This window comes from Talpa occidentalis, unplaced genomic scaffold (assembly GCF_014898055.3).
Source record: "Talpa occidentalis isolate TD23 unplaced genomic scaffold, MPIMG_talOcc4v2.1 talOcc4.17, whole genome shotgun sequence".
In the NCBI taxonomy this organism is placed as follows: domain Eukaryota; kingdom Metazoa; phylum Chordata; class Mammalia; order Eulipotyphla; family Talpidae; genus Talpa; species Talpa occidentalis.
This window is the reverse complement of record NW_023601754.1, coordinates 1,035,221-1,103,220: the sequence shown is the minus strand read 5'-3', so window position 1 is coordinate 1,103,220 and position 68,000 is coordinate 1,035,221. Positions and strand designations below refer to the sequence as shown.

Sequence of the window (68,000 nt, the reverse complement as noted above, 5' to 3'; positions counted from 1 at the left end):
TGGGGGGTGCTGGGGACACTGGGGATCACGCAGGAGCCGCTGGCTTCAGGAGGTGCCTCCCTGCTGGCGGCAGAAGACGGCTCCTTCGAGGCCCTCAGCATCCCTGCCCTCGAAGGCACCCCATCGGGATCCCCGAGACGGGCCCCACAGAGCAGGGCGCTAGGCAGAGACCTCAGACGTCAGCTCTTGTTCAGCCTTTTCAACCCGGTCCGCGGCCCCAGCTCCGCCCGGGACCCGCTCTCGTGGGGCTGAGACGGGCTGGAGACGGGGCCAAGCGGCCACAGATAAGAGCATGTGAAATAGGACTGCACTTCCCTTCCCACTGTCAGCGGCCAGCCGGGCGCGGAGGCCTGAGAACAGCCTCCCCCTGAGGCTTGCGCTGAGTCCTGCTCCCGGCTGGGCTGCCGTCCCGCCCGCGCGGGCGTCCCGGGCCGTGTGTCCCGGCGGCGGGGCCCCGGGAGGCCGTGAGGCGCGGAGGCGGGACTGTGCGCAGCGGGGACGGGGCGTTGCTTGCTTTCCCGGTTCTATTTGAGGCCTGGTCACGACGGGTGACGCGCCCTCTCGTCCGAGGGGAGGAAGCACACCGGTGCCCGCAGACGGGGCCCTGCGCGCCAGCCCTGGCCTCTCGCCCCTCCTTCCCGAGCCCCAGATGAGATGGAAGCCGTGCTGCGCCCCTGCCCTCGGGGCTGGACTGATCGTTGGGGAGCCCCCCGACCACCTCCTGCACCGGTCACGGCCCAGGTCGGTCCTTCACCGCCAGCAGCCTTTCCTCCCGTGGGCCAGCCTCCGGGGCCAGCGCCTCAGGCACAGCCCCTTCACCCTCTGCGGCCCGGGGAGCCGCCCCTCGCCCCGCAGTCCACGGCGTGAGGGCAGGCCCCGCGCGTGGCTCATGAGGGCGATTAGGTGGACAATCAGGATGTGAACAGCCACTAGCCAGCGTGGCTCTGGCGCTTCCAGACACACGTGGACCCGCCCGAGGGCTGGGCCAGGAGCCGGGAGTCCACGGCCACCCCTGACCCGACGCCGCAAACCTCGCCTCTTGCCTGCTCGCTCCCCCTGGCTGGGAGGTGCCAGGCGGCCCGTGGAGGGACCGAGATGGCAACATCCCGATGGTGGCTGGACACACGCACACATGTGCACACACACACGTGCACACAGTCACGCATGCCCACACGCACACACACACACGTGCAGACACGCACAGCCCTGCTCACTACCCTCGTCGACGGGGTCCCCAGGGCGCCAAGGAAACAGTGGCCTCCTTTCGGCCTCTTCCCCGGAGCCTCCTCCAGCCTCCACTTCATCTTTGAATCCACCCGTCCTTTCAGGAAAAAGAAAAACTCGAGTGGGACATTCCCAGAACCCCGAGGGAGGGGCAGGCCTGGCGGGCCCCACCCGTGCTTGAGGCCGCCCTCCAGCTCGCATTTCCCTACAATGTGCTGAGGTCCGGTCTGTTTTGCTTTCTGTCTCCACAACAATTACTGAGATTTATTTTTTATTGCTCCAGTCAGCTCGGCCAGGCCCCACCTTCCGCGTCCTTAAAGGGACAGCGGGGCGCGGAGGCCCAGGCCCGGCGCTGACAGTCACGAGAGCCGGGGCAGCGGCGTCACTGCAGGGACCGAGGTGGCCCTTCCCAAGGGGCCCCCGGAGCGTCTGGGAGCTCAGAGAGGTGTTTGCGGGGGTGTCGGGGGACGAGGTCAAGAGAGCGCCTCTCTCCGAGCGGGGCCCACGTAGTCTGGGGCGGGCTGGTCTGTGTCTCTCCGGGGGCCGCTCTGCTCTGAAGGCGAAGGGCTCTGGGGCGCCCTGGAGCTGTGGGGCGTCTCGGAGCGGGGAGAGCACCGGCCACATGCCTCCAGGTCCCCACTGTGCGAACCCAGAAAGTTACTCACCTTCTCTGAGCCCCGGTTTCATCACGGGAGCACGCAGGCCGCGAGCATCCCCGGGCCAGGGTGGTGCCTGTGGCCGCCGAGCCGAGGGCTGCAGAGCCGGCGCCCTGGGTGGTCCGGCCGTGCAATTACAGGCCTCATTAGAGAGGCAGGAAGTCACGAGCCAGAGGGGGCAGGCGCGGAGGCGGCGGTCAGCCGAGGGGGGCCGTGAGCGGAGGAATGTGGGGGGCTCCCAGAAACTGGAGAAGGCAGGGCCATGGAACCCCCCGAGCTTCCAGGGGAGCAGCCCTGCCCACGCCTCACGCCTGCCGTGGGAGCCCGGGCCCTCCGGCTCCTCGGCTGTCAGGGAACACGAGCTGTTCTCAGTTCAGTGAAGATTTGGGCAAAGAAAATTGAGAAAGGGGTACATCGCGCTCCCGGATATTAAACTATATCGCAAAGCTACAGAAGTTAGACGGTTAGCGACGTGGGGAGGGAAGGAGCAGACGCAGGGGCGCGCGGCCCCACAAGGTGTTGAGAAATTGGGGCCCGCGGCGTTTCCATGGGAGAAAAGATGCTGTTTTTAAAATACAAGCTTTAAGTCGCTCAATTCACGCTCGTTTGCGACAGCAGCCGTCGGCCCGTCGATGCCACCGGGGAGCAGAGGACGCCGCTGACCTCCTGCCTCTCGGCTCCCCCCGCCCCAGGCCCACCCACCCACCTCCACCCAACGTCCTGCCGCCGTCCACCCTCCCGCCCAGCACCCCTTCTCTCCTCCCCCACCGCTGATCCATCCTCCCCAGCCCGTCCGTCTCCCTCGGAGCACTTGGTGCGTCTCTTTATTGGGGAACCTGTTTTACTGCTTAGACTTTCTTGTTGACGCGCCTCTCCCCACCAGCCTGCGAACCCCAGCTTCCTCCAGCTCCCGCGCCGCCCGCGGACCCCGCGCCAGATGGCCGGAGCGGCGGGTGACCAGCGGACCGAGCGGCTCCATGCAGGGGCCGGGCCCGGGTTCCGACGCTGCTCTCAGCCATCAGCGCGGTTCCCGGCAGCCGCAGTTCGGGAAGCCCCGTGCGCGGGGACAGGGCCTTCTGCCTGCCCCGCTCCCCGCGGATGCCCCTCCCGGCCCAGGGCCCGCGCGCGGCAGCAAGGGGAGCCACGCGGGAGGCCTGCGCCGAGGTCCCTTCCCACCTCGCACACGTGTCTGCTGAGTTGGTGCGTTTGCGTGTGGGGAGAGAGGGAAGGAGAGAGAGGGAGAGAAGTGGCCACAGGACATGACTCAGCCCATTCCCGGCTTTCCCAGCCGCGCCGGCCCCGAGCAGCCCTCCCCAGACCGGGGCCCGCTGGCTTTCTAGGCTGCTGTGGGTGGGCAGAGGTGGGTCCCGTCTTCCTGCGAGGACTCACCAGCCTTCTGCAGGAAACAGTTCCCTCTTCTGGGCCATGGGTGCCCGAGGCCCAGTCCCAGCTGCCCCCAGGGCCCGCTGTGCCTCCAGGCGACCCCGGCCGGGGCTGCTGGCCAGCTGCTGCCACCAGCCCCACCCCGAGCCCAGACGCTCCCCCAAACTTCCGCTGGCCGCAACTGGAGCGGGGTCGGGATGGCTTGTCCAGGAGGCGCTAACCCTGGGTGGGCGCTCACTGAGGGCACCAGACTCAGGGCACATGGTTAACTCCGAGTGTCAGGTGCCAGCGAGCCCGTCTGTCCTGGCAGCGCGTGGGCCCCGGCGCGGGGCCAGCACCGGTGATGCGCCCGGATCACGTCTCGTCTGATTTTCAGTATTGCTCCTGCTGGGAAGCCTCCGTTCCTTTCCTTTCTCTTCTGAATCAAGTGTATCTGTGACCTCTGGCGGCAGCACTGCGGGACCCGCCAGGAGTCAGCGCCCAGGGAGCCACCACGGCCCCGCTGTCCTCCACAGTGTCTGTGCAGAGGCCAGGGGCCTGCGTCCTGGGCCGCTGCTGCGGTGGGCGGCCGCCTCGTGAGCCCGGGGGTGCAGGCGCGTCTCCGCCGTAGGTACCCAGAGGTCCAGGCGCCTGCTCATCGGGAGCCTGGCAGGGGCAGCACACGGGTCTGGGGCGGGGGGCGCCCCCCGGACGCTGTGCTGGAGCTGGAAGCAGCAGAGGCAGCCAGGACGGGGCTGGCTGGCCAGGAGTGGTGTGTCTGGGCGGTGGGCAACGGCATTACGGGCAAGGACTCACTGCCCAATGGGCGGAGGCCAATGCCCGAGCCAGGCCCGAGGACTCCGGCTCCCGCGTTCCTGCAGTCAGCTGGGGAGGAGGCGGCAGGTCAGCGCGGACCCGCCTCCCCGCTCAGACAGGACACACGGTCATGGTTCTGGGGCCGGGACTGAGGACAGAGGCGTGAATTCTTGCTGGCCGAGGGGCGGCCAAGGTCGCGGGCTGGCTCCTGGCAGGACGTGGGTGGAGAAGCACAGAGGCCTCTCCTGCAGGCCGCGGGGGTTTCGAGTCTCTGTTGGGGGCCTCCCCCTTGAGGCTCCCCCCTGCCCTCGCTGACTCCCGCCCCTTGGCCTGGGGCTCGGCGTGGGGCTGGTTGCTTTTGCTTGCTCAGCCCCATCTGCATCCACGGCCCCAGGCCTCCGGGGAGCTCTCGGGGGGCTGCTTGTCCCTTTGTGCTCTGGATCTGACAGCGGTGTCACCCTTTGGGCACAGGAGAGCCACCTGCCGACTGTCGCCCGCACAGCTGGCGGCAGGGCCCACCTGAAGGCAGAGAGTGGTCAGAGGGGGTGGCCTCTCGGCCGTGCCCACTCAGAGTTGCTCTGCCTGAGGGGACAGAACTCAGAGGCCGAGAACCATGAGGAGAGGCTGCCTGGCCGACCCCGGAACCAGCAGGGAGGAAGCTGGGGAATAAACACCCACCTCTCTCCTCCTGCCCAGGCGCCTCCGTGTCAAACCAACCAGCGCTCAGAGGCCCAGGAAGCTGCCGGGGCCCGCAGCAGGCAGGGAGGGTGACACTCAGAGCCTTTCCATGTCGCTCTTGTTCTGCCTCGGCCGCCTGGATGAGCTCCCGGAGGGCGGCGTGTGGCACACTGCCGCACACAGTAGGCGCTCACTGACGGACCCGGGCTCCCCGTGAGGCCCTCGCTAGCATGTGGGCCGGGGCAGGGCCCGCCCAGGGTCAGCGTCCAGGGAATCTTGGGAAAAGCAGTCACTTCTCGGTCCAGCAGTGAAATTTCCTGCGGCTCCGTAAATCACTCGAGCTAGTGCAGGCGTCGCAATCCCAGAGGGGCAGCGTTTCTGCTGTGCAGATTCTGTCTGCATATTTAAGAAGTGTCTCTTCAAAGAAATCAGTCCCCGGGGGCCGCTGGCGCCCCGTCAAGACCGGCTTTCCACTCTCAAGGAGCTCGTCTGGCCCCGAGACAAGGTCCCGCTGGTGCTTTTTCGTACGTAACGTCATCGCGCCGCGGAAGGGAAGTTTAGAGGATTCGCAGGAGTAGAAGGGACGAAGGGAAAAATGACCCGCCAGCCCCGACGAGTGGATGTGGGGGGCGTCCTCGCCCTCCCTGGCCTCTCTCCACGGGACCGCTTGACGTGGCCCTAAGCTGAAGCACACTCGGGGCGCTGCTTCCATTAAACAAAAATCTGTTTTGAAAAGATTCTCCGATTTCCATGCAACCAGAAAGCTCCGGAGGGCGTAGGGTGGGGGTCTGGAGTGCCTGGGGCCAGGGGGCCGGGGAGCCGGAGCTGGGGGGTGGGAGGGACGAGGGGCGCCCGGGTCAGTGAGGCGGCTGACCCAGGGCCGATGCCCGCGCGGGCGGAGCCAACAGGGCAAACCGGCCGCCTAAGCCCACGTCGCGCGGCGCTCCCTGTTCATCTGCAGCTTGCACTTGTCCAGTAACAAGGCCCTGAGGGCGGGTGGGGCCCTGCGGCAGCACCCCCATGTGCGTGCCCCCGGCCAGCCAGCGAGCGTGTGGGGGTGCAGAGGGGAAATGATACAGGCTGACGGCCGGCGGCCGGGGCTGGCGAGGGCCGTGGTGGCCGCTGATGTCATTTCCGAGAAGGAGCTAAAGAGCTGTTTTGCTTCTCAGGCTGTTCCTCTGAAATTGTCTTCTTAAAAAAAAAATCAGATTTTATCCGAGAGTGGATGTTCCAAACCCCAAACCTCTAATCCAGGCTTGCTCGCAGGCCCCTGCCGGGCCCGGGGCTGGCGCCAGGGGCGCTGGTTGCCGACGGGGAGATGGGGAGGTCACACAGTTCAGTCCACCACAGAGCCCGGGGGCCCTGGGGTGAGAGGGCCAAGGAGACCCCGGGGTGGGCAGGGCCTGGTCAGGAGACGCCCGCAGAGAGCAGGGGCCTGTCAGAAGGCAGCCGCCGCTGCCCAAGAAAGCCACAGCGAGACCCAGCGTCAGTCTCCAGAGCGTGGGGGAGGCTCACCCTTGGCTGACACGCTGGGAACACAGCAGTGATCCATCCGGGCTGGCACCCAGACTGGAGTGAGCAGGGGAGCAGGGGAAGAGATGCAAAGAAAGCCTCCCCCACCCCCTCCCGTGGACCCAGCGGAGCTGCCTGAGCAGAGAAGCACCAGCCAGGCCTCTCACACTCTTCCGCTGCCCTCAGGTCCGGGATGGCGCCGCTCTCTGGAGGTTGGGCTGTTCCCATTGCTCGTCATGGCGGCCCCACGGCGAGACCAGGTTCAGTGCGGGGCTTCTGTCTGCCACCTGTGCCCGTCCCGGCATCAACGCTATGGGTGGCCTCTGTGCAGGACTGAGGATGAGCCTGGGGGTGCAGGTCCCGCAGGTGGAGGCAGCAGCTGAAACCCAAGTCTGGGCCTCACGGTTTTACCTTGTTCTTGTCCAAACTGCCCTTGGCACCCACTCTACACTTGTACCCACTAATGCAGGCTGAGTATCCCACCCCCCCTAAAAAGCTATGTCCAGGGCCTCCCCAGTGGCGCAGCGGTTGAGCGCTGGGTTGCGAAGCTGCCCGCAGCCTCCGCGGCGCCGGTTCGATCCCTGGCTGCTCCCCGGCCACTGGAGGAGGGTCCCCCACGGCGCGCAGACCTCTCCTGCCGCCCGCTGCTCCCCTCAGCAGTGTACTTCGGTCCTTCTGCCTGCTCTGCTCCCCGCTCTGGCTCTGGTGAATTCTCTCACCCTCCCGCGCTTCTGACTGTACCCAGTGCATGTATAAAAAACAAACAAACAAATAAATAAATAAAAAACATGCCTCTTTAAAAAAAAAAAAAACTTATTAAAAAAAAAAAAAAAGCTATGTCCACATCCCAACTCGCGCTTCCAGGGAATGACCTTTTTTGTTAAGCATCTTTGCAGCTGTAATCAAGGATCCTAAGATGAGATCAGCCTGGATTTACAGCGGCCCAAGCGCAATGCCAAGGTCCTTAGACAGCAAGGGTGACACAGGCACAGAGCAGAAAGCCTGTGAGGACGGAGGCAGCCGCCCAAAGCCAGCAAGGGGACCCCACCAGAGCGGACCTCTGCCGGCCCCGGCTGCTCCCCAGCCAAGTGAACAGAACTGCAGCCCGGGAAATGTGGATGGGGCGCATACCCGTGACCCGCTTTCCCCGAGGCACAGCCACAGAGCTGCCAAGCGCTCCAAGCAGCACTTGTCCCACCTAGAGTGTATTTTGGGTGTTGGAAATCTAAACTGTGGTGCTTGACCAGGTGTGACCATACCCTTGTCCGTAACAGGATAAAATGCACAGTCCGTGGATTTCTACCACAGGTTTATACTTTAACATTTACAACCAATAAACACAGGCTCCAACATCAACATAAGAAAAGGAAGACCATAAATCCTTCCTTCCCAGTAGGAGGGGAGCAGAGTCCCAGGCCATAGTCCTCCTGTCATGTTTTCATAGCAACTGCTCATGGAATGCTTGTCCTGGGCCAGATTCTTTGCTGCATCTTCTGCTTTTATCGTTTCAGTGGGTCCTTAAACAACCCTACTGTCATCCCCATTTTAAAGAGAGAGAAACTGAGGATTGGAGATGGTTGCCCAAGGCCACAGGTTAGCAAAAGAGAGAATCGGGTCATGACCATCCCAGTCACTAAATGAATACTGCACAGTATCATATCCCAAAACCTATTTATTGCTCAAGCTTATTTGTCAGAGGAGCAGAGTATTTCAAAACTTACACATCAGCTTTTGCTGAAGTATCTGATCAAACTAATAGTCACATGAAACTTGGTGGTCCTGGAGCTGGTAAATGGATTTGTCTTGGAGCTCAGCCCTAGACCAGCATCAAGTGAGATGGTACTGTTAGGGAACTCCTTGGGGGACAGGGAGAGCAGCAGGGGAAGCCACTTCTCTGGAGAGAGATTCTGGACAGGCACACAGCAGAGAAAGCCAGTGGACCCGAGCCAGCCCTTGGAGAAGATTGATAACATGGAGGAGCGTCTAGCCACACCTGTCAGGAAAAAGGAGAAGAGCCACAAATTGTCAACATCTGGAACGAGAATGTTGACACCACTACAGACCCTATGGATAACCAGGGGAAAGTGGACACACAAAAAAGACACAAACTGGCAGGGCCAGCTCAGGAAGAGATAAGCAGCAGGATAGTCCTAGCTGTTGGGATGTGGAATTTCTCCCCACAAGAAGAGTCCATGCTCATGCGGCTTAACTGGTAAAGCCCACCAAGTATCTAATTCTAACTTTACATAGACCTTTCTAGAAAACTGAACCCCTCCAGAATCATTTAATGAGTCAGCATTACCCTGACAAAACCAGACAAAGAAATGATAAGAAAACTACAAGCCAACATTCCTCATGAACATAGAAGCAAAAATTCAAAAATCAAAGTTAGAATATCAAATCCAATAATACATAGGAAAGATACTACATCATGACCAAGTAAGGTTTGTCCCAGGAAGGCAATATTAATCGAACTGAAAACCAATCCGGTGTCATTCATCGTCTTAAAAAACTATGAAAATCATACGATCGCCAAAAAATTTGACAAGATCTAACATCCATTCCTGATGTTAGGAAACTCAGAAAACAATGAAAGGAATGAAACCTCCTTAATTTTAGAAAGAAAAACTACGCCAGCTTACCCAATATGAAATAGATCACTTCAATAGCCCTATAATATTAAGGAAATCAAATCATATTAAAAGTTCCCTAAAAGAAATATAGGTCCGGATACGCCATCACTGGAGAACGCTGCCGGTTACTTCAGCAAGAACTGACGCCTGTTCTGTGCAATCTCTGTTGAGAAATAGATGAGGAAGGGGCACTGTGCGGTTCATTTTATGAAACCTTCATGCCAGAACCAGACAAAGGTAGTAAAATAAATCCCATATGATAGTCCAACATCCTCCATGAATGTGGAGGCAGAAATCTTCAAAAATGGGTTGGCGTGTGCACAATCCTGATCTGAGGTCTGAACCTCACCCTAGGTACCCCATGCCTTAAAAACGCATCGTAGATCTATATGCAGAAACTATGAAATTCCTGTAATAAAGGGTGAAAATCTCCGACCTTGTGGAAGGCAAAGATTCCTTACATAAGTCACAATCGGTCACGACCTTTGACAGGCGTGAACTATGAATGAGCAGTTTGGAATTGTGAACTGCATCAAAATTCAAAACTTCTGCTCTTCAAAACACCCCTTCAGAGAATTAAAAGAGTAGCTCCAGGATGGGAATAGATATTTGAACATCTCATATGTGATGCAGGGTTTTTGTCCAGACTACATAAGTAGTTCTCAACACTCCATCCTAAGAAAACAAGCAGGGAGAGGGGCACCCCAGGACCCCCAAATCTGCACCACCTAAATAGGTTCTGCCATCTGCTGCATCAAGGCAAAACATACTAGGGACTCCCCGGTGGTGCAGCGGTTGAGCGCTGGGTTGCGAAGCTGCCCGCAGCCTCTGCAGCGCCGGTTCGATCCCCAGCTGCTCCCCGGCCACCGGGGGAGGGTCCCGCATGGCGCGCAGACCTCTCCTGCCGCCCGCTGCTCCCCTCAGCAGTGTCCTTCGGTCCTTCTGCCTGCTCCGCTCCCCGCTCTGGCTCTGGTGAATTCTCTCACCCTCCCGCGCTTCTGACTGTGCCCAGTGCATGTATAAATAAATACATAAATCTTTAAAAAAAAAAAAGACAAAACATACTCTAGTGCATAAGACCTTGGACAGGAACTTTAATACAACTATGCAACAAAGACAAGCAAAGAATATAGTTACCAAACCAAGCACCTGAATTTAGCCGTCCCCTCCTGGGTAAATGCCCAGCCAGACAGGGCTGGCCCACAGCAAGGCCCAAAAGCCTGCCCCAAGTCTAAAGCACCTTCTGGGGGCGCCCAGGGGGAAGGGCGGAAGTGGCCCGGCACATCTGGAAGGAAAAGAGCAAAATCAGCATCAAGATAAATGCGGGTTGTCACCTCCCCACGGCCTCTCGCCGTGTCTGTTCTGCCAGTGCAGGACAAGATGCCAGGGCGGTGTCTTCAGGCGTCTCTGCCCCTGGGCCTCCTCCAGGCTCCTCCCCCCTCCTCCCTCTCCAGCGCCTCTTCTCCCCGCGCAGCTCCACCCTCCTCGGGTCGGGCAGGGAAACAGGAACCCCCCGCTTTCCCCAGGACCCCCCCTCTCACAAATGTGGGCAAACAATTTGAACAGGCAGGTCCGCTACAGAGACCCGGGCATGACTCACAGCCACACGGGAAGATGCGCGGCCTCCCTCGCCATCGGGAAAGGCAAATCCAACTCCGCGAAGACACTGGACTCCCGGACACCAGGATGTCTGCCCGGGGGTGTTGGGCAGGATCAGAGGGTGGGACTCAGGTTCCGGGGGGATGGGAGGTGGTCTGGCCACTGTCTTGGGACCGCCCTGCTAGTGCCCATCTTTGCTTACGTAACCCGCCTGCCCTTGAGCGCCGTCTACTCTTTTTTCCAGCCTTAGGTGCCCGAGGCCCAGCCTGCTCCAGAGCCCCTGTGCCCCCGCCCTCGTCCCGAGACCTCTCTGGGTCGGGCCACTGCCTGTGCTCTTGTAGCTGCCGTCTGTCACGGAGGTTGCTGGTGTGGTGATGTGTTTGGGGCGTTTGTTAGATGAACCACGGGGACATCTCCATCTCCGGGTGGGCTGGGACTTCAGAAGTCCGGCCTGATTCCCCCTCAGGTGAGACAGGCAGGCTGTGGCCGAGGAACTGCCTTTCCTCCGGGAGGTGAAGGTCTGAGGGCCTGTCGTCCTGGGGGGCGGCCTTTGGTAGAATGTTCTGGGTATAATCATGTCACAAGATGCCCTGCCCCCCCCCCCCCCCCAGGGATCTGTGTCACGTCTTTACTGTGAGGACCTGGAGTCACAGGAGGTGAAACTCAGAAGGTGTAGCCTGAGCGTCCCGCTCACACGCGCGTCCCCGCTCGGCTGAGAGCTGTGTGCAGGGAGGCGCCCTCCCAGGCCCGGCAGCCTTTGCTCCGAGCAGGTGGCTCTGACGGTGATCTCAGCTCTCTGACGTGGCTGAGGAGTCCCTCATTTTCAGGTTATTCAGCTTTTTCTTGTGCGCAGGGGAGTGTTTTCAAGCTTTTTCCATGTCAGAGCTGGAAATGGAAATCAGCACAACCACGCTGGAAAAAGCTTGGCGATTTCTTTATAAGTTCAGTGCACGTTTGCGGTGTAGCCCAGCTCCTCCGCCGCCAGTGTTCACCCACGAGACAGGACAGGCGCCGCGCGTAGCCCTTGTGTTATAATGCGCTGCTCCCACGCGTGCGTCCGGGCCCCCCTCTGAGCACCGGACCCCCCCACGGGCCAGACGTCAGCCCACGGGCAGCTCTGCGAGCTTTTCAGGCACCGCGGGCACCTCAATAGCATCGACTCTGCTCCTCTCCGGCTGTCCTGTGTCCGCGAGCAGGTCTGCTCACTGGAAGGCGTCACGGCGCCCCGGTCCCGCGCCCTGGCCGGCGGATTCACCCCCACGAGCCCCGCGCGGCTGCCGCCCTGGTGTGAAAGCATCACCTCGCGAGGCTTGTCTTTCAAAAAATCGTGGAAAGACCACACCCCTCGGCCGCAGCCCCTTCCCCGCCGCCCCCGCTCCCGGGCCGGCAGCGCCAGAGAGCATCTGCGTGTCGCTTCGCCCGCCCTCCCGCGCCCGCCGCGGAGCCCGTGGGCCGCAGCCCGGCCGGCGTTCAGAGGCCATTAAAGCAGGAAGCACGGCGGGAGCCAAAGAAACCATGAAGCAGTGAGTTGGAAAACACTCTATGAAAGGCCTTTTCAGGCCGTGTCTTTCAGGAGGAGTTTGTTTTTGGATTAAAGGCGTTTATTCAGGTATTCACAGATGCCCAGACCCTCCGCACCAGCTGGAATGTGGAGCGCCCGGGCGCGGGCCGACGGGGAATACGGGATGAAAGAGACGTAATTAGGTGACACACCTTCCGCGGAGATGAAAGGCCCAAAACATCCTCAAAAACAGGCCGAAATAGACCCTGAAATCACTGCTTTCTTTATTTGGGGAGCACCAGCCCCAGCAAGAGGCGCGGTGCCAGGGGCAGGCCGCACGTCCGCCGCCACGGCGCTCCCCCTTCCTTGCCCCTCCGTCCCCGCCACGGCAGCAAACGGGCTGGTGCCCCCCCCCCAGGCCCCTGGCCGAGCCGGGGTGTCAGCGGGCTTCCCGGGGGAGGAGGACCCAGGCGTCCACAGCAGGCGTATGGGGGCCCCGCCGGCTCCCCACCAGGGATTCTCTGAGCTGTCCGAGCGGCCGCTGCGCCCACAGCCCCGATGGCCGCCTTCCGAGAAAGCAGACGCAGGTCGGCCGCCCTCGGGCAGCTCCCGGCCTCGCCATTCCCCGCCAACTGCACGCAGGCCAGGCGGCGGCAGGTTGGGGCGAGGAGGGGCTTCGAGCCCGGATCAAACACTGCACTCCTCGTTCTCCGCGGCGCAGGGTGACGGCGGGAGGGCAGGGCCCCGCAGGGTGGGAATCGGGGGGCGCTGGGCCCTACTGTTCCAGGGGCGCCTTTTCAACGTCCTCATTCGTGGGCGTTGACCGGGCTGGCGCTGCCGGCCTCGGGCGCTCATTAACACGTATTTAAATAATTACGGAAAAATCCACATTTTATGCATCCTGAAGCACGCTGACCTCAGGGGTTTCTGCAGCTGGGCCTGAAGTGCCCTCGAGGCCCCTCCTGTGGGCGCTGACCACGCCCTCGCCCTCACACCTGCCTCCCTGGGCCCCGTGTCGGAACCGCTCCCACAAACACTCGGCTTGTTCTTCCTCCCTTGCGCGCGCCCGCTCCTGGCGAGCCGAGAGCAGGCTGAGTGTGCCATTGAGAGCCCCGGCCTGCGCCGCCGAGTGGGGTCCTCCTGCTGGCGTGACTTCCCCAGCGCGCCGGGGAGGGGCGGGGGGCACGGGGTGGGGGTGCTCGGGAGCCAAGACAGCGGGTAGAGCGCGCAGGAGGAGGCGTGTGTGCGCGTGTGCGTGTGCAGGCATGTGCGCTCATAGTCAAAGGTGGAACCACACTCCTTCACAGGCTGTGCTTTTTGTGGTCACATTACATGACACCCATTTTCCTTGCCGGTGCATCTAAAGTGAGCTTGACCGTATTCTGTTGTGTGGGGGCTGCTGGGGGGCCGCGGCGCGCAGGCCGCTGCTCACTGGCACAGTTAGCACTCAGCAGACCCTCGCGTCCAGGCCTTTCCAATGTGCCTGAGCGCTGGGCACGGACCCGCCAGGGCTGTCCTGCGGAGGACAGGTCTGCAGTCTGCACCTCACAAAGGCTGGCGCGTTGGGCATCGCTCTCAGGAAAGGTGGGGGGGGCCGGCTCCCGCCGCATGGGTTAGAAGATGCCCGCGCCTCCTGCCCACACCAGCCCTGTGTCTGGGAATATGGAATAGCCCGTAGACTGAGCCACAGAGGGCTCGGGGGCCGGGCACAGGGAGAGGGGTGAGGAGGAGGAGGGCTGGGCCCAGAGAGCAGGGCCCCCTCCCCAGCAGGCAGCGTCCACCTTCTGAGGGTCTCGGGGGTCATGGTGAGGCTGGGGTGTTTCTTTTCAGATTCCTTGGCAGCCATGGGAGGCGTTCTGCAGGCATCGGGGGGGGGGGGGTGCTAGAAAGTACTTTAGTCCCCCCTCCGCCTGCCCTGGCCCCCTCGGAGGGTTCTGGGTCTCTCCATTCGCCCTGCGGTGGTCTACTCCGTGACCCAAGAAGCAGGAGGGACACCCTCGCTCTGTGGTAGAGGGGCACCCTGCGATGTGAACCCCCCTGCACCCGGGGCAGCTGGAGTCATGCCCAGCTTCGGGGAAAGTGAGGCAGAGCTGGGGGTGCTGGCAAGGGCTGGGACGGCCCCTGCTGCAGCCTCTTCTCTGCGTTCGCGATAAGTCTTCACGATCCGTTGCTCTTGTTTGTCCTGCGTCATTTCCTGAGGTGCAGCCCTGGACTCAGGCCCCCGTAGGCCACGTGGCGCTGTGCACATTAGAGCCCCCCCGGCCGCGCTGCAGGTGCACGCCCTGGTGTGCACGGGCCCTCTGGTCCGGAGCTCGGCGTCCTTGTGCAGTGCGCAGCCTGAGCAACAAGACGGGGCAGCCCTGAGCAGTGGTGCTGGTCTGAGGACCTGCTCAAGGCTCCCTGCCCCGACCAGTGGTGCATCTGTGACCCTCTGTGCCGTTTCTCCTGCCTTGAATTCATTTGCCACTCACGCATCAAACGTTTACTGATTTGCCCACGGATGGGTGAATGGCCCAACCAGACGGCGATGCAGCGTCATTCAGCCTTTGAGAGGAAGGAAACTCTGAGTCGTGCAACAGCTTGGATAAAGCTGGTGGAGCAAGTCAGTCACAGGAACGGCGGCCGGTGTACGCACTGACCTTGCGAGGCCGCCGGAGTGGTCGGGTTCATGGAGACGGCCGGGGCGGGAGGAGGGGAAGCCGTGCCTAATGGGCAGAGTTTCAGTCCAGGATCTTGCGGAAGTTCTGGCGGTGGCGGTGGTGGCGGCTGTACGAGCGGAGGACAGACGCTCTGTCAGAATAGACGGCGACCGTAGCCTTAGGCGGTGACTCGACAGATGGGCCGGGAAGCTCAAGGGCACGCGGAAGCCAGCCCCGGGCGCGGGCGTTGGCAGGCCCGGGGCAGGGCAGCCTGTGCCCGCAGAGGGGCTGAGATGGCGCCGGTGTTCCGGAAAGCGGCACGGACCTCCCCGAAAACCTAAAGGGCGTCGCGGTGGGGTCCAGCAGCCGCAGCTCCAGCATCTGCCAGAGAATAGGGACGCCCCCCAGGGCCCCGCCCCGCAGGGACACGGGCTTGTGCCCGGCCGCCAGGTGCCCTCCTGTGCCCTCAGACCGCGGCGGGTCATGGCGAGCGCCCGTCCACCCGCGGCTTCCGCTGGGGTTAGGGAGGACGGGGCGTCGCCCGGGCCGGCAAAGCAGAAGGAAGTCGGGAGGTGCCGTGAGACAAGCGATCGGACAGGTGTCGGGCGATGCCGGCTCCGTCCGCGTCGGAGGAAACCAAGAGGCGGACAGACAGAGCGCCACAAAAATAAGGCGGCAGCCCTGAACACCGGGGTGCGGTTGCGAGCGGGGAGGGGGTGGGTGAGGGATGGGCAAGGATAAGGCTGGGGCAGCTTTTGCTTTGAGAAAGGCGCTTCACCCCTGAATGTGTCACCAGCCCCTCCGCGGCCCCACAGCATCGCCCCGTAAAGCAGAACCGAGAAACATGTGACAGGCACTTGCTCCGAGCGGCGAGGCCTCCTCACCACACGGGGATCCCGGCGCGGGGTTCAGGGCGGCCCTCCCCCCGCGAGGCCCGGCGATGAGGGGGACGGCAGGGCCACACGGCGGTCGCTGCCCCGCCCAGGCCGTCCCCCTGCAGACAGACGGTGTCACCTGCAGAAGCCAAAAGGTCACCCAGGGGACACGCCGCCCGCGGAGGCCGCCGGCTGCCAGCCTGTCAAGGTGTCGCGCTCAGCCCGGCGGCAGGAATGCGGAGGGGTGCGGCCTCCGCCCTCAGAGCGCGTCGGCTTACGGGCTTCAAAGGCGTGACGCCGGGAAGGGTCCGAGGCAGCAGCGCAGACAATGCCCGGGCGGGATCAGGACTATCGTGTTGCACCCTCGGCGTGTGAACGGGCGCAGCGGGGGCTGGGGGGAGGGAGCCGCCGGCCCCAGCCGGAGGAGCCGCCGAGGTTGTGCGGGCAGCCCTGGGCCAGAGCGGCCGCAGCCCCGGGCAGGAGAGCCGGGCGCCAGGGCGGGCAGGAGGAGCAGCCCAGGCGGGAAGAGACCCGCGTGGGCCCTGGGCTTTGACTGGCGTGCCGGGGAAGGAGGTGGAGGTGGGGAACAGGCTCCCCCACCCCGGCTTTCGTCGTTCTCGCTCCAAATCAGAGCCCGGCCGCCCCGTGAGTCTGCAAGGGCCCCCCGGACCCGCCGCTCGGCAGCAGAGCACAGAGCGGGCTCCCGCCGCAGGCACCGGGGCAGCCCCTCCTCACCCCCCTGCTCCTGCCGCTGGGACCGGAGGCTGCGGGCCGCTCTGGACACCGAGGGCACAGGCCGCGGCGGGCCTGGGTCAGGGCGATCCTGCTGGGCAGCCGCTGCCGGAGCCCCGGGCGCACGTGGGCCGGGGGAGGACGGCGTGAAGGGGCCCCGCAGAGGCCGGGCGGCCAGGGAGCTCTTGCGTGGGCTCATAAAGGGCCTGTGGGTTCCGCGATGCGAGGTCACGTCCTGGGCTGCGCCCCGGGGCAGGCAGGCCTGCAGCCGACCGCTGCGGTGGCCTCAGGGGCGAGGCGGGGGCCACGGGCGGCTCTGGGGGCGCCGAGGGCAGAGGCGAGGCCGTCAGTGAGTGTCCTTTCTCTTGCCGTCCGGGCTCGGCCAGGGCCTGCAGGGTGAGCGGGTCCCCATGACGCCAAGCTCCGGGCAGGCCCCGCCTCCCCGGACCCTGAGACAGGGTGCCCGGGGGGAAGCTTTAGGGGAGTGTCTCCACCCCCCCCCACTTCCTGCACTACGTCACCCCGGCTGCTCCCCTGCCAAGTTGCAGCGAGCAGGGCCGGGCAGGGTCCCGCGGACGCCACTGCTCTCGCCTCCATCCCCTCCCGGCCCCCAGCGGGCAGCCGTGTGCAGGAGAGGGCGCGGCGAGGTCAAGGGCTGCTCTGCCGCTGGCGTCGCGGGCGGCGGGTCGGGGACGGCCGGCCTGGGCATCTCGTCCTCCCCCGGCAGCACCCAGAGCGGGCGGGCGGGAGGGCTCCTGGCTCGTCCAGCCAGCACAGTCCCCTTAGGGGTCGTGGCTGGAGCTGGGGCAGAGGCCCCTCCCCGCCCGCTCTCCCCTGGACGCCCGGGCCCAAGGTCTGCGCTGCTGGCCCTTCCCCGCCCGCTGCGCTGTGACGCCCGGGCCCGGCTCTGCTCTCCGCCCCACTCCTGTCCCCTGCGCTCCACGGGTCTGGGAGGGCCCCGAGCACGACGAGCTTCAACCTGGCCGCTGGGCAGATGCGCGCAGAAGCCCTAACGCCCGGCCGGGGCCATCACCCACCTGGCGCTCCCAGCCCTGGCAGCGAGGCGGGGACACGCCCGCGAACGGCTGTTGACACTGGGGCGCATCCCCAGGACGGAGCCTGGCCAGGCCAGCGCCAGGGCCTCTGCTGGGCGAGGGGCACGCGCGCTCCGGGCAGGGCGGCCGGGGCAGCCCGAGGGGCCCGCCTGGACGCTCCCATGGGCAGGACGATGGGGGACGGAGGCTGCGGAGCCCCCAGCGCCCCCAGGGCCCGGCCTCGTTTCCTCGCGTGCTGGGAATCCAGGAGCGGGGGGTGTTTTGTCAAGACATCTGAAGAAAGTATTTTTACGGCAAACAAGTCAGGCTATTCATGAGCACGGCCTCCGGGGCACTGCCCCCCGCGGTGCCCGGGCGCTGACTCCACGGCCCGCCTCGCCCCGCCTGCCGTGAGGGCGTTCGCTCGGGCACCGCGGCTCTGAAGCTTGTTTTGCTCCCTCTCCCCAGCCGCCGCCGCCGGGGAGCAGGGGACACAGAGCGGGGGGGACGCGGATCGGGGCAGCCACGGACCCCGGCTGCCGATGAGCCCCGGCCTCAGACCTGGGGGCCGGAGGGGGTCCAGGGGCAGGCATGGTGCCCTCCATCCTGCACCCAAGTGCCCGGTGTCTGAGCCAGGAGGTGGGTGCGAGCCTCGGCCCCGGAGGCCCCCGACGCTGCTCGCTCTCCCGCCAGAACCTGCGCGGCCGCCCCTCCAGCTTCAGGCCAGCGCCCCTTGCCCCCCACTCAGGAGTGGACGCAGCACCTGCCCCATGGTCGCCCCCTCCCCTCAGCCAGACTTGCTCGGCTCCTTCCCCTCCTCCCTGGCTCAGCCTGGAGACACAGTTTGCTTCCCGTTCACGCCGGGGTTCTGTGTCCAGCTGCGGCCAGCCGGCTTCAGAGGGCAGGGCTGGGGCACATCTGTGTGTCCAGCGTCTGGAGCGCCACCCGGCAGAGCAGGGTCTGATGCAGGGCCAGTGACATGCTTGTGAGCATGTGTGAGAATGCATGGGCGTGCATGTGCCCTGTGTGTGTGAGCATGTGTGACCTGACGTGCAGCACACGGTGCCCTCGGGCTGATGCCCGCGCCAGCCCGCTCTCCCCCTGCTCACTTAGGCGCTGCCCAGCTCTTTGAAGAGCGGATCATAAACCCCCATTGCCAATGAGAACATGAGCTCGGAGAGGCCACGGGACTTGCTGTCACGCAGCGAGGAGGCAGGTGTGGGGGCTCAGGACACCCACATTCCCATCTGCCCTCTGCTCTGCCACGCCAGCTGGCCCACCGCCCTCTGGGAATGGCCCGCGGGTGTGCCACCGGCTCATGGCACAGGGGTGCCCTGGAGGAGGGCTGCCCTCACCCCACTGTGGCGGGGCCCACGGGGGCCTGCCCACCGCGCTGGCGTCGATGAGAGGCCGGCGAGGCCATATCCTGGAACAGCCACGGCCATTTCCACGTTGGTGGCGACGCGTGGGGCCCATTTCACACGTGACGGTCACTGAGGGCTGGGCGCTCTCGCCGCGTGACCCCGGGCCTTGGTGGCTGGGCCAGCGCCGTGGACTTGCGGAGAGGGTGGCGGTGCTGAGGACCCGGCACCTGCGGAACGCGGCACCCGCAGGCCCAGCCGGCTCTGGCTTGGGCGGACTTGCTCTGTGAACCGATGAATTTCCAGTGGACAGTGGCTGGTCCCGACGCTGTGCCCGGCCTGTGTTACGTGCCCACGGGGACACCCGAGCTGGCCAGACGGTGCTGGCAGGGAGCGAGGGCTGATCGCGGTGCCTGGGCACCCCTGGGTTGTGGCGGTGGAGGGCCAGCCGCAGGGTCCCTCGGGATGGCCAGGCGGCCTCCTTCCGCGGCCCGTGTGGCTGTCTCCGGTGCTGGCGTCTCGTCCCCTGCCGCGTCCTGTGCGTTCTCGGCGCTGCGGGTCCGCGGCTCGCACTGTCCTGGAGGAAGGAGGCCTGGAAGCCAGGCCGAGTGTGGCCCTTCGTCCGGAAGGCTCTGGAACTCCAGAAGTGGCTGAGTGTGCCGAGGCAGGGGTGCTGGCGGGGAGGGACCCTGGGCAGAGCAGAGAGGTTCCAGGTAAATGGGGGCCCTTGGGGGCCCCAGCTCCACAAGAGACTTTTTACAGCTCAGCTCGAGTCACAGCTATGAAAATGAGCTTCACCCTATTTTTTTTTAAGGATGTATTTATTTATGCATACAAGAGCTGGGGTGCAGGCCAGAGATGCGGGGGTGAGAGGATTCACCAGAGACAGAGCGGGGAGCAGGACAGGTGGATCCACTGAAATCCACTGCTGAGGGGAGCAGCGGGGAGACAGGAGAGGTCTGCTGCGCCCTGTGGGCCAGCTCCCCGGGTGGGGATCAAATTCAGGCTGCAGAGGCTGCGGATAGCTTCATAGTGCTGAGACCTAACCCCTTGCACCACCAGGGAGGCCCGAGCTTCACCCCATTTAAAAGTGAGAAGGGGCTCCCCCATTTCCCTCTGTACCCCTGGAGTCCTACCCCCTGGCTGGAACTGTGCGCGGGGGCCATTCTGGGTCACCGGCCGCTGCTGCTGCTCACCACACCGGACTCCTGCAAGCTGAGTGTGGGGCTCTGGGCAGAGGAGCGGGTCAGAGAGGGGTGTGGACGCTTCCGGCCCCGTGGGGAGCTGGGCACAGGCGGGTCCCGGGTGGGCCCTGTCCTCTGGGAACTTGAGACCATAAGGATTTGTTCACTGCCAGGGTCAGCTGCAGCACGGTGGGGGCGCTTCTGGCGATCTGGGACTTGCGTTTCTTGCACATTATCTGACATTTCTGGTTCCCACCGACCAGGCTCTTGGCACCCCCCTCACCCGCACATCCCCCTGCGTCCTTGGCTGAAAGGGGTGCTTGTTTGCGAGGGGCCCTTGTGATCCCAAGTCAGAATCCTCCCAGGTCCGCCCGGGTCAGCCTGGCGCCTGCTCCGTGCGAGCAGGTCAGGACACGGGCCCAAGGGCAGGGGAGACCGCGGGCGGGGCGCAGGCTCTTCTCTCAGCTTCCTCTCCAGTGAGCTGTGCAAAGAAATAAGGCCCATCTCAGAGCGCCTGGGCGAGATCAGAGGCGCAGGAGCGCGCGGGGGCCCGAGCCGGGCATGCGGGGGGCCGGACGTGGCAGCGCCACGGTCATCGTGGGGCTGCGGGTCTGCTCGCTGCCGTCCACCCCGCCCCTCTGGGTCGGCCAGCCCAGCGCAGCAGGGGCCACAGGGCCCAGATCTCGGGGTGACCCGCCCCCGCCTTGCCCGCCTCCCCTCGGCCCCCCCACCCCTGCCGCAGGTGCAGCCTCGGCGTCGGGGCGCCGCGCCCTCTAGCGGAGGGGCCGGGCTCCTGACCCAGGTGTGCGGCAGGTGAAATGAGGTGTTCCGGGGAGGCAGGCGGATCCTCAGGCCTCTGCAGGCGCCGGAGAGAACGCGGTGGGAACTGCAGGCAGCGCCAGGGAGGCGTGCGGGGGGGCCTGTGTTTATGGGGCTCTTTGCTGCGTTGTGCTGAAGGAGCGGACACCCAGGCCGGGGCCGCCCTGCCACAGGGCCTGTCTGCTCGGGACACGGCTCCGACCGGGCGCCGGGGCTGTTCAGCTCCAGAGCCCGCTCCGTGCTCTGACCCCGCGCCCTCAGCAGGGGCTGGACGGCGGCTTCCATTCACAGCCGGCTTAGAGTGCTTGTGTTTAGACGTCTCCACAGACGCTCGGCTCCGCAGCGGAGGGCGGACCTGGAGAGGGAGCGCCTCGTGGGAGTTGGTGGATTCTCAGCGCCTCCGAGGCTCTTCGAGGTTTTCCGAGCTGCTGGGAGGGGGCGGGGTGGCCTGGGAGGGGGCTGTGGTCCCACGTGCTGCCTCTGTTCCCGGCGCGGGGCTGGCTGGACCCTGACAGAAAGCGGCGGTGGCTCCCTGTCCCGGCGGGGTGGGGTGGGGGCACACCTGCGGGGGCAGCTTGATGCTGCGGCTTGCCCAGGAGCTGACTGAGGTGCTGTCACTCTTACTCCGGCCCTGGTTGAGATGTTGGATGCGTCTGCCCAGCGGTGGGTGAGGTCCAGGGTGCAGCTGCCCAGCGGGGGGTGAGGTCCGGGGTGCAGCTGCCCAGCGGGGGGTGAGGGTGGGCAGGCTGGGAGAGGCTCAGGCAGACACACAGGAAGCGGGGCCTGTCGGGGTGCTCATGTGACGGTGTCACCCGGCGGGGAGGGGAGGCGGAGGCAGGCAAGAGGGCCGGGTCCGTTGCGGGACGGACGTGTGCCCGCCCTGAAAGCGTGAGGGAGCGGGTGTGGGCCTCCTGGGTGAGGGGCTCTGTGGGTGATGCAGGTGCCTGCCGGGCAGACGCCCGGGGCCTGAGCCGCTGGATGGGAGGGGCCGGTGAGGTCTGGGGGTCGTGGCCCAGGGAGGGGCCGCGGGGCCTCTGGTGTCTCCCGAGGGTGCGGGCGGCAGGCCCAAGCAGCGCTGACTCGGACCTGGGAGAAAGCGCCGCCTGACTGGGGGGCTTGGAGGAGGCTTTCAAAGTGGGGCCCAGGCAGAGGTCAGGCTGGAGGGAACTCAAGGGGGACGGGGGCTCAGGGACTCCCAGGCCATGCAGAGTCTGCCAGGACCCGTGGGAAGAGCTTCGGGGGCCTGCCGTGCCGCCGAGTGCAGCCTGTGCAGACCCAGCGCCGTAGCCGTGGGGGCAGGGGCTGGCACCCGACCGCCCGGCGCGCCCTCGCGTGAGAACAGCTGTGTGTGCGAGGCCGCGGGGCTTCCTTCCTGCACCCCAGCCACCCCCAAAGCGGCTGCTGCCTCTGGGCACACGAGGCCCGGCCTTGGGGGTGCTCTTGGGGGTGCTGTGCCCCGAGGGGGCAGACCTTGTGGGGTGCAGGAGGGCCTGAGCCTGTTCCCCGCTGCTCCCCGGGTGCTGCGCCCCGAGGACCGGGCTGCAAGGGGCGTGTTTCTAGGATTTCTGAGCAGCGCTGCCCCCGTGGCCCAGAGCAGGCCTGGCACACAGTAGGTGCTTCATAAATACTCAGCAAGTGAGTGGATCCTCTTGGTCCTTCCCGTGAGTCAGGATCCAGGTTCCGCCCATTGTTCTGCCGCTGACCTGGGCGCTTTGGCGCAAGATGAGCAGGCTGAGGCCTCTCCGCCCCCCAGGCGCTCTGCCTCCTCTGCTAGGGAGTAACCTCCCCGCTGACGCGCGGCCTGGAGCCCGCTGGGCCTCGCGGTTGCCACCTCCAGGAGGCCAGGGAGCAGCGGCCCCGCCCGCGCCTCTGCAGGAGCCCGGCTGCCGCCCTAAGGCCTCCCCAGCTGAGCAGAGACCCGCCCCGCCCCCTCAGCCACTCAATGCGGGCTCTGTTTATTCTGGAGGAGCAATTTTCAAGGGGGCTGCAACACTTGTTAAAATGAAGGTAAAGAATGTAAACCACAGCCAGGCTGGTCACCTTCTGCTTCAAAAGCCCCTTGTTCCTGCAGGCGCCCTCCCGCGGGCCTCCCCCGGCCTCCCCCGGCCTCCCCGAGCCCGTGAGCGGGCAGCGCCGCCCTGGGCCGGGGCACGGCTAGGAGAGGGTGGCGGCCGGGAGGCACCTGCCGGGTGCCCGGAGAGAAGGCCCCCAGAGCTGTGTCTGGAGCAGCCCCGCTCCCGCCCAGCAGGGCTGACGGCCTTGGCCCCCGCCACACCGCAGGCCCAGCTGCCATTTCTTCCACCGTTTGCTGCTTCCAGGCAGATCCTTGTTTCTGCCCACGACCCCCTCGCTTCAGCGCCAGGGCAGGCGGCCGCCGGGAGCAGCAGCCTCGAGGTGATCTGGGCCGGCGCCGCCCCGCAGGACATCCAGGGGCCTGGCGCCTTCAGGGAGGCCTTGCCAGCCCCGCCCAGAGACCAGGTTGGCAAAGGGGGAGAACCACGAACTGATCTTTCGATTAAGGAACCTGAGCTTCTTCGGCTCGGCGACTGGTGCCCTCAGCGCCTCTGTGAGGGGCTCGCTGTCCCCGCCTTGGCGTCCGTGTCCACCGAGGCCCCACCTGCGTTGCATGAAACAGCACAGGCGTGTCCGTGGGCGCCAGGTCTGGCCCCAGGAGGTAGTCGCCGTGGCTGCTCTGCAAGCCCCGCTGGGCACCCATGAGCCAGGGCCTCAGGACCGCGCTCTGGAGGGCGAGGGTAAGACGCCACCGTGCCCATCTCAGGCCTGAATACGTGCTCAGGACAATTTACAAGAAAAACCCAAACTCCACAGTGAGCAGAAGCAGAGCGGAGGCGGGCGTGGGCCGGGCACTGGGTGGCCTCTGCGGCAGGCGGGCAGGACACACCAGCAGTGCCCTCCAGAGTCGGGTCCTCCGGAGAAGCAGGTGCGACGGATGAGAGTCGAGGCCCCTCTCGCTGTTACAGGCACCGGCCGGGCGGCTGCGGGGCCCCACCTGCCGCCCCCTGGTGAGAGCAGCCACTGGGTCCCGGGGCCGGCAAGGGAGTCCCGACCAGAGCCGAAGCCTGAGGCGGGCCGGCACCCAGGGCAGGAGGGGTGCGTGTCTCGATGGGGCAGGGGCAGCGCGGCCCCCCTGCTCTCCCCCGGACGGGCTCCCCCGTGCTGACGCTCAGGTCCCCCAGAAGCCCCTCGTACGGCGCCCGTGGGCCCCCCAGCACCAGCGCCAGGTGGCGCTGCACCCCGTCTGCAGCGTGCTCCCAGGAGCACCCTCGTGTCTCAGGGTGGGGAGCCTCCCGCTTGCCAGTGCCCAGGCCATGCCAGGGACGGCTGGGCCACACCCCGGCTCCTTATGGGGGCACTGGCGGCCGCGCCTTGCTGGAAAGGCCAGGCCGTCTCGGTGGGCGCTGGCCTGAGGCTTGGCTGACCCGGCCCCGCTGGGTGGGCTGAGTGGGCCGCCAGGGGCACGTGAGGGTCTGGCAGAGACAAGAGGCCCGGCGGCCCCACCCCCGCCTGAGGCCTCCCCCGGACACTGAGCGAGGGCAGAGCCGCCGCGAGCCGGGCTTAGCAAATGGAGGCAATCTGGGACGTGGGTGGTCCCGCGTCAGCCGGCGTCAGGTAAGGCAGCCGTCACTGCAGCCGGCGTTTGTGCAGCTGCTGGGCGGGCTCAGCCCCTGCCGTCCTTATTCGTCCTGACAGCCGGGACCGCGCCGCACGCCAGCTCCCGCCAGCGCCTGCGGGGACGCCCAGGGCGCCCGGGCAGCCCCCGCCCCCGGCGCCCGAGAGGGAGCTTGTGTTCCACCCTGTGAGGGCTCGCCCACGGCACTAGCGCTCAGGCTCCCGGGGGTAGGGCCCACGAGCACGGGGTGTGGCTGGAGACGTGGGACGTGGGCCAGGGTGGGCATGGATGTTGGGCAGGGGGTGGACATGCCCTCCCTGTGGCCGAGGCTGTCGCTGGCCACCGAGCCGGCATCTGTCAGGTGGCTTGAGGCGTGGCGGCGTTTCAGGGACGGCGGAGAGGGTGGGGGCACGGGCCAGGCCACTGCCCCTGGCAGAGCGCGGCACGGTGCCCATCACATCCCGGCACTGGGAGGCCTGGCGTGTCCGGATGCTAACCAGGCCGTTGAGCCAGTTCCCTGGAGCGAAACTGCCAGATTTCGTGGCTAAAGGCCCAGGGTAGATCGTCACTTCTGGGGTTTCCGTAACAAATGATCACGGACCGGGCAGCTTACAGCAGCAGCAGCAGCAGCACCTCTCCTCCCTCACCCCTGAGGCCCGAGCCTGAGGCCCAGGCGCGACTGCCCCGGCTCTGGGGGGCCCTCCCTCCCTCTCCCCACACCCGCGGCTTCTGGTGCTGCCAAAGTCCTTGGGCTTCCTGGACTCGGGGCTGTGCCCAGCCCACCTGTCCTCACCTGCCCCTCCCTCTGCGCCGGGCTCTGGGCTGCGGCCCCCGCCGGGGGGATCTGCAGAGTGTCTTTGTAGGGGGACGGCTGCCAGCCCTCGTGTCCTAGACGCCTGGACACGCGTCTGCCCATGTGCTGTCTTCCCTCTCCGGGGCCTCTTACCCCAGGAGCGCCGCTTCACGCCTGGCTTCCCACCACCCGCAGCGGGATGCTCGTGCTTGCTCTGACGAGGCAGGTTATTTTTCGGGTCTGGAAATGCTGTTGTCCTTAGTTGATATGATGGTGGCGGCAAAGGAGACAGCTCAGAGAAGGGGAAGTCACGGTGGGCTTTGAAGGATGGATAGGAGCTTTCCAGGGAAGCGTTCTGATGTGAGCCACGTGATGGCCGAGCACGTCCGGCGGCGCTTACGGAGCCTGGCCTGCGTGAAGGTCCCGGCTCGCACCCGCTGCTGCCAAGCCAGGGTGGAAACTCGTCTTCAGTGGTCGCCCCCGCGCTCGGGCACCAGCGGCTGCCTCATCACAGTCCTCCCGAGAGCAGGGGAGCGGGGACTCCCCGCTTTTCAGGCAAGGATTGAAACCCACACGGCAGGTCTCTGGGCGCGTGCTCTGCCCTGCTCCACGGCGCCTCCCGGAACCCCTAGATGCGCCCCTGGGCAAAGCGGGAAACACTCGCGGTGGTTTTGGTTCATCGACAGGAGCTCCCTGGCCCCCAGCGCCACCCGCGCTCTCAACGTCTCTGCAGTGTGAACGAAGGGCTCATGGGGAGCCTGAGGCACAGGGGGGTGGATGGGACGCGTGTGAGAGCGGGACAGGAGCGGAGAGGCGGGGAGAGCTGGGCCCTGGCTCGGGCAGCCGCAGCCCTGCTCGCAGGCTCCGACCGAGGCTGCAGTGGAGGGTGCAGGGAAAGAGCCGGCGCCAGGGGCGCCTCTCGGGCCAGCAGAGGCCAGGCGGGAGGCTCGGCTCGCTGTGCCCGTCGGGGCCCGGTCTCAGCCGGTCGGTCGCCTGGTGGGGCCGCCCCGCCCAGCTCTGCCAGCCTCCCTGCAAGCTCGGGTTCGCACGTGGGCACCTGGCCAGGCTCACGCGCACGTGCACAGGCCGTGATGCCTATCGCCGCCCGAGAGGTCGGGCTCCGTCCAGATCAGATAGCGGCGCGGACTCCAGCGCCCCGGGGAGAGAGGGGGCGGCATGTGAGTTCTATTAGCCAAGACCAACCCCCGATTTATTTTTCCACGCCTGGAAAAAAGAACGCGCCTTAGCCTTGCGACATGCTGCATTTGAGGAAAAGGCACAAAGACTGAAGCCACCCCGACGGACGCGCTGGCCAAGCCCCTCCGCGAGCTCTCCCCGAGGGGACGCAGACCCCAGCGCCCCTCCCCTGGGGTTTTTCTCCCGGTCCACCCTCCCCGCCCGCAGCCCCCTCCCCCGCGCCGCTCTGCAGGGTGCTCGGCATGAGCACCAGCCGTCGGGGAACGGCACGTGTTTGGTAGCAGGAGTCTGCCTGCTGCGGAGGGAGGTCTAAATAGGCTTCTGAAGGCGTGTCTGGGGATGGCCAGGGGACGGAGAAAACGAGGAACAGAGACAAAGACCGCGGGTCGCCCGGCCCCCGACGGGAAGGCTCGCGCCCCGTGAGCCAGCCGGGAGAGACGTTTCAGTTCAGACCACATCGTGTCGCGCTCCAAGTGCTTAGCAAGTGTCTGATGGGAGAGAAGTCGGTCTCGAGAGCTCGCCTGCCTACGCGTTTTCTCCTTTATTTCGACGAGACTCAGCCCCCTTCTCTCGCCCTCCCCTCACCCCCCCATCTGTGATCTTGCATGTGCCCAGCATCCCTGCCCGATCAAAACTGATTCAAAAGAATGAAGCCAGCCATTCACACTTTAGTATAAATAAGTCACAGGGGGCCCCTCTCCCGGGAGTAGCTTTTAAGTTCCTGTAGTTTCAGTGCTTGAAAGAGCAGCCGGGCTGTGGCCGACTCTGTTCCCAGAGCTGCTCCTGCCTGAGATGGATGCAGACGTTTTTCCATTGACACCCCCAGGGCACTTATGCCCGCATGCGTGTGCACACGTGTGTGTTACCCTTCAGGCCTGCAGCGTGGGGCTTCAGTCCCATTCTCCAAGTATCTTCAGGGTGGCCCAGCCCCGGGAAACATTACCTGCCATCCTCGAGGAACAAGCCGAGTCCTTAGCAGGAGAGGGGGCGCGGCCCCCCGACGCCAGGGCCCACACGGGCTCCGCGCCTGCTCCCGGCCAGGCTCTGCGAGGACGCCTGTTTTTTCAGAGCAGTGGGCACCGGCTCAGATGTCTGCTGACACGGCGCCGTGTTCCCCTCCGCTGACTCATCTGGCGGGAGCAGCCCCAGACGCCTACATGTGGCGGCCGCCGCAGCAAATAAAGGCAGGATGGTTTAGGTCCGTGCGTACGAGCAGCAGAGACGCAGCCAGGTCCTCCTTCTGGGTTTTGTTTTTCCATCTCAACACTCCCAGGCTGGCATTCAGGGACCTGGGCGGCCAGGGGCTCCCCTCAGAGGAAGGAGGGCCCAAGTGCCGCCCTGCTGTGTGGCAGGAGGCGAGGTGAGCGCCCCGAGCAGCCTGGTTTTCCGCCACGCCCCAGAGGCAGCCGCCTGAGGCTGGGAGGAGCCAGGAGCGCAGGCCCTCCGCCCGCCGTTCTCACCAGCACAGGAAGGGGTGGCTGTGGGGAGGCGGGTGCATGGCTCACCCTCCCGTCCCCGCATCGCTCACCGGCCGCCTGGCTCTGTGGGACCCCCTGATCCCGCCTCTGTCGGCAGAGACCCGGCCCCGCGGGGTGGTCATGCCCACGTGGTGGCCTCCATCTCGGCCTCTCCCGTCGCTGTTGGGAGGATCGCGCCGCCCGCCCCCGGGACTGTTCAGGCCGTGAGTCATGGCCGGTGAGAAGCTGGGGGCTGGTGCTCCGGCCCCGGGCAGGGTGGTGAAGACCAGCAGCCGGAGGGGCTTCCGCGGGCAGGCCCCGCTGACCCCCGTGGACACGCCGGGCGGCAAGGTGGAGCCCCGGTTTAGCAAAGGCTGGGGCTCTGGGCTGCCTGTCACGTCAGCAAGGCTTGGCCGTTCCCGGCTGCGCTGACGCATCGTCCAGCCCCGGCCCGGGTCCTGGAGGCCAGTCGCGTGGTCCGGTTCCCCGCCCCGGCCCCCGATCGGGACTGTCCCTTGGGCTCCGCCACTGACACCAAACCAGACAGCCCATCGCGAGGCCTCAGCATCAGCGCCCAGACCCGCTCCGCCCTGCAGGCCAGTCCAGGGCGCCGAGCCAGCCCCACGCCCTCGACCTGCGGCGCGGGGCGCTGAGAGAGCCAGGGACAGGGCAGCTCGCGCTCGCCTCCTGCGGGGCACTTTCCAGGCCAAAAAGTCACTTCACGCCTTTTACTCCCCCTTAAAAACGCTGGGCCAGGGGGTCCCCCAGACCCGCGGGGTCACACCAGACACGAGTGCTGGGAACTGACTCGCCAGAGACGGCTTCCTCGCCTGCCGGCCTTGGCGCCGGCGGCCGCAGACACGGAGCTGAGCGCCTTCCCCGAGGCGTCCCAGGCTGGGCGGAGCGAGGGGCAGGAGAGGCAAGGGTCTGTGGGCCCAGGGCCCCGGAGACAGCAGAGGCCCCGGCGGAGCCCGTGCCGCCCCCCGCAGCGGCGGCCCAGGCGCAGCCCCCGCCCCCGCCCCGGCTCTGTACAAGGAACGTGCATCGGCCTCGTCGTCGTCACGGTTCAGGGTTAAGGTACCGACTCCTCTTCCGCGCTCCAGAAGCCTTGACCCTCGCCTCCACGCATCCCCGACTCGCCCGGAGGCTCGGCTGGGCGCGGGCACGGAGGGGCGCCAGTCCAGAGGGGAGCCCCAGGGGCCGGGCCAGGCGTGAGCAAGCGCCTCCCGCGGGACAGCCCTGGCCGAGCCCAGCTGCCTCCTGGGAGGCGCCCCAGGTGTCCCCCGGAGCCCTCGCCGCCAGGATGCGTCTGGAAGAGGCCGCTGGCGTGGAGAGGTGCTCCCGGGGCGGGGGTGTGAGCACCGCCCCTCGAGGCCACCCTGAAGTCAAACCGCTATCCCGCCCTCCCCCTCCCTCCACTTAGAAGGAGCCTCAGCTGGCCGCTGCGTCCCGGCCCACGGGCGAGAGCGGGCAGCCGACACCCTGTGCCCACGCGCTGGGGCCTTCTGCGCTTCCTGTAAGAGCCTCGCCCGGGCCTCTCCACACACCCCACCCTAGCACAGCCAGCCCCTCCCCCAGGCCGGGCCCAGAGGGCATCAGGTGGGCGCCCCAGGGCCCACTGCAGTCTGCCAGGCCTCTGGGTGGGGGGGCGGGTGCCGGTGCCCCCGGGGCTGGGTGGGGATAGGTCTGTGCTGGCCACGGCTCTGCCTTCCAGCCGGGAGGGGCAGGGGCCTGGGGCCTGCTTCCGGACTCGAGTGTGGCTCAGAAGGCGCCCACCATTTAAAGTCGGGGCCCAAAAACAGTGCGGGAGCCCCCAGGGCAGGTGCCCTGGCCCCACATGCCCGGCGCGGGAGCGTAGTGCCCGGCCTGCCTCCCGGGAGGACCTGGCCCGCCTCACGACCACCCAGGGTCTTAGAGTGTTCCCTGCCCACGGCCGGGCTGGAAGACAAGCCAAGTCGTTTTGAGGGTGCGCACTCGTTGATCCACTGGACAAGACAGGAGGGGGGCACTGCGGCCGGCGTTTGGGTTCTGGAAAGTCTCCGGGCGCGCTGGCTGAGCGCCCCCATGCAGCGGGTGCAGGGACACCAGGCGGGAGGGACTGGACATGCCGGGGGCTGGGTTGAGGTCACGGCGCACCCAAAGGTGCCTCCTGGGCTGAGGGTGTCCAGGCCGCGCCCACCCGCCGACTGTGCCTGGGGCGCGCCCAGCCTGCCCGGGGCAGATGCGGCGGGGGAGGGCCTGTCCGCCCTCCCCGCTGCGGGCACCAGCTCCTGGGCCGTAACCTGTGTCCGCCCTCCCGACACTCCCCCGGGCGGGACCCGGGAAGCCTCCGAGGGTCTCATCCGGGACATCCTCCTGGTGGCCACCTCGGGAACTTCAGCCCGAGTGGGGGTGGGCAGAGGCAGCTCCCCCCCCACCCCGGCCGCCCCCCGCCCCAGGCTTTTATTAATGCCGCGCGCTCTGAACTTCGCCCGGTGAGCCCGCCAACAAGACAAAGATTCAAAACCCCTGGCCGTTGAAAACTTGCTCATTAAAAAAAAAATCCTGCTAACAAAGATGACGGCAGAGAAGCCGGAGCCCAGATGAGCCCCAGCCCCGCCGGGATGCGCCGCGCCCTCCCCTCGGGAAGGCACCTGTTCAAGCCGCTTCGCGCGGTTCCCGTCGCCGTCGTCCCCGGCAGAATCGCTGTTATCCTTGTGCTCACATTTCCCGGCGCCCCTCCGCGCGGCACATGTGGCTGCCACATTGTCCCAGAGCCGGCAGCGCCAGGCCCGAGCGGGCGCGGGGCACGCGGCCTGACAGGTCGGGGGCGCTTCTCTGCCAGCGGCCTCGCCCGGTGCATGGCGGGCCTGCCCGCTGCCCCTCCCGCGTCCCCGCCGCACCCCCTCCAGCCTGGGGGGCTCGGGGAGAGGGGGAGGTGGGTGGGTGCTCTGGAGACCTGCTTGGAGGGGGGCCCTCCCAGGGTTCCCGCTGGGCCAGCGGGCTGAGGGGGTCCTGCGGGGGTGGGCCAGGAGCCTCGTGCTGGGGGATGAGGGAGCCTCTCTGGGAAGGCGGGTGTCCCAGACCATCTTCGGGGTTAGGACCCCAGGGTCCAGCTGGCTCCGGGAGGCTGGGGAGACCCTCTAACCCGCTCTGCACTCCAGCCCAGGGAGGCCAGTAAGAGGCAAGTCGGGTGCTTGGGGGCCAGGTCCTGCTCCCAGCTCTGTGACTCGCCGTAGCTGGTGCCTCAGTTTCCACGAGTGAGCACGGAGAGGCACCGGCAGCTGCGTCACAGAAGCGCCGGGACGGCCGGACAAGATGGCGCGGGCGGGCCCGGGGACGTGTGTGGGCAGCGGCCGCCCCCAGCTCAGAGCCGTCGTCGCTGTCACTGTTCGCAACAGGGGCGTGGTGGCCCCGCTCGCGACAAGCAGGCCGAGGCCCGGAGGCGACCCCACACTAGCGGCCCCAGGGCCCCCCCCCCTTGCCGCGTTCCCGCCTGTTGATGGTGGGGTGCCGCTCAGGGCGGAGAGGGGGCCGGGCCAAGACCCTTCCCGCTCTGGGCTGCCTGCGCCCCGACGGCGAGGGGTTTCTCTGCTCCCAACAAGCACAGACATGTTGGGGACTCACCCCATGAGAGGCGAGCTGACGGGGTGTTCATGTCCCCACCGAAGCTGGAGCGCCCACGCGCCTCGGACAGCCGGCGTCTGCTCCCCTCCCCGGAACCCGAGGCCTCGGTCGTGTGGGGTGCGGGCTCGGGCGGTCGGGGACAGCCTCAGGCTCCTCCTCTGACCCGGTCATGGACCCAGCGGGCGCTGCCATGCACGGCAGTCCAATGCGGGCACCTCAGGGTGTGGGGGGACAGGGGGGGAAGACACCCCCCTCTCTTCTGCAGGAGGACAAGGGGGCCTGAGCAGTGGGCAGCCCCGAGGGAGGGGATTCAGGAGAAGCTGTTGCAGGGCGGGAGGAAGCCCAGGCGGCGTGGCCTCTGCTGGAGCAAACCCAGCCTGAAGCCCACCCTCCCCCCCTTTCCCGTCGCTGGGGCTGATACGTGCCCTTTACTTTTTAAACCGGCGTGGGGAGCTGCTGCTTGCACACCCACCGCCCGTTGGCGCCGTCCCGGGCCAGGCGGGGCCGCTCAGCACGTCTAGTCTCCAGCTCGGCGGGAGCAGGAAGGCAGCCCGGCCCCGCCCCGTCAGCAGTTCTCTGTGCCCCCCCAGCGCGTTCCAGGCAGCTTCAAGCATCCACGTTCAGGTTTCCAGACTCGTGTGGAGACGGACTGGCCCGTCGGGGCTGCCGGGCCCTTCCGAGCAGTTGTGCGCAGACGCCCGCCTTTCCCTCGGGCAGCGGGCTGGGGCGCAGGGGCGCTGGCTCGCAGCCACGCGGTGTGAAGTGGGGAGCTGGGGCTCCGGCAGGAGGGAGGACGCCGCCTCCACAGGCTCCTGCCGCCGGCTCCACGCAGGGCAGGCCCCGGGGGGGGTGGGCAAGGACGCAGCCCCCGGCTCCCCGTCCTGCAGAGGTCAGCGCCTGCCCGCGCGGCCGCAGAGCAGCTTGCTACGCAGGCGCGTGGACAGCACAGGGGGTGCTGAGCCGCCCACCCCGGCCTGACCCTCCGGCGCTGGGTCCTGTCCCCGAAGGCGGTGGTCACGGCGGGCGGGGGCCTCTCTGCGTGGCCGCGGGGAGCAGACGGTGGAGGGTGGCCGGCGCCTCCCTGCTCCAGTCACCAGGCCACGGCCACTCCGAGGCAGGCGGCAGAACCCGCCGAAGGGGGCCCTGGGGTGTGGGCAGTCCCCACTCCTTGCCGGCGCCCGAGCCTGCGCCCTGCTGCGAAGGCCCGTCCACGCTCCCGCGGGCCCCCGTCCAGCAAGGCCGCCGGCCGGCCCGGGCGTCCCCCTCCGCACGCCACCGCGAGCGCGGGCAGGCGGTCACGCACACACTGGCCACGCGTGCTTGCACACGCCGCCGGGCAGACGCCGCCGTCCCTCCGCCCGCTGCCCGGCCCCGGGCAGGATTTATGACTCTTAGCAAGCAGAGCCCAGAGCTGAGGGGACTGTCCCCGGCCCGGGCCAGGAGGGCCGCGCTGGCCGCACAGGCCGGGCTGAGCTCACGCCGCCGCGGGGCCGCTGGGAGGGCCTCGTCGTCCCAGATTAAAAGAAAACAAGAGCCCGGCTCCTCCCCAGCTCCCACCGAGGAGGTATGCGTCTCCCCCGGAGGAATGTGACCCCTAATTACTGTTTGTCACCAATTAATTAATGTTTGAAATACAGCCCCTCCCTCCACCCGGCCAGCGGAGGGGCGCCACGCCGACGGGCTCCTGCGGTGGGGGGGCTCCTGCTGCTGCCTGGAGCCACATCTGGGGGTGGGGCGGCCCCGAGGCACAGGGAGACCCGGCCCAGCTCCACAGGCCCCGCCGCTCTCCTCTGTGCGGGCTGGGCCGGGCTGGGGCGGCGTGGCCAGTGCCTGCTCCAGGAGCTCCAGCCGCGCTCGCCGTGGGCCCGGAAGGGGGGCACCAGCGCGGACGGGGGGCACCGGCCTGGACAGGGGCACCAGCGGGACCGAGGCACCAGCCCCGGAGCCGCAGAGGCCTCAGAACCACGGCGGGGGCAGCAGTTGGGGTGTGACGGCGGGAGGCCCACGGGCTCCAGAGAGGCTGAAACTGGCCAGCCAGGGGCACCCGGCCCCCTCCCGCTCCCAGCTCTGTGGGAAGGAGACAGACCGGGAGGGCGCGCGGCTCTCAAGTCCCACGAACCCCAGGAAGTGAAAGCGGTGTAGCCCCCAGAGCGAGACCCAGGCCCACCCCAGGGGCATCTGTGCCCCCCCAGCCACACTCTAGCAGCACAAGGACGCCCCAGCCACCCACAGTGGCGCCCTGCAGCAGCGCCCCCCGCCCCCGCCGCGCCCAGCCCACCCCAGGAGCCGCACCGGGACTGCCCAGGCGCCCTGGCCCGCCCTGGGCGCGGAGCATCCGCCCATAGACTGGGTCCACCCGCGGGGAGTCCTCCAGGAGGACGGGCACCGGCAGTGTGTGGCCGCAGCGGCACCCCGGCAGTTATTTCCCATGACTCGCAGCCCTCCACGGGCCACAGCCCGGCACGCTGGGGGCTCCACCCCTCCTTTGCACACCGTTGCCTGCAGGTCTTCTGGGGGAGATTTGCCCCTTCGCCCCGTTCATGTCCGAGTCCAGTGCCCACGGCGCGGGAGAGGCCGGTGGGGGTCGATCTTGTCCGGCTGTTACCCAGGCGGCCTGCTGGGGCCCGGGGGCTTCTGGCCGCTGAGAGAGCTTCCCGGTCGGCTCCTGTGGCCTCCAACTGCCACCGGCTGGCCTGGCGTTCCTGCTGCCCAGTCCCAAGTGGGGTCTCAGGGGCCTGGAGCACGCTGCCCCCCGGGGTGCCTGCGGTGGGGGGCTGTTTCCCCGGGTCATCACCGCCCTTCCCGCCTGGGATACAGCGCCATGGCCTGGGCAGCTGGCCAGAGACAAGCCACTGGGGCGGCACCTGCCCGTGCCCGGTGGGCCGAGTGGACGCTCAGCTGGCCTGGCGAAGACCCAGGCCCGGGGGGGCCCGTCTGACCACGCAGGACTCAGAGCCGCAGGGGGCGCAGCTGCGGGGTCCTGACCATCTGAAGGGTCTGGAGGGGAATGGCCTTTCCACCTGGGGGGCCGCTTGTTTGGCAGGAGAGGGGCTGAAAGGGACCCTCCAGGTTAGGGGTCTCACAACGCAGCCGGCCCCCGAGGCCCTCCCCCATGGTGCCGGCTGGGGGCGGCGTTTGTCAGGGGCGCTGACAGGACCCCCCACCTTGCAGGGGCGCCATGGGGCTGAGGAGTCCGCGTCCCCAGGAGCCCCCACCTCTGGGGTCTCGCGCCTGGGCCTTCGTCCAGCCGACCCAGGCTCAGGTGGGCAGCGGCCAGGGCTGACGCCGGGACGGGCACTGACGGGCAGGGAGCCTCTTGGGGACACCTCCAGAGCCTCTGGGGTCCGCGCGTCCGCCCACGGGTAACCGGCCGCGGGGTCAGGGCCGAGGACCTGCCGATGAAGGATAAAGAGAGGCAGGAAGGCTCCTGTGGTTTTAAGCTCCTCTCAAGCGCAAGAATTGGGGGCGGCTACTCTGGTGAGCGCCGTCTGGGGGCGGCCGGCGGCTGAGTGCGTCGGAGATTCGAGCCATGTGAAGCCGCCGGATCCATTCATCAGAACGGGTCGAAAGCGAGTGGTTCCTGCGGCCCACCCGGGGCCTGGCCTGCTTCCCACTCGCCGCGTGGAGGGGGCGGGTCCCCATTCCACGAGTGCCGGGCCCGGGGTGAGCGATCCATGGGGGCGCAGGCGGGGCTCAAGTCCCCCGGGGCCCGCTCCTGCCCCCCACACCCACCCCGTTCCCAACCCCCCACCCCCTTTTCTTTATGGTCATCTTGCTTTATTTATGTGTATTTTACATCGTCGCTCATTCCTGCACAACGCTTGCTTTCTGCTCTCAGGCGCAGTCCCCAGAAAATCCCCGGCACCCCGCACCGCCGCCACGGCCCCCGTGCGCCCTCCCTGCGTGGAGCCTGCCTCCCCGTGAGCCAGACCACCCCTGCTTTTCTCTCTCCTTCTGGCTCATGTCACGGAGCCGCCTCCCTTCCGGCTCCCTCCATGCTGCTGCGAATGGCCTGAGTTTGTCTCTTTCCATGGCCGAGAATATTCCACTGTGTGCACAGACGCCTCTTCTCGAGCCGCTCATCTGTTCTGGGGCATTTGGGTTGTTTCCGCGGCTCCCGTAAATGGTGCTCGGTGAGCGCGTCCCCTGAGACGTCCTCACGGGTTAGGAGACGCCCCCGGACAGCGGCCCCCCTCCCGCAGCGGAGCGGGCGCGGCTGGCTTGGCTGCCTTGCCTGACGTCCGGGTGTGTCGCGCTCCCGCGAGCCCATGACCCTCGTGACCACGGTCCCTCCAGCATGGCAGCCCCCAGAACTAACACGATACCCCAGATCACCCCAGTTCCTGAGGAAGCGCCCCCTGTGACCCGTGCGCGCGAGGCAGTGGGGTTGAAAGGGATCACGAGACTTGGTTCGGACGCGGACTTGGAAACAGCGGCGGGGACGCGTCTGCTGAGCCAGCCGGGCCTGCGTCTGGGCTGAGCTGCCTCCCCAGCCCGGGCCCCGGCGTGCGGCGGCCCAGCCAGGCCTGGCCGCCTCCTGGCACCTGCAGATGGGCTGCGACATGGTGGGGGGCTCCCGACCCGCAGGACGAGCTGCTTCCTTCACCCTCTCGGGCGAACCCCAAACCGCACGGGGCTGCGGGTCCGTCCTCGGGGAAGGTGGGCGGGAGGGGCCTCTCGCCCCCAAGGGCCAGCCGCGCTCTAAGATGCGTCTTATTGCCGACATAGTGCGATTTCACGACAGCCCCCGCCGCCCTCCCGCCTCCCGGGTCCACCTATTTCTTTTTATGACGCTCGTTTCGTCGGTGACGCCATCACACAGCCCAGCAGCCCTTAACTGAAACCACGGCCGCTGCGTTAGGCTCCTCCAAACCGGGACAGCCGGGGCTTTGGGGAGGTCCCCTCGGAGCACCACGGGGCTGGGGCGCAAGCCCCCGTGGGCCCTGGACCTCCGAGCCGTCTCAGAGGCGCCGGGGCGTGGGGACTCGGTGTGGCTGGGCTGGTGCAAGCCCTGGTGCCTCCCCATGGGGCTCGGTGGGGAAGTCACCATAGGTGAGACCGGCGAGACGAGGTCGCCCCGGGAAGGGCACCCCCTAAGGAGACAGGAGGGCACCCTTCTGAGAAGACAGCCATGTGGGCACCAGCACAGGGAGGCAAGGGAGGCACACCCCAGGGTGCCGGGGAGCCAGAGTGCCGCCCCTGGCTGGCTCCAGGCTTCCAAGCAAGCAGGAGACGCTGCATCTGGTGTGAGGGCCCAGTCTGGGCCCCTGCATCGCGGTGCCCCAGCAGGAGCACCCGGGGCTTGGCTGGGAGTTGCCGGCGCTCAGGCACGTTCTGTGCCCTCCTCCTGGGCCGCCTCCTGCCTGCCCTGGCGGCGTCCAGACCAGACACCACAGGCACCCGGTGCCGCTCTGCGGGGGTGGGGGTTGCGGGGAGGGTCTGGAGCGCAAAGCTCAGCGTTCACGGCTCCTCCCGGTTGGGGAGAGCATGCAGGGGCCGGGAAAGGTTCTGGGGAAGGGGGTGTGCTCACATTTCTCAGGTTGGGACCTTGGTGTTGGGGTGACTGCTGGCTGGATGTTTTCTGAGTCCTCGGAGGGCAGGACATGGCGGCGGGCACAGGCAGGAGGGGCCCTGAGCAGTAAGCCGGCTGTGTGCTCATTGGGCCCTAGTGCGTGTGTGTGCAGGGGTGTGTGCAGGTGTGAGGGGTGTGTGCAGGGGTGTGTGCAGGTGTGTGCAGGGGTGTGTGCAGGTGTGAGGGGTGTGTGCAGGGGTGCATGTAGGGGGCAGTTCAGTTATTCCAAGAGGGGAGGGGAGAGCGCTGTAGTGAAAACCAGAGCAGCTTCCACTGACTCATTCCGCCGTTTCCTGTCTACTGGGGTCACCCAGGCAACATCAGGGCAAAAGACAGCTGTTAGCACCTCACAGCGGACACCCTGGAATCTCTGCTCCCCAGTAAACACTGGTCTCTCCTTGGAAACCTCCCACTAATCTACCCAACAAATCAGTTTGAGAACAGTCTGTGGTTTAAAAATAACTCTTGTTTTATCTCTGAAACAACACAGCACAGTTGAAATTTAGAAAAAAACAGGAGACGAGTAAGAAGGAAAGTTGTCAAATTATCATCATCTCCTTAACCAAGCACATGCTGGGATCCGGGTAATTTTCTTCCGTTCCCTCTCGGCCTGTGCGCCCGTGGCGTGATTTCAGGCCCTTTTCCACACTGATGGTAAATCTCAGGGTCCGTTAGAAATGGCCTCGTAAGGATCTAATTATCAATGTCTTTAAGAAGCCTTCGCGGTCACCACCGCCGCTGCTTGTCTTCAGGTGACTGTGGGCTTCGGAAGTCTGAATCCTTGCTCCCTTGCCGGGAGAGTCCCGTGTCCTTCTCTTTTTATGTTAACTGTTTTCCTTGAACCTCATCTATGCTGACTTACGTCACGGGCCTCAATGCCCAGAGTGTTTTGAAACACTTGACTAGGACACTGTTCTTGTTTCATGAGTGCAGCGCCTCCTCTCAGAGCAGCAGTCTAGTCACTGAATAGTCTCTCTTCCCTCTCGTCTCTGTCACGGCAGTGGAGTGTGCACGGCTCCAGTTTGCCTTTTGACCTGTAAATGTGTATGATTCAGGGGCATTAACCGCATTCGCGAGGCTGTGCTGCCATCACCTCGCTCTAGTGCTAGAACATTCCACTGCCCCACAGGAGACCCCGTGCCTTTAACAGCCATCCCCTGCCTTTCTCCCCCACCCCTGGCGGTCACGCCTCTGCTTCTCCACGGGCCAACACAAGCCCCTAAGCAGAGAGGCGCTGGGGAGGGAGGCTAAGGAAGGGAGACTCGCTCCCCGCTGCTGTCTCCTGCTCCGCTCAATGGCTGAGCCGCACCTGAGCAGGTTAGGGGCAAACACTGAGGAGTCGCGGTCGGTCCAGCCCTACAGGGGCCCGGGCCAGCACCTCAGGACACAGCCCTGCTTCGAGGCTTCATCCAGCTCAGACTTGCGGGCGGTCCCCCAGCAAGCGCCCCTCTCCCGACACGTGCTCGCGGTGCCAGAGGTCAGAGGGCGCAGGGCGGGATTCACACCACTCGCCAGCTCGCGCTGCTACGTCGACGCAGGTTGAAAGGCCAGCAAGGGCAGGGCCAGTCACACGGCGTTCTTCTGCCGAGGTGTCATTTTTCAGAGATGCACAACACACCCCACGCAGAGCGCGGCCGTGGAGAAACTCCTGCGGCTTGGCCCGGTGCCGCGGCTGCAGCAGGAACAGCGTCCGCGGGCGGCGGCGCGCCTGGTGAGTGAAAGTCAACAGAGAGAAAGACAGTAGGGGGTTTACACAGAAACCCCAAATTCTGTCCCAGGAAGTCAGTGACCCCTGGGGCGGCAGCTGGAACACGGGGTCACCCCAAGCAGGAAAATGAGCGGACGTCCCCGTTACAAAGCAGCGGCGGGTGAGGGAAGCCCATTGGTAACAATTAGAGCCGGATCAGCGGGGGACGGTCAGCTCCGCGGGTGTCTTCGCAGCTCCATGCGCTGGGCGGTTCCCTGGGGCTGGCTCTCGGCTTCCCGTCAGTGACCCGACCCGGCCCCTCCGCGAGGAACGTCACCTGTGGACGACTTTCTCGGGTTCCTGGCCAGCGCGTCCCACCGGACACGCGGCCCAGGGTCTGCGGCTCGCGAGCCCCGAGGCGCACAGCGCAGAGGGGTGGGCGTCAGTGCTGGGCAAACCCGAGGCTGCCGGCACCCGCCGCCCTCCCGGCCCGGGGACACCCTTCTCCACGCGCGAGGCTGTGCTTGGGACGACGTGCGGGCGGTGCGTCCGCGGCTCCGGCTCCGCCCTGCCCCCCTGTGCGCCGGGGGCGCCGGCTCCTGTCCCGGGCTCGCTCTGCCCGCGGCTCCAAGTGTTCCTGGCGCTGCCCACCCAGGCTGGGGCCCGTGCGGCCTTCCGAGCCCGGCGCGGCCTCTGCCGGCCACCTTGATGGCGCCGCGGGGAGGCGCCCGCACGTCCAGGGGTGGCCGGCGGCCGCTGGGTGGGGCCCACGTGAAGCGAGGGCCCTGGGCGGGGAGGCAGCGCTCAGCAGAGCGCCCCTTGCCCTGGGCTGGGGGCCTCAGCACTCCGGGGCAGGCAGAACCCCGGGGTCCGGGCCGGCGGGAGCCAGCACCAGGGTCCCTCGTGTGGCCACACCCACCCACCCCTGCAGGCCCGAGCCTGGCTCTGTTCAGGGTTGTCCTCCCCGCCCGCGTGCCCCTGGAGGGCCTTGCAGAGGAGTCGCTGCGGGGTCCGCTCCTCCCCGCAGAGCCCGACGCCCCGGAGCGCCAAGACGGCCGTGGGTCCTGGGCAGATGCGGTCGCGGCGTCCTCGGCGCTTAGCCACGCGGGGTGCGGTCGGCCACAGGCTGCGCTGGGCTGGGTTCTGGGGAGCCCCCACCCCCGGCCACGGAGCACAGCTGCGGAGGGTGGGGAGGGGGCGGAGGGCTGCGGCAGGGCCTCGGCTGAGCAGAGGGATGTGGGGGTCAGCGCGGCGCCCGCACAGGGTAAGTGTTGGGGAGTCAGTGACGGTGCTGGTGGTGGTGGCAACGCGGCGTCCGTGGCGATGGTGCTGAGCCTGGCATCTCGCCCACTCCCCTCCGCCCCGGGAGGCCGCCGAGACCACGACGGGTGCAGGGACCCCGGGCCACGCCCGCTCTGCTCGCCCGCGGCGCTTTGCCTTCGATTGGGCGAGATTCCAGGCGCGTCGGACCCGCCCGCGCCGAGAAGCCACGCGCACGCGGCCCAGGAGGGCGACCGGGAGAGAAGGCCCCGGTCTCGCAGGCACACGTGCCTCCTCCTGCAGCCCACGAGGGTCAGCGGTCACTTTGGGGCTCGGCTGTGACCCACACGCGCTTGGCCCCTTGGGGCCGTCCGTCTCCAGCCACCACGAAGCCGGCGACGCCCGCTCCCAACCCCAGCGAGGGCGGGCTGGTGGGCGGGCTCCGTGCGGGTTAGCAACATGCTGCTCGCTGGCGGGGGGCCGGGCTAGACTCGGGGGGCTGCCGTACAAGCGTCACAGAACTCAAAGTCAGGGTTCCCTGCGGGGCCTGGGCGTCCCGCCGGGCGTCTCTGGTCTGGGTGCGGCGGGGAGGCTGCTCCAGGGCCGCCATCTCGCTGGCCTGCTCGGCTCCCTTGGTGGGGGGCCCATGGAGCTCTCTCCCCTTCCTCTGAGGCACCCCCTGTTCCAGGACGCCCACCGTAGCGCCCACTTCACCGTAGAACCCCAGCCAGAAGCACAGTCACGTGGGGCAGCGGCACGCTGGTGGCTGAGTCGGCTAAAGGTGGAGGCGGGCCTGGCACCAGGCGAGGGGTGTCTGGGGTCAGCTCTGCCCTGGGGGCCGGTGTCCGCCCGACCCCGGTAGGCACACGAGGCCACGCTCTGCGCAGGCCCCGGGCGGCCACAGTGGGCGCGGCGGCGGCCCCGGGGAGCCGAGGGGGGCGGCAGGCGCCCTTGGCCTTGACGGAGCCGCGGGCAGTGAGCAGGGAGGGCGGACGTGGGCGGGGTCGAGAGTTCAGGGGAGATGAGAAATTTCCCGACCTGGAATCCGAAGGAGGGGCTCGCGGCACAGACAGGGCCCGGCGCCTGCCCCCGCGGCCGAGTGCGGCGCTGCCCCGCGGCCATCCCGAAGCCTCCCGGCAGGCCGCGGCCAGGACAGCCAGCGCCACATCCATCTCCCGGTGACGGCCCAGCAGATAGGGGCTGCGAGGGCCGCGCCGGCCCGGGCGGACAGACCCTGCCAGGCTGCCCACGCCCCGGCGCCTGACCGTGTCCTCTGGGGACGGGCTACCTGGCAAGTGATTGTTTTTGCCGCGGGCTTCAAAGGTGCTGCGGCGGCTGCTGACGGGTTCAGGGGCCTGCTCGCTCCGGGGGCCTGGCCATGCCCAGCCCCATGCTCCCTGGCCCCGGAGCCTGGAGCAGGGGCATCTGTGGGCACCCCAGTGTGTCTGCAAGGACCCCAGGCCACAGCCGTGGGCCTGGTGAGCGCCTGGTGACTGCTGAGGCCCCAGCCACCGTGTCGCCTCCTCCAGGAGGGGTCTGCTGCGCCCTGCGGGCTGCTCCCTGCCCGGGGGTCGAACTCGTGCTGCAGAGGCTGCGGGCAGCTACACCCTCTTCCCCGGGCGTGCCGTCGGCAAAGCACAGCGGCTGTCCCGGATCGGTGGACCCTGACCCGCCTGCACGACCGGACCCCCGGGCAGGGGCTCTCCTCCGTGCCAGCGCCCTCCCTGCAGAGCTGCGGGACAGGAGGTCGGGCGTCAGCTCCTGCATCGTCTACACGGAGGGTTTGCTCGTCCCACGGGTGACAGAGGCCTCGGCTCCCCTCCGAGCCGCGAGGGCGGGCGTTGCCAGAGTCGCTGAGCCCCCACCTGTCGTTGGCAAGACCAGGGAAAGACCCGAGCCCCTGCCCACTCCTTGGGGCGCAAGCGATCCCCGGACGTACTTGGAAGCCCCAACCTGTCCTGCCCCACCCGCTCTGTGCCCCACCCCACTCGGCCCCCCACCTCCCTCTTCTCCCCCAGCCCCTCTCTGCCTCGCCCACCCCCGCTGCCCCCACCCCCTGCCCTGCTTTGGGGCCGGCCGCTCCTGGGGCGCTGCCCCCCGCCGGCCGGAGCATCTGGACTGGGGCTAAGCGCCCATCAATCAGGGCCGCTGCCTGGACGAGCCGGACAACTGCGCGGGGCCTCTCCTCACCCGGGAGCCAAATGGCCAGGACGGTCGGGAGCCTGGGCTCACACCTGCCCTCGCTCCCCGGCTCCTGGCAGGGGTGCAGCCTCAGGCGGCCCCGCTCCGGAGCCATCTGGGCGGGCCGAGCAGACCCCATCCCAGCAACACGGGGCCCTGGGGTGGGGCGGCCGAGACAGAAAAAGGCGACGGCCCCTCGCGGGCAGGCCCCGGGGCAGCGGCCTGGCCCCCCGAAGGCCCAGCCGTGCTGCCTGGTGACCTGGGAGCGGGTGCTGTGTGTCCCCCGCCCGTGGCCGGCCACGAAGGCCCTTCGTGCTGCTCTGCTTTGGGGTTTGGGGTTGGCAGTCGCTGTGTGCCTTGGCCGGGCCACGTGTAACAGGGGGGCAGGGTCCCCGCTTGGAGAGCATGAGAGGCAGCGAGCTCGCCCGCAGGCTGGGCGCTGGGCAGGGCGGGGCAGGGGCCTCGACAGGTGGACACAGCAGGCTGCTGAGCGGTCGGCTCTGGGTGCCCAAGACGGAGACTCCAGCAGGCCAGGGAGGGGCCGTCTGCCCTTTGGGGTGGCGCCGGTCAGTGTCTGGGCAGCTCCCTAAACTCACACGCACACCTGCTCACTCGGGATCTGGCTACACGCAGGCTCTGCCTCAGAGCTGGGGGGCCGGGTCTGCCTTGCTGACGCCCCCCAGGGAGGCCGAGGCTGCTGTGCAGGCCTCTAGTGGCCCCGCTCTGAGAGGCTGGCTGGCATGGGGTGCGGCCTGGCGGGGAGACTGAGCACCCCTGGGAGCCAGGGCACCACCCTGCCCCCAGCCTGGGCTGTGGGTGGGTGCCCGTGGGGAGCGGACAATGCACTCTCTGGTGAGACTCTTCCAGAAACGCTGTCGTCGAGAGGTAGTAGGTAGTCCCCGCCGCCCCGCCCTGCAGGCCTCAGTGGGTCCAGCACCCCCAGGCCGTGTGGCCCCCCTTCCCCCCGCCCCGCGTGTCACCCAAGGCGAGCGCCACCTGCAGGAAATCAGGGTGGGGACAGCCCTTGGGGCCCGTCCCTGCTCTCGTGAGTCCCCCCAACCTTGGCTTGTCCAGGCTTTGTTTCTCGAGGAGGGGGCGCTGGGGGAGACTGGCCGCACGCATCAGCTGTCGGGGCCGGCTGCCAGCCCGTTTGGTGCTTTTTCCTCTAAGGAGAGCCCAGCCCAGGGCCCTCGGCCGTCCGCACCCTTCCCCAGCCCCTGGCCCCGGCGGGCCTTTCTCCTGAAAGTGAAAATCCTTTTTTTTTTTTTTTTAAGATTTATTTATGCACAAAAGAGCTGGGGTACAGGCCAGAGGTGTGGGGGGTGAGAGGATTCACCAGAGACAGAGTGGGGAGCAGAACAGGCAGTCTGACTGAAACCCACTGCTGAGGGGAGCAGCGGGGAGTCAGGAGAGTCTGCCGCGCCCTGTGGGTAGCTCCCTGGCCGGGGATGGAACTCGTGCTGCAGGGGCTGTGGAGCTTCACAGCGCTGAGACTAACCCTTTGCGCCACCAGGGAGGCTCAAAAATCCCTTTTGTCTGTGGGAAAAAACTCATAAAAAAAAAAAACCAGAGGCAGAGAGCATGGGGGGGCCGATGGGGGGGCTCCGAGTCCACACAGGAGGACAAGAGCCGCTTCCGGTCCTGTCAGCGCCGCCTTCTTTCGGTCACCACTTAGCAGTTTGGAGACTGCTTCACTGAAAGGCTCATTTATCAGGGGGGCAGGGGCAGCAGGCCCTCGGCCCAGCCCCTCCTCACCAGGGGCCCGGGAGGCCGTGTCAGGGGGCCGGGCACAGCCAGGCCTGGCCCGCGAGCAGGGAAGGGGAGCCGGCTCCAGGCTGGGCACTGGGATGGGCTGCGCGCCCCGGCTCCTGGCAGGTTCTATGGAAAATGGAGCTGCCTTCGAGTGCATTGTGTTTTGTGGTAAAACCCGATCTCACGGCTGGAGGAATGTGGGGGGATTTGAAACTTCTGACCCTTGGCTGGATTGTTTGTCCGTCCAACGTGTGCTGGTGGGGGGGGGCAGCTCTCCCCACCAGCCGAGTCAGGTCCCCGGTGGCTTCCCCGGGCGCCCAGGACACCCCAGGGCTGAGCGGGGGCAGCTCCGGGCTGCTCACAGGCCTCCCAGAGACAGGCTCCTGCTCGAGCTGCCGCATGGCGGTCTGGGGGCCGCAGCAGGGGCACAGCGAATGCGGGGCGGGGTGAGGGGGAGGACCACCCCGCTCTGACTCCCTCGCCCCCACTGTGCAGCCCGAGACGTGGCAAGCCTGTGAGGCCAGGCCGAGCCTGGCATCCCAGGCCGGCCCAGCACTGCTGCCCCCGCACCTCCTCCTGCCGCGGCTCACCTGCTTCCCCGGGCGAGAGAAGGAGGCGTCAGGCTGAGACGAGAACGCCGGCGCTGGGCTCGGGTAGGGCGGCGTCCCGGCGCTCAGGCACAGTCAGGGGGTCCTGCGGAGTCACCCTCCGCGCTCGGCTTCCCTGCCGGGCTCGTCCGCTGTCGGGTGGGGGAGCGCCGCTCCCGGCTGCTCTGCCCCGCCACCCCCTGCCCCTCGTGGGCCCCGCATGCGGTCTGCAGACAGGGAAGGACGGGCGGGAGATGAGGCGCCAGGACCCAAGACTGGGCCCGCCGGCTCCCCTGTCCAGACCACTGGCCTCTGGCGCCTCCTGCCCGGAGAGCTGCCCGGCTCCCCACCCCAGCACCCCGCTGGCATTTAGGGGCCCGGGAGTGGGGACCCCGCCAGGCTGGCCTGGCTGCCCTTGCGCCTCGGCCCCGAGAGCCCCACGGGACGCGCGGCTGTCTGGTCAGACGTCCGCCTCGGGCTGCTGCGCGCCGCCGGCCCCGCTCGGGTCTCTGAGGCGCGGCTGAAGCCGGTTCTCCCCGGAGAGGCGACGCGCCTCGGCTGGGCGGGGGCGGGGGGGGGGGCGTGCAGGGCCTGGCACAGGCTGAGCCTCTGCTCGCGCCGCCGCAGCAGCAGAGAGGTGGGCGCGGTGGGGGCAGCGGCGGAGAGGGCGACCCGGTGGGCCGGGCGGGCGGGGACCGCGGGCTGCCGGGACCGGGCGCGTCTGTCGTGTTCGCGGCGGGCCAGGGCCGGGCGCTCCGCTCAGCCCCACAGGCCGCTGAGGGCCGCGGAGGCCGGGTGGGCCTGGACGGGAGAGGCCCGGCCTGTCTCTACGACGTCTCTGGGAGGCCCCTCCGGTCCCTCCCGGGTGCCCCGAGGCGAGGCGAAGGCTGGGGCAGGGAGGCTCGTGCCCGAGGGTGCCCAGGCCCGGGCAGCGCAGCCCCGATGCCCCCCGCATCTCACGGCCGCGCGGGGAGCGGCGTCTGCCGGGCGGGTGCCCGGGTGTTCCCCGCGGCCCGCATCCCACGGCCCGGGCAGAGGAAGAGGCAGGACGGACTAAAAATAGGCCCGGCCCCGGTCACGGCTTTCCAGGGGCCTCGGCGCTCGGAGACGGGAGGGGGCGGTGAGCGCGGACGTTCCGTTTCTAGACGGCAGAGCCCGGCTTCCTTGCTCAGGGGAAAAGGTGTTTAAAGCAGATAAATCACAGGAGAAAGGCAGGTTGTTGAATCTGCGCTGTCAGGGGGACAAGCAGGCGGCACCGCTGCGGCGGGGCTTTGATGTGGGCGTTTCTCTGTGCTCTGTGGGGCGCCGCCCCGGCTCCCCCTCCCCCCAGCACCGTCCTCACCTGCAGCAGCGCCCCCGGCTCCGCCACCATCGCTCCCCCAGCAGCCACCGTTGCAACAAGCCGCAGAGTCAGCGGTGACGGGGCTGCCAGCGGGTCAGGCGGCGCAGGCCCCGAGCCCCTCCCTCTGCTGCTGGCCGCACAGCCGCAGGCGCCCAGGGCCCGGCATTCTACGTACCCGCTGCCGCGTCACCTCTGTCCCGACCTTGCAAGTCAGTTCCAGCTGCTTCCCGCGCGCCCGGCCCCAGCCCGGCTGAGCGCCCTCGGCCCGGCCTCCACTTCCCGGCTGGTTCCGACGGGGCCAGCCCAACGCGGGGCTGCGGGGCGCCCTTCTAGCAGGGTGGGAAATGCAGCTTCTTCGCGAGAGCGCGCGACTCGGCCGGGCCGCTGGGCCATGCTGCCAGGAGAGGGGCTGTGGAGCGCGCCGGCGGGGGGCACAGGTGCCAGCCGGGGTGCGGGCCAGCCAGGGCCTGGGGGCGCCCTCTCGACATGCGGGCGCGTCCTGCCGCCGCCGGGGTCTGCAGCGCCGCCCGGCCAGCAGCGACTGCCACGGAGCACGAGCGACACCAGCAGTTTTCGGGAAGACGGCAGCGTGCGGGCACCCTGGGCCACCCCGAGCTGTGCCCCTCGGGGCCCACGTCAGAAGGCAGCGACACACTGACACGCGGTCTCGGGTCACCCGCCTGGCCGCGCCCCGCCGTCGGGCGCCAAAACGGACGAGATGAGGGGGCCCTGGCGCCCACTTTCACCGTCTGTCAGATGCGCGCTGTGCCGACCGCCGGGGACGGTGATGGTGACTGTGGTGATGGCCATGAGGGCGACGGCCAGGGCCGTAGAGATGGCGGTGGGGCGGCCAGCGCCCGGGGTCAGGCCAGCGCCCAGCCCATCGGGCACCCCGGGGACGGCGGGTCTGCAAGCCCAGAGCAGGAGAGAGGATGCATCCCACTGCCTCCTGCTCTGCCCCGCCCGCTGCTGCCCTTCCCCGCCTCCCTCCCCCACCTGGGGACAGACAGACAGACAGGCAGGCAGGCAGAGAGACAGGCAGGCAGAGAGACAGACAGAGAGACAGACAGAGAGACAGGCAGGCAGGCAATCAGACAGATAGGCAGGCAGACAGGCAGGCAGGCAGGGAGATGGATAGGCAGGCAGGCAGAGACAGGCAGACAGGCAGGCAGACAGACGGATAGGCAGGCAGACAGACGGATAGGCAGGCAGGCAGACAGACAGACAGACAGGCAGACAGACAGGCAGACAGGCAGACAGGCAGGCAGGCAGACAGACAGACGGATAGGCAGGCAGGCAGACAGACAGACGGATAGGCAGACAGACAGACGGATAGGCAGGCAGGCAGACAGACAGACGGATAGGCAGGCAGGCAGACAGACAGACGGATAGGCAGGCAGACAGACAGATGGATAGGCAGGTAGGAAGACAGGCAGGCAGACAGACAGACGGATAGGCAGACAGGCAGGCAGGCGGACAGATGGATAGGCAGACAGACAGGCAGACAGACAGACAGACACGCTGAGCCTGTGGCTCCCGGCTGACTAGGTCAGAGCTGAGCAGCTGACTGGACTGAGGCTCAGCGCCCTTGGCACTGCCCTTCTGCCCAGCGGCCTGAGGCCCAGCAAGGAGGGACCCCCCGTGCGCCTGCCCCGCCAACCGCCCCCCACGCACCCACCCTGCCAGCCGCCCCCCCCCCCCCCCCCCGCGCACCCGCACCCGCCCGCACCGCGGCTCGCATTCCCTAGACGCGGCCGATTTATTTCCCGTCCTCGGGAAGGGACATTTCTGAATCCTTCCGGGGGTTCCCATTAAGCTCCTGACAAATGAGACGGCGGAGGGCCCGCAGCCCCCGCCCGCCCAGGGTGGGATACAAACGTGCCCTCCGCCTCCCGGCCGGGTGAGCCGCAGCTACCCAGGCCCCGGCCCCCCACGGCAGCGGCCAGCCCGGCCACACAGGCGCCCTGAAGCCCAAGACACCGCCACGCCCCCCGGCACGCGGCCGGGCCTCTCTGAGGGGCCGAAGTCTCCCGGCCGCCGGACTGGCAGGGCCTGGGATGCGGGGCCGCGCCGCTGGGCCTGCCCCGGGCTCAGCCCCCACAGGTGACCGGGTGGCCGTGGGGCGTCCTGCAGGCTTTCTCGTCAGCAGCGCTGGCTCCTCCCGGCACGCACAGACAGGGCCCTGTCCGGGCCCCGGGATGCCCTCGAGCTAGGCGAGAAGCCGGGGGGCGGGTCTGGCGTCGGGCGAAGACGGCTCTGGCGAGGCCGAGGGAGTGGGAGGCCGGCTCCCCTTGCAGCGGTCGCTGCGCCTCGCTCAGCGCGGCCCATGGCAGGGAGGGCCAGGGGCTCCCCCAGGCTGCCCCACTGCTCCGGGGCGAGGGTCAGGGCGCCCCAGAGCGCTGTCTCAGGCTTGCGCCCCTGAGGGGACCCTCATCCCCTGATGATTCCACAGAGCAGGGGGCCAGGGCCGAGAGGAGGCTGGAGCCCCGTGCGCAGCCCGCACTGCCCCCCGGAGGCCCCGCCAGGCCTGCGGCCCCCCTCAGCACAGGAGACCTGGCTGGGCCCCGTTTCTGCGGGGCCGCTCGCAGCTCCCCCAGGTTCCCGCCCAGGCCGCCCCGCTTGGCTGAGGAGCCCCCAGCAGCCAGGGCAGGTCTGAGGCTCCTACTCTGCGGGCATGGGGAGCAGGAGCCCCACCACTGCCCCCGCATGCGAGTGGCTCCCAAAGGGCCTGCCCTGTCTCCCAGGCCCGCCCCTGCTTCCAGAGCCACTGTGGGCCACGGGAGGTAGCACCCCACCCCACGCAGCCCCCCACACCTCCCCCCGGCTTCAGGGAGCAGAGGTCGCGATCCTCCCCGAGAGTTGAGGGCCAATGAGCCCACACTCCTGTCCGGGGAGGACCTGGTGCCCCATTCGCCTCTTCTCCAGCCCAAGCAAACCAGGGACCCCGCCCTGCCGAGGGCGCTGTGCCCTGCGTGCACCCCGCTCTTGCCAAGGGTCTCTGGCTCTGCCCCCAATGTGGCTGGGTCGTGTGCCCCGCTGGCACCCCGAGACCAGCGTCTTCTGTGCTTGTTGGCCGCAAAGCCACAGGCACTGGGTCCCCCAGTGAGTGCGGGTGGGGGTGTGGAGGGGCTGCAGGCCAGAAGGCAGTGGCAGGCGGGCAGTGGCCAAGGGGCGGCCTCCTTTTGGGGTGATGGAGTGTTCTGGAAGTGGACAGAGGTGAGGGCTGCCAGGCTGCTGAGCGCCGAGGGCCCACACGGGCTGCCAGAGGCTAGAGCGGCTGTGCGCCGTGGGGCTGCGAGGGCTCCCGGGTGCCCTTAGGCCCCCCCAAGGCGCTGCGCTTCTGGCTGGACCTGCCCCAAGGCTTTCAGGGGTCTTCCTCAGGCGCCCGCTGTCTCCTTGCACCCCCGCGAGTGGGGGGCTGCCCGTGGCCTCACCAATCCAGAACCCGGGCAGCCGGGAGGTGCCCCTAGGTCACCCCCAAACACAGCCGCCCCGATGACCTGCGCGGCTCCCGTGGAAGCTGGAGCCGGGAACGGTGTCAGTGGGCGGCCATGCGGGCACCTGGCTCGGACACCCTGCGCTGCGCTGCAGGCGATTCTTTGGGCCAACGCCGTTCCCGGCCTCCCCGGATTCCCAGCTCGCTCGTCTGCTGGGCCCATGTCGGCCTCACGCATCTGCACGTAAAACTGAACTGTCCTGAGGGCTGGGAGGCCGGTCCCGCCCCGATGGGGACAGGCAGCCTGACAGATGGCCGGGCCTGCACGGCCGGGGTGGGGGGACCCCGCGTGGACGAGGCTGCAGAGCCGCACGCGGTGACTCTGGTGCTAGAAGCAACACCCCGGTCGTGAAGGCCCAGCTCCTCCTGCCTGGCCGCTCCTCCATCCCGTCATCCCGCCTGGCCGCAGCGCTGATGCGACACTAAATACACTGGGCGGCTGGGGCAGCGCCCCATTTCCCCGTCTGCCCCTGGCACCACTTGTGGGGAGCAGCACCCCAGGGGCAGCCTCCAGACAGCAGGGCTTGGGGGAGGGGATGAACACGTTTGTCGCCCAAAAGGGGAACAGAGTGTTATCTTAAGACCCAGGAAGAGGAGCAGGTTTTGTTTTATTATTTACTTATGTACACAAGAGCTGGGGTACAGGCCAGAAGTGGGGGGGGGGGGGCTGAGAGGACTCCCCAGAGACAGAGTGGGGAGCAGAACAGGCAGATCTACTGAAACCCACTGCTGAGGGGAGCAGCGGGGGGACAGGAGAGTCTGCTGCGCCCTGTGGGTCGCTCCCTGGCCGGGGATCGGCTCGGGCTGCAGTGGCTGCCGCCAGCCTCACAGTGCTGAGACGTGACCCCTGCGCCGCCAGGGAGGCGTGGACACAGGTTTTGATTCCCTGTTCCTAGTACCCAACTGGTAAAATTTTCTGGGAGCAAAATTTAGATGTTCTCTAGCCGTATTCAGGGGTGCTTCCCTGACCCTCCCGTCCTACCACAGCGCAGGTCGAGTCTTCATTTCCTGCACGTCTCTGAGCCGCCCAAGAGAAGAGGGGACAGCAGAGGGGACAGCAACGCTTTCTGGACCATGAGCCAGGTCTGCCCGCACCCCACCTCGCGACAGCTGCTGTAACCAGCGCCCAGGGAGGCCCCTGACAGGAAGCACCGAGACCAGCGTCGCCACCACAGCCCACGCCGTCCCCGACGTCCACCATCACTGTCCTCGCGGCGCCGCCCTGACCCACATCCCTCTCCACCCATCCCCGTCGCTCCGCTGCGGCCCCTTCCACGGCCGGCGCCTTCTCCGGCATGGCGGCTCCCCTGCCCGCGCCTCCGGGACCGTCGCGGTCACGACGCCGCCACCCCGTCAGGTCACGCTGGCACCGCCCTCCTCGCCAGCCTGCTGCCACCACAACGCCATCACCACCTTCCCTGCGCCCCGGTCACCGTCATCGCCTCCGGCCCCGACCCCGGCGCCACGGCCCTAGCGTCATGCCCTCATCTCCGTGCCGGCGGGAAGGGCAGGTGTCGGCCACGAGAACGTCCCTCACGGGAAGGTCATGCCTGGGCCACCGTGGCTCCTGGGGCTGGGGCGGGCACCCACGGAGCCGCCTTCTGATACGGACAATTCCCACGCGCCGCCCCCTGCGCAGACGTGCCCCGTGGCTGGCCGCACGCAAGGGAACTGCCCTGCGCCTCTGCGCTCAGGCTCGCTCTCCGACAAGAGCCCCCGGGCCCTCGGAAGCAGGCGCCCCCGACAGCGCCCGGCGACGGACGGCCCGGCTCCGAGGTGATGCCCACACACGCCGCGCAGCGCTGGGGAGGTGAGTCTGCCTCGTGACCACGGCGCCCAGCCCAGCCCGCGCCCGCCGGCCCTCCATGGCGGCCACATGGTCCCTGTCACCACCCGCCGCGCCGGCACCCTCCCCACCCACGGGAAACCTCCATCGTCGCCTTCGGCCCCAGTGTCGTCATCTCACGGCTTCCGTCCCGCCCCCAGCCCCAGCCCAAGACCGCGCCTTCCTCACCTCCGATTCATCACGTCACACGACACCACCTTGGCTCATCCCCGCCGCCGCTCATCACGGCCCGTCACGGTCGCCTCCATGTTCCTACGCAGCCGCACCCCGTCTCCGTGCATCCCCCGCCTCGTCACCGTCACGTCCCGCCACGACACTCCGCCGCTGTCGTCGGGTCACCTCGCCACGACCTCCATCGGCGCTGGTGCTGTCAGCCTTGCTCTCCCCACGTCCATCCCGGTCACTGCTCCCGTCGCCACTGCATCATCTTAAAATCTCCAGCCTCGCCACCCCGCGCAGATCCCACCTCGCCGCCCGTCGGAGTCACTGCTCACGTCCCCGCCACAGACCCTCCCGCCCCCTCGCGACACGTCACCACGAGACTTCTTCCCACGACTGTCTTACATCAGCTCGGCCAGCGCCCTCAAAGCCACCCCATCACTGTGTCGACACCAACACCACGTCCGCCGGCGCTGGAATCACCGCCCTCCACCCTCACCCAGCACGCACTCACCTCGGCGCCTCAGCCTTCGTCACCGCCACCTCATCACCACCATCACGAGCACCGTGCGCCTCCTGTCACGCTGCCGCAACGTCATCCCCGCACGGCGTCATCCTTCCTGACCGCCACGGCATTCAAATGCCCACGTCCCCACCTCCTTGGCCACCTTCAACATCACCAACTTCACGGCCATCGCTATCTCCGTCCAACGCCGCCACCAACATTAGTATCCACACCTCCCTCGCCGTCACTGTCCCGTCATCTTCAAAACCACCGATATCTCCCGCCTCATCACTCGCCTGGAACCACGCTGCACTGTCGCCACCTGCGTCACTTCAACGTCAACACCGTCCTCCCGTCTCGCCTCACACACTCACCACCTCGTCGCCTGCAATGTTCACACCACTGCACCCCTCGCTCGCGGGAAGATCCTCTCCTGCCGTACAACGGCTCTATTCGTAGCACCGCGACAAACCCTTCACCACCACCGTGTCCCGCCGCATCACCTCCTGCATCAACACCGCTGTCGGCACCAGACCAGCATCAGCCGCCTTCAGGGGCACCACCTCACAGCGTCTCCCTCCTCACCGACCGCTGTCCTCACTGGACACACAAACCACCACGACAGCGCCCTCACCAACACGCGCCTCTCCAGCCTCACCACCGTCGCTGCAGTCCCCTCCCACTGTCCCCCCACACCCATTCAAACTGCGCTCGAAACCCTGACTTCCCATAGCAGCGCCCCGCGTCATCAACTCCAGGGTCCCACCCTCGTCACACGCGCTCTCCGTGTCCCCACCATCGCCACCTCTGTTGCCGCGACACCTCCAGCCTCAGCTCGACCACTGCTCTTGCAGCACCGTCAGGACCGTCACGGCCGGCGTCTCCCTCCCTCCATCACCGTCACTATCGTCACATCGCCGCGGCTTCTCCCTCATCACCGTCTCGTCACCACCTTCCCGACAGATCTCAGCATCACAGCTACTCCTGCGGCGATGAGGGTGGGGACACGGCCACGTGGAGACCGTGACGGTGGCGATGATGGTGACGTGGAGTTCCGGGATACAGGTGGGCATCCTGGTGGTGGAGAGGGTGACAGTGGGACACGACTGTGGCGGCGCTGATTGATCGGGGGACATTGATGGTGAGGGAGGTGAGGCGCTGGTCGTGCTGACGTGCAGACGGCCGTGGTGGTGAAGGTGCAGCTACTCATGGTCAAGACCGCGGTCACGCTGAGGCGAGTGACAGCTGAGTCACGACTCTCACTATATTCCCACCAGCGCATTCTTCATCCAGCCACCGGCACCACCCGCATTACCACCACCGGGGTCCCGTCACTGCTACCCGCACCCTCGTCCTCACACCGCCGCCTGCGTCGCCTCCTCGCGTCCCGTCAGCGCGCTCGCACCTCCCCGCCGTGCCCGCCTTCACCCAGACACGGCTACCTCCGTGATCGCCGTCCTCTTCACGTCACTGTCACCCATTTCCCCATCACCGCCGCCGCCTCGTTACTCCCGGCCCGCCTCCCCATCACCGTCTCCACGCCGCTAACATCCTCAGCCCCCCGGCCTCGCTGCAGTCACGTCAGCGCCCGCCGACTTCGTGGGCATCACAGCGCCCTCTGCCCCATCCAAGTCTGCACCGTCCTGGCTGTCCTCGTGACGTGACCACCGACCTCCTCACCGTCACGTCTTCGTCCTCGGCAGCATCACTCCGGCCGCAGCAACACCAGCGCGCCTTCTCCGTCGGATTCGCAGCTCCACACCCACGACGCCCTCGTGTCGACATCGTCCCCGCGCAGCGCCGCTCAAGCTCCGCGCTCATCGGCGCCATGACATGCGCAGCTCCGCCTTCCGCAGCAGGTCCCCCCCCCATCTGCACATCACCCTTCCACCACCCTCGTCACCCCCTTTCCCCTCCTCCCCGCAACTACATCCGGGCCAACCCGAACCCACGTCCACCGTCACGCCGCCGCCTTCACCACGCGCATCCCCGCCCCGGCGTCACTGTAGCCGAACACGGGAGCACCACGGCCATCAGGGCTAACAGCCCGCTTCCGTCACACAGACCCCCCCGCCACCGCCGGCCGGCACAGCCGCCCAGCCGCCGCACCCCCTGCTCCGTCAGACCCCCTCACTCGCCGTCCCTCTCCATTGCGCATGTCGCCAATTCAGCAACGCCGTCTCCCTGGCCACAGCACGCGGGCCATTCCCCGCCGTCGTCACCAGCGCGCCTCGCGGTAACGGGGAGAGGAAGGTGGCCACGGACACCACCTCGCCCACGATCACACTCCACCAGCTCCACACGCACACCACCGCGCCACAGCCTGGGTCACCAGGAGCATCTCCAACGCGTGACACGCCCACCCCACGACACCGTCGCCACCATCGCCACCTGGAAAGACACACAGTCGCGGTGATTCAGGGGCGCAGGCGGCGGTGATGCACAAGTAGGTATGTTGGTGAGGACAGTGTAGATGAAGCGCTGCTGTGAAGACAGCGAGCATGACAAGGGCGGTGATGTGCGGCGGGAGGAGGGCGTGGTGGCGAGGCAGCTGGTGCCGTGACAGGACTCCAGTGAATGTGGGGGAGGTGAGCTACTGGCAGCTCTGCAGGCAGCGTCCCGCGACCCATGATGGGACGGCGCTGTGAGCCCGGGAGGCGAGTAGGACGGGGATGGCCGTGGAGACATTGCTGGGGATGCAGGTGGCAGCTGTGACTTGACGGTGGAGAGCGTGGTCACTGGGCACAGGAGGACGAAGGAGCCAGCATCTCTGACGGTGACCATGGTGGGGGCGGAGGAGGTGACTGTGCTCATGTGATGATGTTGAAGGTGACGATGAGCAGGTGGTGATAGTCATGAAAACCGTGTCGTGCGTGTGGCTTCCTGCCCGTGAAGGGGCACGACGCAGACGCGCGGCAGGGGGTGTCGAGGCTGTGGGGATGCAGCCGAGCGATGCCTGCGGTGGGCGTGCTGATGCGGTCGTGGTGGAGGTCGTGCTGTTGGTGCAGGCGGAGGTGGCCCGGTATGTCGTGACGGTGGGGGCGGTGACGTGGGCAGAGCGGGGACAGGAACGCCGGGTGGCGATGAAGGCGGTGTGGTGGCGGGGCGAACCCGGTGACGGCGCATGGGGCGTGGGTAGTGATGCGGCGGGGGCCCCGATGGAGGGGAACGCGGCGTCGCGACGGAAGCCGGGGTGGGCGCGGAAGCCGTGGTGCCAGCGGAGATGCGCGAGCCGCGGTCGCGCTGGTGTAGGGGGCTGGGGGTGGTGAAGTCTGGCCTCTGAACGGAGACGGGCGCGGCGCGGGTGGCGAGGCGACGGCGTGCTGACGGCAGCGGCGCTGGCGCCTGCGGTGGCAGGATCACGTGCCGGGCACGCCGTGGCCATGAGGGGGATGCGCCGGCGGCAGCCGTGCGGGCCCAGAGACCGTGCCGGGGCCCCGGGGGCGGTGAAGGGAGAGTGAGCGGGCGAGACAGCGGGGGGCGGGTGAAGACGCAGACGCGGCGAGGCCGTGAGGACGGCAGGGGGCGCCCGGGAGCGCCGCCGGGGCGGGTGGCGAGTAACAGGGACGAGGGCAGAGCGCGGACACTGGCCAGATGCGGCGGCGAGAGGGTTAAAAGGAGGTGGAGATATTTTGGCGGTAAAGAGGGCGACACGCGGCCCTGATGGTGCCAGAGGTGATGAGGCGCGGCGGACGGCGCGGGCGGCGGAGCCCCGGGAGCGGACAGCCGGGGGCACTGTCTGTGGCGAAGGCAGAGCGGGTGGCGGAGAGGCGGGCGGGGAGGGCGGCGGGCGCGGGGCTGCGGGGGGCCTGGGGACGACGCGCGGGAAGCGCTCCGCGAAGGCCGGGCGCAGAGGAGCTGACGGCTGTGACGGGGCTGGCGACCGTGTGGTGACGGGCGTGTGGCGACAGCGTGGCGAGGGAGCCGGCGCCGCCGGACAGGCGCGTGCGGGGACACGAGCGCCGCTGGGAGCGGGCGGTGGCGACACGAGGGGGTCACTGGGTGCCGGAGACGGCGGTGCTGCGGCCGGGCGAGGGGGAACGTGGAGAAGGGGTGCCAGAGACGGTGGTGGCGATGAGGCGACACCCCCCTCACCCCAGTTTGTGGTATTTACTTTCGGCAGCTCCAGCCGCCCCCGGTCACGGAGCAACGCGGGCCCCGCGGGGACCGGCCGCCACTTCCCGCCCGGAGCTCGTGGCTTCAGCGGCTTCCGAGCTGCGCTCTGGAAACAACTGCACCTGCGGCGCGCACCCTCGCCCCCCACGCGATGCCACCCCAAGAACGCCACGCGTGCTCCAGACGCGCCGCCCCACGGGAGGAGCACACGCAGCCTCCGTGCTCCCCTCAGGTAACATGAATACGCCGGGCCTCGTGCCCGCCCCCCGCAAAGGGCTGCGGGACCCCTTTAGATGGACGCGCGGCGCCTGTCTCGGGCCCGCCTGATACCTGAACCCCCATGAAGGCCCGTGAGGGGCGGGGAACCGCCGGAAGGGTCGCCCCCTCCTACCGCACACACGGAGGGGAGACGGACCTTCTCTGGCGCTGCGCCCGGGAGCTGGGGCGCCCCCCCACCCCGCCCTCTCCACCAACCCCCGAGGCTCACGCGCGCCCGCACACCCGCCTCCCTGAGAAACGGCCCGTCCCCCAGATCGCGAACCTTGCAGGTTCTCACTTGGGGGTGCAGCAGCCCCTTTGATTTTCCTCCCGGGGCCCAGCGGCGGCACCGGGGCGCGCAGCCGGGGCGGCTGCTTTCTGTACAACGGTAGTGGCTGTTTAGAGACAGGCGCGGCAGTTACCTTTCAAGTCCCGGCCAGGAATCCCACGTAAACAAACTGTCCCGTGGACACAACGAGCCCCAGATGTGGCAGGTGGGGGTGCCGCCGGGCGGCGCGCAGCAGGCGCGCTGTAAGCACACACCTGGGCGGGAGCGGCCCTCTGCACACGCAGACACGGCCGGGAGGGCCTGGGGCGGGGCGCACGGTGGAGGGGGACAGGGCCACCAGAGGCGGCTGGATGCTCAGGGACTGGGTTCTGTGCCCTAAGGCGCCCAGCGGCTACAGCGTGGGGAGCAGCAGGGCAATGCCACTCGCCCCTCTCAGCAGCTGAGCACGAGCCCCTCGGCCCCCGCCCCGCAACTGCAGCCTCTGGGGAGCGAGAGCCCCTGGTTATTTGCCCGTCCAGACTGGCCCCGGCCACAAGCCAGGCCTCTCGCCCTCCCAGGACAGCGTCCCCTCTGCACAGCTTGGCAGCCCAGATCCACGAGTGACCGCTTGCAAATGGCCAGCCGTGGAGCGCGGCCTCTACCCAGGCCCCGCGCGGCCAAGCAGGAGCTCGCCCCGGATGCTCGGTGGGGGTGGAAGAGCCTCCCGGAGCGCCCAGCGCTGAATCTGGGGGCCAGAGGTTTCCCTGGAGCCTTTCCAAACCTCACACGTTGGAGAAAGCGCAGCCAAGCCTGCTGCCCGCCCGCGGGACTCCTGGCAGCGCTGCCCGCCGCCCAGGCCAGTGCCACCGAGCCAGCGCCGTGCCGCCCCCCTTCCCCAGCCACACACAGCGCCCACCGCCTCCAAAGGGGAGCGAGCGGGCCAGAGCGAGCCCTCCTGCAGCCCCGACAGCAGGGCGGCCGAGGCAGGGAGGAGCACCCGGCCCGGCGCATGCAGGCCAGGGCGCAAAGGGCCTGGGAGCCCCGGCAGGCTCTCTAACACCGGGAACTGGCTCCAGAGGTGGGGCCCGAGGGTGATGCGGCAGCCCCATAGCCGGGAGGTCTGCTCAGCGCCCGGACCACCCACGCCCAGAGGCGCCGCTGCAGGCAGAGCCAAAGGAAACCCAGGCTAGGACGCCAGCACACTCTCCGCGGCAGCGCCGGGGCTGCCTGCAGGACCAGGGCCCCTCGGAGACCCGGGCCCCGAGCCCGTCCCCAGATGGTGCCCACCACAAGTGGCGGGACGCTGGGGCCCAGAAGCTGCGTCCTTCCCTCTGCAACCCTTGCACGCGCTACCGCCAGGGTGAGAGCCCTCTGCGCGGGGACAGCCACCGACCGAGTCCCCCTCAGGCGCCACGTTCAAGCAAAACATCTTTCTAAAGCTCTCCCCGGGCAGAGGGGGAGTCTCGCCCTGGACACAGCGGGCCAGGCGGGACTCTCAGCTGCAGGAGGGCCCGCAGCAACCTCCACGACGCGTGTCTCCACTCCCAGGGGTGCCCCAAGTGGGGATCACAGCCGCGCCACCACCCAAATGTCCGCCATGGGCCATGGATGGGGCCAGCCAGGTAGGAATATTACTCAGCCGTGAAAAGGGGCGGCGTGCCGATGTGCGGGCCTCAGCGCACACTGCCAGGGCGAGGGCAGCCTCCCGCCTGGGCTGGCTTGGTGGTCGGGCTGTGTCAGCGCCGGGGTCAGTGTTGTTACCCCGCCTGGCAGGTAAGGAGACTGGAGACCACCAGGGAGGGGGAAAGGCCTGAGGTCCCAGCCAAGGGGAAGGGCTGGAGCTGAGGCCCGGCAGGACCACGCCAGCACCGGCGCCCACGTGCCAGGCCGTAGAACACAAGCCCACCCTGAGGTCTGGGCATCGCGCAGGTGTCTGCAGGACCCAGAGTCCCGCGGGTGTCAGGAAGGTGAGGCCCCCCTGCGCTGTACCAGCCCAAGTGCCCAACACCCCCTGCTCCAGGACCTCATGGCTCCCCACTGCTGTGGGGTCCCCCTCCCGGCCTCACGGGCACCTGGACTGCTCCCACCACGTTCCACGGTCTGGAACCCCAGTAATCGGAAAAGTCCGAGCCACACAGCAGAGGAGGGTGGGTCTGGGCGTCTCCACCACCCCACCTCCTTACGCCAGCGGGAACCAGCCGTCTCTGGGGGAGCAGCCCCGGGCTCGACCCAGAACCTCTGGACAGCCCTGGACCGTCCTGGGCCCTTCTCTGTCTCTGCTCGCCCCTCAACCCCCACCTTTTGCTGGTGATTGCCTGTGGGGCCGGGTGATGAGCCTGGAAACATGGAGTCACCTCAGGCCCTTTTCTCCTCTCAAGGACGTGTTGGGGACTAGAACGAGAGGCTCACAGATTCAAAAGCCTCCGGCAGCCAGGCACGTGCAGGACAACAGGGAGGGGTGTGGACTGGGGCACAGTGACCAGCCCAGTCTGGTTGGTCTGGGGGGGCAGCAACCCCCCACACGCAGCCTACTGGGTCCCATGGAGTGTCCAACTGTGGCTGGAAGTTCAGGTTGTGAAATAAAATACCCCGTCTTGTCTGTGAAGCAGTTTTTTAGCCTTAAGCCCGGACTTGACTCCGCGCCCAAGCCGCACGTGCGCCCCCTGCTCCAGAGCAGCAAGAGCTGTCAGGTCGGGGCGTCCCTGTGCCCGGGCCGCCCATCCCACGAGGTGAGCCCTGCGCAGCCCAGGGGAGCAGGAGGCGCGGCCGCCGCCCGCCGCTTGGAAGCACGCGTGTCCGCACGGCAGCAGGGCCCCGAGCCCGCCGGGCTGCTCGGCCGCTGGCGTGGAGACGCGGGCACGCGGCAGCTTCGCGGTCAGCAGCGGGCAGTGCCGCCAGCACCTCGCCTCCCAAGCGGGCAGTGGAGTCGGCTCAGGGTCCTGCAGCCCAAGCAACGGGGCCCGTGTGCACTTCCGAGACAACCGTCCCTGGGGTGCGGGGGCTGGGCGCCCAGGGGCCTCCAAGTCAAGCGCCGTGGGGTCTGGGGCCGCCGGCCGCCAAAATCCCCTCCGTGACAGCAGCCTTGGAAGGGGCCCTTCGAAGCGCTCCAGGGACAGCCTTTCCTGCCCCAGCGCCCGAAGTCCCTCCAAACCAGTGGCCGGTCCCCCGAGTGCCCGCTCTGGACGCCGCGTGCTGCCAGTGACACCAGACCCGAGCCCGCGCCCGTCAGAGCTCGCGGGGACACGGGGCGCAGGTGGGCAGTGGGTGAGGCGGCGCCTGCTGTCCTCTCGCGGCCCAGCTTGCCCCCAGCCACCCCTACATCCCGCGAGGGTCCGGAGGACCCGGTGCCCCAGCCGCGTGCCAGGCGTCGCAGCCCCGTGAGGCTTATAGATGAGAAGCGCAGCCGCCGAGCGTCAGGGGAGGGGGTGAGGGCTCCTTTGGCGGGTAACTTGGGGCGCAGGTACCAGACGCGCTTCCTGCCTTTAAAAACCCTGTTTCTGCGCGGAAGCCGCAGGAAGAGGCGCAGCGTCGCAGGAGCAGGGCTGGAGCGCAACGCGGCCTCTCCGGACCAGCCGCGCCACAGCAGGGACCCGCAGGCGGCCGCCGTGGGGTCAGCGCACCCTGGCGGCAGTCACGGGGTGGGGGGGCTCTGAAGTCAGATTTCCGGGCTCAAACCTCAGCTCCACCCCCAGCTAGTCTACCCCCCTGCTCCCCCCACCCCCGCTCTGGCCTGTGGTGCCTCCGTTTCTCCTCCTTGAAAAGCAACGTGTCCTGCCCCACCTCCCCGGGGCAGCGTGCAGGGTGGCACAGAGGGGCAGAGGTGACCCCAGGGCCCGCAACAAGCGGGGGCAGATCTGGGGGGCTGGCCCCACACCAACCCCCTCCCCAGGCACGTGCGCGCACAGCCCCTTCCGCCCGCCCGGCCCTCACTCGAGGCCCCGCCTCTGTCCGAGGGGTGCTGTCCACCAGGCCCAGCAGCCCGGGGCGGGGGCCCAGCACTCTGACTGCCCCCCAGGGCTCAGGCACGGCCCTACGCTTGCCGGGGATGGCCCGTGGGGTCCCGCCACCCCCACCCCAGACCTGACGTCCCTGACGCCCGCGGCCGCTCTGGCTGGGCCAGCCCTGCACACACACGCGGGGCTCGGGCTTCTGCGGGCAGCACCTGCTAACTGCCCTCTCCGTGTGCCCCGCACAGGCCACCGCCCCGCTCCTGCGCGCACTGCGGGGCACCCCAAGCAGCAGCTGCGACGCCGCACGCTGTAACGGCCGCGCCGAGCCGCGGGGACTGCGAGGCCGAGCGGATGACCGGCGGGGGCTTCCCGGGGGCCCGCGGGGCCGCCCACAGCCGGTGGGGGGGTATGTGGGGGGGTCTCGATGTCCCCGCCGCCCCCGCCTGCCGTTCCCACCGGCCCACATGTGGCCGCGAGGAGCACTTCCTGCCGCTATAAAAAGCAAAACCAAGACCCCAGCCAAAACAGGCCGCGCGGAACACCCAAGTCGACGGTGAGAGAGGGGCTAATCCGTTCCATATGACGAGCAGCAGTGGCCGCGGGGGCAGCCAGACCCCGGGACCCGCCCCCACACCCCTCTCTGGACCCTGCAGAACGGGAGAGGGGAGCTCGGGGCGCTGCGGTCAGCACCACCGCCCCGGGCCTACTGCAGGCCTACTACGCGCGGTCCTGCCCGCTCTGGAAATGACCCCGCGGCGCGCTCTGCAGACGGCCTAGATCCCGGGGTCGTGGCGGTCCCTGCGCCCGCACACACTTGGGCCTGATGGGGGAACCAGATGGTGGCGAGTGGGCAACCCCCGCCCCCCACCTTGTGAGCGCGTCGGCTGTGCTGACGGCCGGATCCCCGGCGTGGGCCCCCAGGCTGCCTGCATGGCCCGTCTGGCACCAGCAGAGCCGAAGGGGTGCCCCGGTCTCTTCCAGGGTCCCCGGGGAAGATCACCAAGACTCCCGTTACAGGAGGCGGCGGCACCCCAGGGCTTGGGACTTATGGATACTCGCTGCCCGTGGGAGCCTCTCTCCAGCCAGGCCCTTGTTTGCCTTGGTGGCGGCTGGCGCTGGAGCTGGCAAGGCGCTGGGCTCCCTCGGTGCCCGCCCCCGTGGGTGGGCCCTTCCCCTGCGCTGCTGCTCCCCAAGGATGCCCGGGCTGGGCACGCTGACCGGCGGCCACTCCAAAATAGACCCTGCACTTCCTGCTTCCGCTCCCCGCTCCATAAACCATTCTCCTGAAAGGCGCTAAAAATGGAAAGGCCGAGATGAAAGCCAGGGGGGATTTACGGCAGCCCGTAAACGCCTCTGCGGTGTCCAGGACGGGGCTGTCAGCTCGCCTTAGCCGAGGCCCCCCGCGGCCAGCCTGAATCTTGTCTGTTTGCCATTGGAGCCGAGGGGCCCCCCGTTTGTGGCTCGGTCGCGCCGGATGACTTGACAAATTAGTATAGTAAATTTTGGGTGTCCTAAGTACTAAATTAGGTCATTTGTTTAATGAGCCAACCCGCTGCCCAGAGTTTGACCCCCGGCCATGCGGGCGAGTTCACACGGAGTTCCAGGCAGAGCCCGCTGACCTCACCCGTCCGGCTTCTGGAGAAAACTGCCCTGAAGTTAGAGCTGCACGTGGAAGGCCAGCCCCGGCGCGGATGTGTCCGTGACAAGCAGCAAAGCAGATGCCTTCGCGGCCCGTGCTCCGCGTCGCACCGCCACCTCCAGCGCTGCCGCATTCACCACCCCGCCCGGCGCGGGCATCACCACCCCCCGCCCCCCCCCCCCCGCCGACAGGCACATGCAGCCCCTCGCGCCCACCCTACTCGCTAACTCGGGGCGTCTCTGGGGCAGGCGCTGGGCCCGGCGCGGGGCAGTGTGGTCCTTGGCCGCAGGGCCGCGTACGCACAGAGGCAGGACGCGCCACGTTGGCTGCAGCCTGGCAGGCCGGCGCGCGCCCGGGCGGAGGACAAATGATGGACTCCGGGAGCCACGCCGAGCCGTGCGCAGCCATCCCAGCCCGCCACAGCCACCCCCAGCCAGGGTGAGGCTCGGCCCCTCCCACGCGTGGACGGCCGAAGGCGGACAATCCTGGCCCTGCTCGGCCCACGGGGGACGCCGGCCCCGGGCACGGCCCCCACTCACACCCCGGCGTGCGGGGCGCAGGCCGGGCCACGCTGGCCTCACCACATCTCTGGGCTTCTGCGCTCTGGTCTGACGGGGTTCTGTGAACTCCCCAGGGCAACTCGCCATCCAGACCAAAGGGGACGCCGGGATGGGCACGATGGCGGCCGGCCATCCGCAGGCAAGACCCTGACATGGCCACCGAGACCCACACAGAACCCCGACTCCGACGGGTGGGAGGGGCCTCCCGTGACCCCGTTATTCCAGCCTGCCCGACTCTGCGCAGGCGGCTGAGGGCCGATTGCCGGGGCCTGCCCTCCTCAGGGCCGGTTCTTTGCTTGACTCTGTCGCAAGAGGCTCCCGCACAGCCAAGGGGGGCGCCCCTCCCGGGGCCCCCTAGTCACACACCGGGTGACCGCTGCCGCGGGGAGTCAAGCCCATGCCCTCTGGCCACCCTGACCCCCCCCCATGCCAGGGGGCATCTCCCTCCTCTGCCCTGAACCGAGACGTGCGCGGACAGGGCGGCCAGCGAGGGCAGGGCGAGCGCCCAGGATGAACGGGCCTGGACAGCGGCCGCGTGTGCTCAGGTCGACAGACGCGGCCGTGAATGATCAGCTGAGCGGGGAGATGAAACCGCAAGTCACACTCCCACGGCCTCAGACAGGGCCGCCCCCCGCCCGCGGGGACCCTCCCGCCCCTGAGGTCACGGCCGGCCGGGGAGGCTTTCCTGCTGCCCGGCCTTGCGCTCTGCCCTTGGGCGGGGAACCCCTCGGCCCTCTCCCCACCTGAACAAAAGCGCCATTCTCCTCCGCTGAACTCTGCCCCGGGGGCGAGCGGCTTCCTTTGCCCGGGAGCCTGCCGGGTTCCGATTAGGCCGGGAAGCACGGCAGGAAGTGAGTCGAGGAAAGGCAGGCTGTGATTTTTTTCATTTCAAACGCCAGAGTCATTATTCGTGAAGTGACAGTGTGGGCCGTGCCAGGCGGAGGAGGAATGTGAAAAATGTGCCACGAGCCGGTCTGGGCCTCCGGTCCTGCCACTGTTTCTAGTAAAAGCCCCTGGGAAGCTCTCGGGAGCCCCAGTGGGCAGCGCTGGGCTTGGGGGCCGGGTGCACACCACGAGGCCAGCCGTCTCCCCTGGACATGCGGGGGTGGCCGGTGGCCGGCGCCCCTCCCCCGCCCTGCCCTGTGGACCCGCAGGGGTGCCGCAGCCACGTCACGGCAGCCTGCTGGAGCCTCGGTTTCCCCTGGGCAGAAAGCAGAGTCTGAGGGACACCCTGGTCCTCTAGGCTTCTAGCCGCCGCAGGAGAGCCCGCCGGGCCACGAGCCGCCAGCCCCGCCCTCTGCGCGCACCTCGGGTTTCCAGAGCGTCTGCGTCTTCCTGGCAAAGCAGCGGCTCGAGGAGCAGGAAGCGCAAGGCCTGGTGCCCATCCACCAGGGAAGCCGGCGTCAGCCCCGGCACAGCCCAGAGGCCGAGTCGTTAGGTGACTTGCCTCAGGGCTGACCAGAGAAGGGCACCGGGGCCATGGATTCGGACAGACAGACTGCCAGGGTGGACCAAGCCCTGGGGGCAGCCGGCAGAGTCCAGAATCCGCAGGGCAGGCCCAGGAAGGGCAGCTGGGGCCCTGGGCTGGCGCTGCTGTCCCTGGTGAGGCCTCGCTTCAGGGAAACCCCTGAGCCCCCGAGGCCGTCTCACTGGTTGACCCAGGCCAGCCCTGCAAGCCGAGGACAGGCCCGAGTCAGCTGCTCGTGCTCTGCAGCCGCTGCCGCAATTCCCCTCCAGCAACGCCGGGAAGCACCTGCACGGCGGGCAACACCGACCGCGGGGACCGCACCCCACCCATCAGGCCTTCGGCCGCACCGGCACCCACAGCGGACACACCACATGCTGGAGCACACAAAAGGGGTGCACAGAAAAGGGGAGCCAGCGTGGAGTGAGTGCTCTGCCCCGCCCTTCACGCCGAGGCCCCGGGGAGCCTCAGGATACCATGCGAGGTCCACGCTGCCTCCAGCCTCTCCTGCTGCTCAGTTGGGGTTCACACGCATGGAGGAGGACCTGGGCCGCCACCACAGCATCAGGGGAGCCGAGCCGCCACCCGAGCGCCCTCTCCGCCCCGCGCTTCCACCGTCTCCGTGGACAACCTTGTCCAGGTGTCACGAGAGGGGCCACGCGGCCAGACGCCTGTTAAGGTTCTGCTCGCTCCTCCCCAGCGCCGGGTGTCACCCGCCGGCGGGGTGGCTGTGGCTGCCAAGGGCGGCCGCTGAGCATGAGCAATGTGGCCGTGCCGGCTCCGTAGCCACCTCCCAGGCGGCGAGTGCCAGGGTGCCCCGGGGGGTGAGTGGGGGAACGTGAGCACAGGGGTGAGGGGCTTGTGGGAAAAGCAGCTCCTGGAGCTGCTGTAAGAGACAGCAGCGCCCTCCCCCAGTGGCCGAGCCGCCAGCACCCCCACCCTTAGGTGGTCTTCCCTGCCCGTGAAGTGGGAGACAGGAAAGGCCAGAGCCCTCCCCGAGGGAGGCGGTCCCAGCACCCGCCCCCGTCCTGCCCGGGTGGGCCCTGCGCTCTGTTCATTCCACCCCAGCTCCCCGTGGACGATGCCCCCCGCGGGCCACATCCCCTCCACTTTAGCTCAGGTCATGGCCAGGTCAGTCATTTGAGCCTCCCCGTCCTGCGGGTCTCCCCACAGGGAGGGCGGAGGGCGCCCGGGGTGAAGTCATGCTGGGCTGGCCTGAGCGAGTCCTTATTTCTCATTTGCAAGTAAAATGCCCGCTGCCCCATGCCAGCAACTGCTCCTCCAGCTGCCCAGGGCCAGGCGCACAGCACGACCAGGGAGCAGGGAGGTGCGGGGGTGGGGCACCGTGGGACCCAGGAGGTGTTTTCCAGGACTGAGGCCCTCGCTGGTGGGGGCAGGGGTGTGCACTGGGCCCCCACCACCAGGTCTGTGCCTGCCAGGCCGCCGAGCACCGTGGCCACGGCCTCACGGGGCCCTCCAGGCTGCCCAACGGGGTGCAGTGAGGGTCTCCCCATGTCACAGATATGGCACCCGAGGCTCGCAGGGCCAGTGGCCTGCTGAGGTGACGCGAGTGCCACAGTGGGGGTCAGACATGCGGGGCGCCCAGGACACGCGGCCCAGCGGCCTGCCAGCTCTGAGCCCATGGCCCTGGGCCTGGACTCTGGCCCGCTGTGCAGGAGCCAGGGCACGTGCGTGCTCTGGCCACTAGCACGGCACGCGGCTTCCACCTGGGACGTGGATTCAGGGTCATCGGGGTCCCGCCCGGCCCCGCATCCATCCCCATCTTCATCATGCCAGCAAGTCCCTGGCCTCCCTGCTGCACAGCAAGACCAGAGTCACAGGGTGCCTCTCCACGGCGTCTGGACGCTGCCACGCAGGACTGGGCACAGAGGAACCCCAAACACCCGCGCCTTCCCACCGGCTCCCACCCCCAGAGCCAGGCCCGAACCAGGCAGCAAGTGCGTCCTTGGCTCAAAGCCCACGGGGCGCGCGCCAGGGCTGCGGACCCACCAGCTCTCAGGCTGCCCAGAGCCCCGACTTCCCGCTGGCCCCAGCACAAGTGCCGCCAAGCTGTCCCCCAGCTGGGCAGCGAGGGCCCCCCTGGAGAGGCCCGTGGCTCACTGCACGCGCCGTGGCTGCCACTCTGAGGATGGACAAGCAGGGCCGGGCTGCAGGGCAGACAACCCGGGGCCTGCCGCGGCCCGTACAGGTTCACTGGACGCAGAGCGGGGCCAAGCGGGCTGGGCTTTCGCGTGCTGAGGCGACCGCCCAGCCCGTGGGCAGGCAGAGCGGGCACTCTGTCCTGGCTGGCGAGACGCGCGTCTCCGGAGCAGATGGAGGGTGCCGGCGTCGTAAACCCGCCCGCGGGACGAGCAGGTTAGCGGGAGGGATTGGCGCCATGCACGTCATAAAAGCCTCCGGGCCTGTCAGGTCCCGATAAATCTTGATTTTGTAAGGGAATAGCGCGGTGGCTCCCAGCCTTGGGTTTCACAGGTGAGCCGCGGGCTGATGGATGGCCTGGGAGCCGCGCGGAGGGGACAGAGGAAACCTTACCCCCTCCCCGCCCCTCGTCCCAGCCCCGGGCAGGAAATCCAGCCTGCAAGGGGAGACACAAGACATTTGTCACCTCTCCCGACGCACGCTGGAGGCTGGAAGGCGGCCAGGCCCAGCCGTCTCGTGCCCCGCGCGGGCTTGCACATGCTGGCGGGCGCGTCAGGCCCCCGGCTGGCCCCAAGGAGCCGTCCCCGCTCGCCACTTGGCCGGGCACCGGCCCCCAAGGAGGGTGCGGCTCCTTAGGATCTATCCCTGTGCGCTGAGGGGTGCACAAGGGCGCGCCTCCCCGGAGCCCCTCCGGACGCCTTCCCCAAAGGCTTAGCGGCCGGTGGAAGACAACAGGTCCAGCCTCGCGTGACGCTGGGGGCAGTGCCCGGGGGCCATGCCCGGCTGGGAGGGAGCGCGATGGCTGCTTCCTCTCTGGACATCCAGGCACCCGTGCTGTGGGGCCCATGGGGGCCCGCGACCCTGGCCAAGGGCTCTCAGGACTGAGCACACCCCACCTTGACACCGCAGGGGCTGGGGGTGCCCCACGGGGCATGCAGGCTCCCCTGGAAGCTGACTGCTTCCCCAAGGCAGGGAACACCCCGTGTCCAGCCCTGGGGCATGGAGCAGAGAGCACAGACCGCAGGGCTGGAGACAGGTCGGGCATGGTGGGGGACACCCCCTCGTTCGTCACCCCCCATGCCAGGCTGCAGCTCCCTGCAGGGCCTCCCCACTGGTGATGACTGGGTGCCCTAGGGCTGGGCGGATACAGACACATCGGCTCCGGTGGGCCTGTGTCCCCAAACCCTCTGTGGAGGCCCAGCCCCGGGGGGACAGGCTTGGGGATGGGCCTTGGGTGGTCACTCGGGTTAAGTGGGGTCAGGCGGGTGGACCCCGGGTGGCACCCGCCCCTGACAAAGGGAGACGCTGGAGAGCGAGCTCCTCTGCCGCATGAGGCTGCAGCAGGGAGCTGGAGCCCACCGGACCACACTGGGCTGTGGAGCTGCCAGGAGTCACACCCGGGGTGCCCGCGGGTCCAGGCCACCTTGGCTGCCTCCTCCTGAGGCCCACAGGGGCGCTGTGACTCAGCGAGCTCATCTTAGAGGAGTAAACTTAAGTTTTCTGATGGACAAATCCTTCCTAACAGAGAGGTGTGTGCGCGACGGTCACTCCAGGCACATAACCCACGGACACCAGCGGCCCCCAGGCAGAGGTCAGCTCGCCGTCCTCGGCCTCCAGACGGCGTGCCGCGCCCACGGGCCCCAGGTCCTCGGGTGTGTCTCGGGGTCCCCGGGCCTCAGGGGCTTCTCCACTTCACTGGGAAAGAATGGAGCCCTCGGGGGGCCTCCCGGGAGCCCCATGGCCGCGCCAGGCGCCGTCCCATCGCAGCTGCAGAGAGGACGCTGCCCGCGGGCTGGCCGGGGACAACAAGGGCGCGCGTGACGCGGCACGCGAGGTGAGAGTCAGGCCGGACGCGAGGCTGTCGCCGTGCAGCTTCCCGCTGGGACAG

The 68,000-nt window shown here is 67.9% G+C and overlaps 1 protein-coding gene across 1 annotated transcript; it reads right to left on the bottom strand.

The window, feature by feature from the left end:
* Positions 1-14,701: 14,701 nt before the first annotated feature.
* Positions 14,702-45,720, bottom strand: LOC119250295 (collagen alpha-1(I) chain-like). Its single transcript, XM_037518050.1, has 14 exons — positions 45,691-45,720; positions 44,043-44,168; positions 40,543-41,225; positions 39,492-39,745; positions 39,220-39,353; positions 38,500-38,589; positions 34,474-34,701; positions 29,601-29,688; positions 28,534-28,597; positions 27,810-28,390; positions 24,600-24,773; positions 19,044-19,199; positions 15,505-15,634; positions 14,702-14,891 (listed from the first exon to the last, which is right to left on the bottom strand). Exons 1-14 carry the CDS (start codon positions 45,718-45,720, stop codon positions 14,702-14,704), a joined length of 2,928 nt encoding a protein of 975 aa, XP_037373947.1.
* Between the last annotated feature and the right edge of the window lie 22,280 nt (positions 45,721-68,000).

What these genes read in the sequence shown, in the direction of transcription:
- LOC119250295 (XM_037518050.1), bottom strand. Translation starts at nt 45,720, where the DNA reads ATGGTGGCGGAGCCGGGGGCGCTGCTGCAG. An exon ending in CCGGGGACCTGACTCGGCTG is followed by an intron (nt 41,226 to 44,042) that starts GTGGGGAGAGCT and finishes CTCCGGGGCCAG; the next exon opens with GGAGCATGGGGCTGGGCATG. An exon ending in CCCCATGGCGCCCCTGCAAG is followed by an intron (nt 29,689 to 34,473) that starts GTGGGGGGTCCT and finishes TGTCTTGTCCAG; the next exon opens with TGGATCAACGAGTGCGCACC.